At 33.7% G+C, this 72,089-nt stretch overlaps 1 protein-coding gene across 1 annotated transcript; it reads left to right on the top strand.

The window, feature by feature from the left end:
• The first annotated feature begins 37,963 nt into the window (after window positions 1-37,963).
• LOC143387802 (ankyrin repeat domain-containing protein 26-like) lies at window positions 37,964-57,287 on the top strand. The gene is made up of 7 exons (XM_076841963.2): window positions 37,964-38,034; window positions 39,838-39,908; window positions 41,327-41,420; window positions 48,269-49,216; window positions 51,306-51,578; window positions 52,285-52,455; window positions 56,766-57,287. The coding sequence occupies exons 2-6, from the start codon at window positions 39,883-39,885 to the stop codon at window positions 52,420-52,422; spliced, it is 1,479 nt and encodes a 492-aa protein (XP_076698078.2). The 5' UTR covers window positions 37,964-38,034; window positions 39,838-39,882; the 3' UTR covers window positions 52,423-52,455; window positions 56,766-57,287.
• The last annotated feature ends 14,802 nt before the right edge of the window (window positions 57,288-72,089 follow it).

The raw sequence follows: 72,089 nt of genomic DNA, 5'->3' as shown, positions 1-72,089 counted from the left end.
ATGATTTAGAAAGATAAAGATTTGATCTTCCAAGATGTATGTGTCTGTTAGTGTATGTAAAGATAAATGTCAAATTGGTAAAATGTATTACAATGGCTTTTTAACTAAATTTATTAAAATACCTAAATTTGAAGTTATCTCTCTTATTTTAGAACAGCCCTTATGTTGGCTGTAGAACATAAATCAACACAAATAGCTGAGCTGCTTCTTCATTGTGGTGTTAATGTGTCTGCTTCAGATAATTGTGGAGAGATTGCCTTGTCTTATGCCATTGCTAGAGGAAATACTGCGTAAGTATTTATATTACAATACCAATCAACATTAGATGTATATCCACAATAGTTACACCTGTTGCATCTTATATATGCATCTTATTTCATAGCATAACTATGTATGGAACCGTAGTGAGTTAGGACAGTTCATTAGTCGGAAACCCTTCGAAGTCTAGGCAAGAAACAGTGATGATACTTTGATTGGGCAAAGAGAAGGAAGGGGAGGGGTAATGGAGGCAAGAAAGATGGTGGAGTGAGATAGACATTATTACCTTGGTACAGGTATGACTGCATATATGGTGCAATGGTACATCTTGTGAAATCAGAAATGAAAGTTGTTGCAGTTGTGTCAAATGAATCAAATTGCACTCTACTGTCATATATACATAATTAAAATGGATTAGTTATTTAAAAAAAATTAGTAGTGATGTGTGCATGAGTCACCTTCAAGGTTTGTTCTCTCCTCTCTCTTCCCCTTCTTTTTTCTTTTTCTTCTCGTGCATCCTGGGAAATTTTCCTACCACTGAGATACACCACTAGCTAATATCTTAGGACTTTGTAAACCTTTATTCTTAGGGTTTCCAGCATTATCCAATTCATTTCAAGCATATCCCCTTCTCATAGGTACAGATAGTATCACACCTATGATTTTATAATTTGCAATTTGGGTCTTGAAATTCCCTGTTTAGCTGAAGTTAGCTATTCTACCATCCCCCTTTAATTTATCAAGGACCTATTGATCTCCTTGAAGTGTAAGGAAGATAATTCTGTAGTCAGATGGAGGAAAATAAATAGATTTTTAAATTGTTCCTTTGTCTCTGTCAGTTCTGTTGCTGTGGTGTTTCTGCCAGACCTGGCTCTGCAGTCTGGTAGTGAATAGCTTTTATTTCAAAATACCCTGACTGATCCAATCCCTGTCTTCATGGTAACCCTACACTTAGACTCAATAGTTACAACAATCTTTTTGGTTCTCATGCACTCATGCTTTTTTATTCAACAGTTGTTTCCAAGCAGAAGCACTCTGCTTTGACAGCTTGGCCTCTAGCTTTGGCCAACAAATACTAAGCACTCTGACCCTGTCCCCCCTTTAGGAACCTTATGTGGAATCCCCATATTAGCCTTACCCTTTGTGTGGTGCATTATCCTTTTAGGACTTTGTCTTTTCTGTCATAAAAATAAAATCATTCAAATCCATTAGAAAGCTTCAAGTAAAGCTTCAAGTAATCTCTGGAAGAGATCAGAGTTTTCTGTCATCTTGGCTAACAGATCTGTGCCCTAAACCTTCCATATTTTCTTCCCAGATTCTACATGTTACAGAGAGAATGTGATAATTGGGGTTTGTTCCTGATTTTTTCACCTTAACATGTTGACAACCCTTTCCATCCATTTTACAATTATTGTCTTTGTTTCTCTTTTTAACATTTTTATTTGGGGTTTGAAATATACCATTTCCTGGGCCTTAAAATTTCTACTCAGAAATCTAATATTTTTCTCATGTGTTTATAATTGCTTTGGCCCTTATTATAGATTTCAGTGTACCTTTGGTAATTTTATAGGCTTTGATTTGGAGAAGTTCTTTTCAGGCCATGTCCATTTGGTATTCTAAAATCTTATACCTGGCTGTCCATAACTTTCACAAGATATAAGAAATAGTTTCTTTTATTCACTGAGAAAGCTTTCATTGCCTGTAGCCTGTACCTCTTCTCCATTATGTGTACCAGTGATTCATAAAATAGTCTATGAATTGTGTCTAGTGGTTTTGAAATTTGTTTAATATTATTTTGATTGTTGTTGATATTGTCTGAATGTGATATTTCATCATCAACTTCAAGCTCTGGTATTTTTTTCTTTCACTTGATCTAGTCTATGGGTCTAACTTTATCTGGATATATTTCTTTGAAGTATTGAGCTCTTTATTTCCAAGATTTCTAATTGATTCTTTTTCAGAATCTGTATTGAATTGTTCTTTCATACCCTGCATTGTTTTCCTTAATCTACTCAGTTTTTCTTTGCTTCATCTTTGAATTAATTCACTATTTTAGCATTTTTTTGAATTTTATTCTGGCAATTTTGTATATTGCATTATGTTTGGAAATAGTTTCTAGGGTTATTAACTATGAAACAGTCATGCTACCTTGCTTTTTATCTTTCTTATATTTCTATATTGAAATTTGTACGTCTTCAGGGATATATATCTTTTCCACATTTATTTGAGTGTCTGCTTAGGAAACTGTTTTCCCTGGATGATGTGTCTTATGTTATTGGTTAAATGTGTGATGTTGAATTATTTTCCTAATGGTGTCTCTATTGTAGTTTTCTGTGTCTTCTCTGTGACTCCTGAGTGGTGACAGCTTGCACTGTTAAGTAACAACTTTCTTTGTCAGTGTTGTGAGAGTGGAGTCATGTTAGTGAAATAGTGATATAGGCAGTAGAGTATCTGAAATGCATTTTCTGTGGTGGTTCCTCCATACTTGTCAATAATATAGTGTCTGCAAATATATGGGAGATACCTAGGCTGAGAACCTGCATAAATGAAGATCTCAAACTCGCATAATTCTGTAAGAGTTTCTTCATTTATTTCTAGTCTTGCTTTAGTGTGTCCAGACCACTGAATTTTAGTCATCTCTTTCCATTACTAAATGTGTGTGTTAGGTTAAAACTTTTTATCTCTGTTCTTATTGTTAATTTTATTTCAGCACCAGGTTTTATTTTATTTTTTCAGATATGTATGACAGTACAGTGTATTTTTTACATACATGGGCTACATCTGATTCTATTTAGGATCAGAGAGAACTTTTGGCCTTTGGTTTTTTTGGTATTGGCTTATTTCACTAAGTATAATATTCTCAAGTTCCATCCATTTACCAGCAAATGCCATAAATTTCATTCTTCTTTATGGATAAGAAATACTCCATTGTGTATATGTAGCACATTTTCTTTAACCTTTCATCTGCTGAAGCTCACCTAGGTTGTTTCCTTAGTTAACTATTGTGAATTGGGCTGCTGTAGACATTGATGTGGCTGTAGTATATTGATTTAAAGTCATTTGGATATATATAGGTATGTATGTATATGTGTGTGTGTGTGTGTGTGTGTGTGTATGTGTATGTGTGTGTGTGTGTGTGTGTGTGTGTGTGTGTGTATATATATATATATATATATATATATATATATATGCCCAACTCTCCATCATTTCAACTTAGGAACTCATTTCCTCAACAAGACTTCTGAATTGCAACAAATAAAATCACGATTCAACTGGGGTGATAACTAGTTGAATGGTGTTTCCATTCCAAATTTTCAGAGGAATCTCCATACTGTTTTCCAGAGTCCTTGCACCAATTTGCAGTCTCACTAACAAAGTATGAGTGTAACTTTTTTTCTCACATTCTCTCCAGCATTTATTGTTACTTGTATTCTTGATAGTTGCTATTTTGACTGGAGCAAGAATGGAATATCAATGAGGTTTTAATTTGCATTTTCTAATTTCTAGAGAAATTGAGCATTTTTGTGTTTTTTTTCCTACTTTTTATTGATTTTATGATTTTTTAAGTGCATGACAATAGTGGAATGTACTATAATCCTTATTACACATATAAAGCACAATTTTATCTCTGACTATAAAGTATGTTTATGTCAATTTATGCCATTTTACGTGTACTTTTTTTGCACTACAATTTCTTTTTAATTTTTATTTTTTTAAGTTACATATGACAGTACAATGACCTTGACATATCATACATTTGAACCACATGAGATACAATATCTCATTTTTGTGAGTATACAGATTGTAGATTCACATTGATCATGCATTCACATATATACACCAATAATAATAATGTCTATTTCATTCTACTATCCTTCCTATCTTTCCAACGTCTCCTCTCCCCTCCCATCACTTCTCTCTTCTTAATCTAAGGTAGCACTATTCTTTTTTTTTTCTCACATCTTCATACATGTATTTTGTATAACAATGAGAGGCTCTCATTCCACCATCCCTGCAATTCCCTTTCTCCCTCCTTTTCCCTCCCACCCCTCTTCCCTTTGTATAGGTAATCTTCTTCCCATGCTCTTCCTCTCTTCCCCATTTTGAGTCACCCCCCTTATATCAGAGAAGACATTTGGTATTTGTTTTTTGGGGACTGGCTAAATTCACTTAGCATAATCTGCTCTAATGCCATTCTTTTCCCTGCAAATGCCGTGATCTTATTATTTTTTAGTGCTGAGTAATATTCCATTATGTATATATGCTACATATTTTTATCCATTCATCCATTGAAGAGCATCTAGGTTGGCTCTACAGTCTAGTTATTGTGAATTGTGCTACTATAAACATTGATGTGGCTGACTCCCTGTAGTATGCTGTTTTTAGGTCTTTTAAGTATAGTCCTAGAAGAAGAATAGCTGGTTCAAATGGTAATTACATTCCCAGTTTTCCAAGGAATCTCTATACTACTTTCCAAATTGGCTGCACCAATTTCTAATCCCACCACCAGTGCAATTCTGATCAAAATCCCAATGACATTTCTCACAGAAATAGAAAAAGCAATTATGAAATTCATCTGGAAATATAAGAGACCCAGAATAGCAAAAGCTCTTCTAAGCAGGAAGAGTGAAACAGATGGTATCACTATACCAGATCTTAAACTATAATACTGAGCAATAGTAACAAAAACAGCATGGTACTGGCACCAAAACAGGCTGGTGGACCAATGGTACAGGATAGAGGACACAGAGACTAACCCACAAAACTACAACTACCTTATATTAGACAAAGGTGCTAAAAGCATGCACTGGAGAAAAGAGAGCATCCTCAACAAATGGTGTTGGTAAAACTGGAAATCCATATGCAACAAAATGAAATTGAATCCCTATCTCTCACCATGCACAAAAGTTAACTCAAAATGGATCAAGGGTCTAGGAATTAAACCAGGGATTCTGCATCTAATGGAAGAAAATGTAGGCTCTAATCTTCCTCATGTGGGGCTAGGCCCCAACTTCCTTAATAAGATGCCTATAGCACAAGAGTTAAAACCAAGAATTAACAAATGGGATGAATTCAAATTAAAATGTTTTTTTCTCAGCAAGAGAAATAATATGTGAGGTGAATAGGGAGCCTACATCCTGGGAACAAATTTTTACCCCTCACACATCAGATAGAGCTCTAATCTCTAGGGTATACAAAGAACTCAAAAAGCTAAACACACACACACACACACACACACAAATAAGCCAATCAACAAATGGGCCTAGGACCTGAACAGACACTTCTCAGAAGAGGATATACAATCAGTCGACAAATATATGAAAAAATGCTCACCATCTCTAGCAATCAGAGAAATGCAAATTAAAACTACCCTAAGATACTATCACACTCCAGTAAGAATGGCAGCCATGATGAAGACAAACAACAAGTGCTGGTGAGGATGCGGGAAAAGGGTACCCTCATACACTGCTGGTTGGATATTGAGCATTTAAAAAATATATTTGCTCACCAATTGTATTCTTGTTCTGTGAACTACCGGTTTCAGTTCCTTTGCACATTTATTGACATCTTATGACCACTATAAGAGAATATTAACTATATTGGGTTGTGTGTGTGTTAAGTTTTTTGATTTTTTTTTCATGGGGGCAAGTAGTGGGGATTCAACTCAGGGGCAGTCAACCATTGAGCCACATCCCCAGCCCTGTGTTTTATTTTTATTTTTATTTTATTTTTATTATTTTTGTTGTAGATGGACACAGTTTACTTATTTACTTGTTTATTATTTATTTATTTATTTTGACGTATTGCTGAAGGTTAAACCCATGGTCTTACACCTGCAAGGCTAGTTCTCTAACACTGAGCCCCATACCCAGCTCTGTTTTGCATTTTATTTAGACATAGAGTTGCTCAGTGCCTCACCATTGTTGAAGCTGGATTTGAACATTTGATCCTCAACCTCCTGTGCTGGTTTGTTTTGAATTCTTTATATATCCAGAAGACTAATGTTCTGAGGTGCAGGTGGTAAAGATTTTCTCTCATTTTGTAGGTTTGAGTTTTGTGTAGGGATAGGGATAGGGGTTCAATTTGATTCTGCCACATTCTGCCACATGCCATTTTTGTAGCACTATAGTATAATTTCAGATCGGATCTTGTGATGTCTGCTGTCTCCTTCACTTTTTTTTCACTAAGGATTGTTCTGAATATTCTGTGCCTCTTGTTTTTCCAAGTGAATTTTATGACTGCTTTTTCTATTTCTTTGTGAAATATCATTGACATTTTAATAGGAGTTGCATTAAAATTATAGCATTTTTGTAGTATGTCAATTTTGGTAACATTAATTCTGCCAATCCATGAACATTTGAAATATTCCATCTTCTACGGTCTTCCTCAATTTCTTTCTTTAGTGTTTGGTAATTTGCATAATAGAGGTCTTTCACTTGTTAGATTGTTTCCTGATTATTTTATTTTTTAAATTTTTTTGAATCCATTGTGATTCATCAGCTGATGCATAATTTGGTTACAGGATCATAATTGATTTATGAGTGTTAATTCTATATCCTTGTACTATGCTGAGTGTGGTTATGAGTTTTAAAAATTTTGTTTTGTAGTTTTGTGTCTTGTACATATAAAATATTGTTGTCAGCAAATAGGGATATTTTGAGCTCTTCTTTTCATATTCATATCCCTTTAATCTCTTTTTCCAAACTGCCCTGGTTAGAATTTCAATATTCATATGTTGACTAGAAGTGGGGAAAGAGGGCCCCCTTGTCTTTTTCTAGTTTTTAGAAAGAACGTTTCATTTTTTCCATTTGGAATCATGTTAGTCTTGGGTTTTTTGGTGTAGAGCTTTTAAAATGTTCAGTGACAGGCTGGGGACGTGGCTCAAGCGGTAGCGCGCTCGCCTGGCATGCGTGCGGCCCTGGTTCGATCCTCAGCACCACATACAGACAAAAATGTTGTGTCCGCCAAATACTGAAAAAATAAAATATTAAAATTCTTTCTCTCTCCCTCTTTCTTGCTCTCTCTCACTCTTTCTTTAAAAATAAAATAAAATGAAATAAGATGTTCAGTGACCTTTGTATTATCCCCAGTTTTTTTTTTACCATTTTGAACATGAATGAATGCTGTATTCTGTCAAATGCTCTTTCTTCAACTATTGAGATAATTATGTTTTTTAAGTATATTAATGAATTCTGTTTTGATTTCCATAGGTTGAACCAACCTTGTGTCCCTGAGATGAACCCCACTTGATCATGGTGCACTATGTTTTTGAATGTATTTTTTTTCAGTATTTCATTAAGAGTTGATGCATGTATGTTCATCGGGCATATTTGTCCAATTTATTTCTTTGATGTATCTCTGTCTGGTTTTGGTATCAGGGTTATTCTTCCTTCATAGACTGAGTTTGGAAGTGTTTCATCCTTTTCTATTTCATGGAATAATTTGAGGAGTATTGGTGTTAGTTTTTCTTTAAGGGTTTGGTAGGAATTGCCAGAGAATTTATCTAGTTGTGGACTTTTCTTTATTGGTAGGTCAAAATATTGACCTATGAAAAATAAGTTGCTTCAATAATGCTAGAAATCTCTGGGTTCAGTGGTATAAACCTATAATCCCAGCAGCTTTGGAGGCTGAGACAGGAGAATTGTGAGTTCAAAGCTAGCCTCAGCAATGGCTAGGTGCTAAGCAACACAGTGAGACCCTTTCTCTCAATAAAATACAAAGCAGGGATGGGATGTGGCTCAGTTGTTGAATATCCCCAAGGTCAATCCCCAGTTCCAAAAAAAACTACAAATGAGAAAAAGAATTATGAATATGTATAAATGTTCATGAATCATTCAGGTAACAATTAAATAGGAAAGGGAAAATATATTTGAAAAAAATAGATCTCAGTGCTTTTGTGGTGCCAGTGATTGAACCCATAACATCATGAAATTGAGGCACATTCTCTGTGAGTGGGCTACATTTAAAGCTGTTGTCTTCCACTTTTACTACTTTTTTACATCAGTATAGGACATGAGGGCATATAGATTGCATGCTGAAGAAGTGTGGAGTCTATAAACATCTTCCACTTATGAGTAGGATTGAGAAAATTGACATCATATTGTATAACACAGTACTAAATGGACCATCCTGGTCTCCTGGGATCAGATAAACTCTTCTTTATGGAATTTAAAAGTCTCAATATATAATAGTTTGGGCTGGGGTTGTGGTTCAGTAGTATAGTGCTCACTTAGCGCATGATAACACTGGATTTGTTCCTTAGCACCACATAAAAATAAATAAAATAAAGAAATTGTGTCCAACTACAACTAAAAAATACTTTTTAACAAAGTCATAGTTTATAAAAATGTCATCAAAAGATCTTTTACATCTACCTTGGCATGTGAAATAAGACTAGAATGTGAATAGAATGCATGAATTGAAATACTCCTCTTATTTTGAATGGTGAATATAAACTCAGTCTATATAATTTTAACAGTACAAGTCTTTTGTACTCCTCCTCCTCCACATCATCATCATCATCACCATCATTGTCAGCAGCATCATCATTATTTATTTCACTGTTGGGATTGAAGCCAGAGCTCCTTCATTCTATGCAATACATTACCACTTAGCTCTTTCCTCTGCCCTACCAGGAGATTCTCTCAGAGTAAATGCCTTGTTTGTTGTTGTTGTATTGTTTTGTTTTGCTTTATAGTTCTAATGAAGTGGGAAAGAATTTCTTCTATATGGAGAGACAATGTTTGGCTCATTCTGAAAGCATGAGTGAGTTCATAGCCTATTTAAATATTTTATCATATCAGCTATTTCTACATAACAACTTGCTGCTACCTCCCTAGTGCTTCTTTCTATATTTCCCTATCACCATGTGGCATGGATAAGAGTGTATAAACTCTGAAGGTTGTCATCTTTCAACACTTTTGTCCCTAGGGGAAGTAAAGTTTTGGTTGTACCACACATAAGATAGAAAAAGTAGCTGGAAGTAAGAGATGAGCATATTTGCCGTCTCCTACACTGGAATGTCTTTGTAAGCTTTCTGTCTCTGATCTGTTTACTGCTTTTCTCTAATTTCTGTAGATGTGTTTTTTCATACATTTGTTGACCATCTGTATTTCTTCTGTGAAGTGCCTGTTGAATTTCTTTGCTCATTTATTAAATGGGTGGTGGTTGGTGATGGTGTTATTATTAGTTTTAAGCTGTTTTGTTGTTGTTGTTATTATTATTATTATTTCTTTATCTATCCTGGAATTTAATGTGTTTTCTGAGGTGCAGGTGGCAAAGGTATTTTTTCCTATTGTGTTGGCTCTCTTTTCATGTTCTGGGTTTTTCTCTTTGCCGTGAAGTAGCTTTTTAGTTTGATGGAGCACCATTCATTGAAAATTGATTTTACTTTTTGTTCAGGGGCCTGCCCTTCCAGCATCTACTCTTGGGAGCTTGAGGGCATACAGAAATCCCTCCAAAGACAGTTGCAGATAATTGTTTCTGCTATATTATGCAGCAAAACTAGCTTTCATAGTGTCTATGTTCCAATTTACGTATAGCAGTCATGATAGGCCACAGGGGATACAAAACATAATATTATGGGAGTCCTGCCACCAAGAGTCTAGCAACTGCCTTGTACCAACTGGGGAGTAATTTCTTGTCAAAGGAGCAGGTAAATGGTGCTTGCCAGTGTTCTGACAATACTCTGTTCCAAAACATAGTGTTGTATGTTAGGACATCCCTGCTGCACAATGAGAAAGATGAGCATTCCTCCATGTAGATCCAAGGTCAGGCCCACTAACAACTTCTTGTGTTTTAGAGATTTTATTAATAAGTCAATTCCTGAGCTGATATGTTGGAGTTTTGGGCCTACGTATTCTTCTATATGGTGCAGGGATTCTGGTCTAATACCTAAGTAATTGATCCACTTTGAGTTGAGTTTTTGTGCATTTTGGGAGGATTAGTGTTCAATTTAATTCTCCTACATATGGATTTCGAATTTTCTCAGCACCATTTGTAGAAGAGGCTATCTTTGCACCAGTATATGATATTTATGCATTTGTCTAGTATGAGGTAATTATATTTATGTGTGTTTGTCTCTATCTTCTGTTTCATTGGTGGTCTTACCTGTTTTGTTGCCAATGCCATACTGGTTTTTGTCTTTATAGCTCTGTAGTGTAATTTGAAGTCTGATATTTTGATACCTCCTGCTTCATTTTTCTTGCTAGGTATTGTTTTGGGTATTCTGCCTCTCTTGTTTATCTAAGTAAATTTCATTATTGCTTTTCCTGTTTCTGTGAAGAACATCTCTGGGCTCTGGAAGGGAGTTGCATTGAAATTTTATAGCACTTTTGGTAGTATGGTAATTTTGACAATATTAATTCTGCCTATCCAAGAACATGGGAAGTCTTTCCATACCCTAGGACCTTCCTCAATTTATTTCTTGAGTGTTCTGTAATTTTCATTGTAGAGGTATTTTACCTTTTTTGTTAGATTGTTTCCCAAGTGTTTTTTATGCTATTTTGAATAGGATAATTTTCCTAATTTCTTGTTTAGCTCATCTTTTATTGGAGTATAGAAACAGGTACTTTTGTATCCTGCAATTTGATGAATTCATTTATGTTCTAGAAGCTTTCTAGTGAGTATTTTTTGAGGGGATTTTCTTAATATAGAATCATGTTTTCTTCAAACAGTGCTCGTTTTAGCCCTTCCTTTCCTATTCATATCCTTTTAATTACATTCCTTTGCCAAATTCTCTGGCAAGAGATTAAAGGACCTGATTTGTTCAGCTCTCTATTTATCATTCAGTCATGAATTTGGTCTTCTGTAGTTTTATTCATTTATGATCCAATAGATGGCAGAGTATTATCTCTACATTTTGTATTTGCTAAGACTTGCATTGTGTACTAATAGAAGTAGTGAAAGTGGGCATCCTTGTCACATTGCAGTTTTTAGAAGAAATTCTGTAGTTGTTCTCCATCTATAATTATGTTGTCTTTCAGTGTGTCATGTATAGCTTTTACAATGTTGAGGTATGATTCCTTCATTCCTGTTTTTTCTAGTGTTTAAAGCATGAATGGATGGGGTATTATGTAAAAATAGATGCTGCATCTATTTTGATAATCAAGCGTTCTCATCTCTGTATCTATTTGTGTGATGAATTACATTTATTGATTTCCATTTGTTGAATCAGTGTTGCATTCCTGGCATGAAACTTACTTGGTCATGTGCACTATTTTTTGAAATCTATTTTTGTATAAGATTTAGCAGTATTTTATTGAGGATTTTTGCATCTATGTTCATAAAGGATATTAATCTGAATTTTTCTTTTTTTTCATGAATCTTTGTCTGAACTTAATATCAGTGTGAGATAGGCTTCATTTAATGAATTTGAAGAATTCCCTCTTTTTCAATTTCAAGAAATAATTTGAGAAGGATTGGTATTGTTTCTTCTTTAAAGGTTTGGTAGAAATTGGCTGAGCATCCATCTAGTCCTAGGCTTTTCTTTGTTGATAGGGTCTTGATGACTTTTTTATTCTCATTATTAGAAATTGATATCTTTAAATTTTCTATATACTTCTGGTTAAATTTGGGTAGCTCATGTCTCCTGGAATTTACTGATGTCTTTTAGAATTTCTAGCTTATTGGGGAATAGATTTTGAAAAATAGCTTCTATTTATACTCTGTTTGAGTGGTATCTGTGCTGATCTTTCCATTTTCATCAGAGTTTTTGGTACTTTTCATTTTTCTCTGATAGCTTTGTTAATATTTATCAATTTTGTTCATTTAAAAAATTTTTGATTCATTTCTTTTTCAGTTTTTACATCTTGATTTTATCAATTTCCTTGATTATTATTATTTCCTTTATTTTGCTGATTTTTGTGTTTTTCTTTAGGTCCTTAAGATATAATATTAGATTATTGTACTCAGTAACTTTCTATTCTTTTAATGTATGGCTCAATGCTATAAAAATTTCTCTTAGAACTGCCTTCATAGTGTCCCAAGGGTTTTTATATATTGTATCACTATTCTCATTTACATTTAATTTTTTTATTTAAACTCTGATTTGTTCATCTATCTGTTCATTATTCAATAGTGAATTTAGTCTCCTAGTGTTAGTTTTTTTAAAAATTTTCATCTTGTTGATTTCTAGTTTTATTCCATTATGGTCTGACAGAGTTCAAGGCATTAGCGCTATTTTTGGTATTTGTGAAATGTTTCTTTATGTACTAAAATATGGTCTATTTTGGAAAATGTTCCCTGTGCACCTAAGAAGAAAATGTATTCAGTCATTGATGAGTAAAATATTCTGTGCATTTCTGTTAAGTCTAAATTATTTATTGTAATTTTAGTTCTATATTTAATTTTTGTTGGTATGGTCTTTCTAGTGATGAGAGACACATCTTAAAGTTCCCAATATTATTGTGTTGTGATCTGTTTGATTATTGATATTGAGAAGGAGCTCTTTGATTACTTAGATGCTTCATAGTTTGGAGCATATATGTTTACCACTATTATTTCTTTCTGTTGTATTACTCTATTAAGCAGTATGAAAATGGAATTTTTTATCTGTTCTGATGAACTTTTTCTCAAAGTCCATTATGTCAGATGTGAAAATAGATACACCTTGTTTATAACATCCATGTGAATGATATGTTTTCCCCATCCTTTCACAGTTAGTCTGTGTATATATTTTTCTAAGAGGTGAGTCTCATGGAGACAGGCTATTGTTGGGTTCTTTTTTTTTTTCAATTCAATCTGCCAGTGTATGTCTGTTGATGAGTTGAGTCCATTAACATTCAGTGTTATTATTGAGAGATGATTTATGTTTCCTGTTATTTTGGTTCATTTCTAGTTATCAAGTTGAAATAGATTCTACTTTGATTAACTATTCTGTTAGTTTTAGTTTCTGTATGTTTTTTATTTGTGTATTTTATTTTTTCTTATTAAAATATTTATTGGGTTTTATAATGCCAGCTTTCTAGTTGTGATTTTTTTTTAACTTTTGTTATAATAAACAAAATAGACAAATAAACAAAAACTTCCATAATAGGAAGTTTTTATCTCATATTAAAATCTGATATAATTTAGTATTCTATGCAGAATCTGTTTTCTTTCAGAGCTTAGTATATATTATTTCCAGACCTCCTAGCTTTTAGGGTCTTTGAAAAATCAGCTGAGATCTGGATCAGTTTGCCTCTGAATATGACCAATCATTTTTCACTATCAGGTTTTAAAATTCTATTATAAGTAAAATTCTATACTTATTCTGTGTGTTAGGCATTTTCATACTATTGTGGCTAGGAGTGTTGTAATTCTATACATTTGGAGTTGTATATACCTTCTGTGTTTGATTTTTCATTTCATTCTTAAGATTTTGGAAATGTTCAGTTATTTCATTGAAAAGATTTTTCATTTTTTGTTTTGAAATTCAATACCTTCATCTATCACAGTGAATCTTAAATTTGGCCTTTTCTTATTATCCCATATATATATTTTTAAATTCTGTTCATGGTTTGGTAACATCTTTTCTCCATGATGAACTTTATTTTCAAGATTATGCACTACTTCTTTATTACCTGAATATTTGTCCTATAAGTCATCTAGTGTATTGGTGATGCTTTGCATTGCATTTATAATTTGGTTTATTGATTTCTGAATTTTGAAAATTTCTGAATGATTTTTCTTTAGAACTTTTATTTCCTTATTGATATTTTACTTCTTGTGTCTTCTCTGTGATTTTACTTTTTACATTATCTTTTATCTCATAGATCAGTTGTAATATAAACTTTCAAAATTCCTTCTCTGATATTTTCTTCACTGTAGTTTTTGTGGAATCTGATTTTGAGTCATTCTGGTTTTTTTGTGATGCTTTGTTCCCTTTCTTGTTCATATTGTTTGTATGTCTATTCATGTATCAAAATGGATCTCTAGCAACAAAACTTCTATTCTGTGCAATTCTAGTGATCCTGTAGATATCTTGTGGCTCACAGGTTGGGGGGGGATCCAAATAATTGCAACCAGCTGTGCATAAAAAATATAGAACTAAATTGCATACTTAATTTTTATATTCACACAAAGTTAATTGGCATAATAAACAGAACTGTATCAATTTATATCAGTAACGACAGTAAGTAATCATGACATGTCTTTCATAAAATAAAAGAGTAGGTGTTTTCTATAGCTTCAATTGTATTAATTGTTGCTTTAGCATTAGTGGTGGTGTGTGGAGTTTTATAAACCAAGAGTTCTGGGAGAAATTAAAAATAGAGTTCATTATGAAGAAAAAAGCAATGGTGATAGAAAAGAATTAGCAGTTTCAGGATGTGAGTAGGGCAGAAGCAAATTGATATACGATGTATTGTTTATGAGGAAGAAGGAAAAACAAGTAAAAGAAATAAAGAGTAAAGTGAGAATAACGGAATTTGACTGTTTGTAAGAGAAAAGAAATAGAAACAAAAAGAAATAAAAGGTTTGAAACAGAACACAAACTCAATCCAAAACAGGCTAATTGAAAACTTTAACCCTTAACAACAGAGTAAGGAAAAATAAATATGTTTCAGGATAGTACAAATGAGAAAGCATGAACAAATATGTACAAGTGTTTGAATGTCCTTCATGTATCCATCAGTACACATACTAAAACTAAAAAGTTAAAAAAAAAAAAAAAACAGGATTGTTACTGAAAGTATGTGCTTGCTGTCTCTTCCAAAGTGTCTTTCCATCTCTCAGTTTCCGTTCTCCATGGTATGGTATGGGGAGCTGTGAAAGGTGCTGTCAGCTCCATGCCCAGGGTATAGGTCATGCTAGGTTCTACAATATGTTCTCAGGGGAGGCAGTGAGTTCCTGTCTTTGCCCCCATGTGTTTCACTTCATGGGTAGTTACTGGGCATAAATAAATCAATGCACACCTAGGACTTTACTCTACTTTTCTCCCCAGGGCTACATTCATGGTACAGGGAAGCCAGGCTTTACCAGTACTGTTTTTTCAGGGTACTGTTCTTTCTTACCTCCTTAGGTCTGCCCTCAAGCACCAAGGTCCATCACTTCTGCTCACTGAGATTTTGAAGCAACTGCCACTGGTCTTGGGCACAGCTATGTCAAGGGAAGAGAGGAGGACAGGCTCTCTTTGGCCTATCTGTCTAATATTACCCCCAGGAGAAATACTGTCCATGCCAGAAATTCTCCTGATTTGCTAGGCTCAGTTTATGTCTTGTGGATGGTGTCTGTCAGATTTATATATCGGACTGAGCCCCAACACATGGATCTAAATTCTCAGTCTGAGTTGGTGCAGATGTTTAAATATGTCTCCAACTTCAACTCTCTGTACATTCCAGGCAGACCGGTAATGACTTTCATGCCACAGTTTAATGAGTAGAATAGCTTGACCTTCTGGTCCCACATTCTGCATTCCAAGACTGTCTGCAGCACTTTTCATTCATATATATATATATATAATTAGTTTTAGGTAGACACAGTATCTTTATTTTATTTTACATGGATTGAAACCAGTGCCTCTTGCATGCTAGGCAAATACTCTACCACTGAGCCACAACCCTAGTCCCTTGTCTACATCACTTTTCAGTCTTTTTTTGTCTTAATGTACTGATTTCCCCCACTCACATCAAGATCCTAAGCTCTAGCTCTGTTTCTCATCTTTTTCTGATATACCCCAAATTCCCCAGTTTTCAAGGTCTCTCTGTTCAATATTGAGTATTGAGTATCAGTGGCATGCTTTTATCTCCCACCTCACAGAGAAGCAGTTTTCTCACTCTCTGAGTCCCATATGGTGGATCTGTGAGGAAATCCACTTCCTGCTAATTCACCATCATGTCTCTCCTTGTTTGACACTTACATATTTATGCTACTTTATTTGACAACAATAATGTTTTTTTTTTTTCATTTTTGCAACTTTTATTAAGGATTATGATTATGGGACCAATGATTTACTTTTAAGTATCAAACTTTTATAGTTCCTGTTGTTTCTTCCTTGCATTTGATAAGTACAAAGTAGGAGTCATAGGTGTTGTTAATGCATTCATTACTTACCTGTCAGAAATACAATTAATATTAATTCTAAAAATTTCTCCGAGTCTTTGTCTGGAAGAACATTTTACAACAAAACGTCAGAGTCGTAAAATTTTATATTTTATATTTCTGTTTTTGATTAATTGTATATTTTACTGTTTTATTTAATAGTGAAAGAAAGTCCTAAAGATGACTCATTAAGAAGGTATGAATTTATAGATTTTAAATAAAAAATGTCTATTAACTAAGTGGAGAGTGAAGGTAGAAGGATTTGTTGAGTATTCTAGTGTGGGACAGACACCACATTCAGTTAACACTTGTTTCCTGAAGTTGTTTTATAAGCACTTTGAAAGTATCTGTACTATTGTAATCTGTTAATTACTAATAAAGAGCTGTCATTCATAGAGATTGACTATTTGTTTCATATTTGTGTAATTAATAAGTTTCAGGCCTGTGTTTAGGCTGTAGTATTACCTAGATGACAACTCCATTGTGTTGTTTCATTGTACAGGTTAATACCAAGTGGGACCTATACAGGAAAAATCAATTTTATAATTTATTTCAATTTCTCTGACAAATGTATTCTAAATAACATATATATTCACATTTTAACTTTCAAATTGCGTATCATCAATTTAGAAAGTCAAAGGCAGTTGTGTGTTAATTCTGATTTATATTTTACCTGATAAGCCAGGTTATAGTCCAAGATTTTGTCCTGATATTGACAGTTCAAACTAGTAATCAGGTTTTTTTTTAATATATCAAAAGCTTTTGTGGAAAATCTCACAGAGCTATGCCTCATGTTTTCTAATAAACAAGAATATCAGGCAAGTGCTGTAGAGAAATTATTTTACTGGAAGTTAAGAATAACACTTTTTAGACAATGTTGTATTACTTATATTAATCCTTAGAGGACATTCTTATTTCTCTACTTCCTGATTTTCCAGTTAGTTTCTCTTCAATTACTACCCCTAACAATTTTATGAAGACTTTTACTTTTTTTTTCTTTTTTATGACTATAACCTTTTATTTAATTTCTATTTGTATTTTCTGTTTTGTTCTCTTTGTGTTTCTGTTTTGTCAATTGAATATTTTTTTTTCTTTTGACAGATCAAAAGTTTAGAAATTTCAGAATTTTAAGGAATTTTAGAAACCTTCTAGTCTTTCAGCATGTGTTCTACATGCCAGCCAAATGATAGTTTTGAGGATGATCCTTAAACTTAAATATATTAAAGGGAGTTTTCTGGGTACAAACAATGACAACAATGAGATTTAAACTCCAGTTTCTTAATTCTGAACTCAGTACATTTTCTGCTTATCATTTTTAAGGTGATTTTTTTAAAATAATAGATTGAAGATTGACTATAAGAACCCAACTAAAGAGGACAAGACTAGAAGTTTTAAGTGAACATACTGGTGGAGAATCAAAATTTAACTAGTGAAGGAAAGGGCTATATTAGTATTCACCAAGAGTAACAACACTGTGTTGGGTAGGAATAAGCATTTTTAAAAAGAGACCAAAATCTTAGGGTTTATGATTAGTTTGATGAGCACAAAACAGGAATGAAGGACACAGTATATTAAAAGCTCTCTATAATGGCATATTAACACAAAATTTAGAGGAAGTCTTAATAGCTTGTATTTTGCCTGTTTTCATCTCTGTGATACAAGAATGGATTAGAGACTAGTGAAACAGACTGTGGAAATTGTTAGAATACATGGATCTGTGGCACAAAACAGGTTTTCATTCACCTTTTCTTTCTTTCCAAATTGCTGATGTCCTTAAAATGTACATGTAGTGCTGGGCAAAGGAGTGATTGACAGGGAAAGTTATTAAAAAGCTTCAGTTCAGTATTTGGAAAGGTATTCAGACAGGCCAATGATTGAGACTCCAGTTAGTTTAACCTGTGTCAAGAATCTGAATATTCAAGGGATGTAGATTTCAAGTTTAGAGACTGCCACTGAGTTTTGCAGATGAGTGACTGGGAAATGGATTCCCAGAGGAAGGAGGATATTTACATAATAGCTAGGGAAACAGAGGTACAAATACCAAGATTCTGCTTTTCTGGAAGTCTTTCCCCCTGAGTGTCTGAGTTCCTGGAAAGGTCTTAAAGGGCTTGCTAGTTTATGAGGACCTGAATAAAGTGAGAACTATACAGGAAAAATCAATTTTATAATTTATTTCAATGTTTCTGACAAAGGTATTCTAAATAACATATATATTCACTTTTTAACTTTCAATAATTTTTAAAGTTCCAGAGAACTCTGTGCATTATTTGTGGGTAGAGGGAATAAATAGTGTATTATTATTGGTGATTTCCATCCTGTAAAACAACATTGCTTAGTATTTGACTCCTGGATATCCATGGGAGAGAACTGTGCCTCTTGTTATCTTGTCTTGTGTTACCAGAGGTTTGTTTCAGTTCAGGTGAAAAAAAAAATATCAGCCATTACTTGGGTTTTAAATTCAGCCTTCAAGACAGGCAATTTGCAAGAACAAATTATTATCTGTTTCTGCTCACGTATTGACTATTGCTCTGAATTGGAACTAAGAGTGCCTTAATATCTATATTGAATATTTTATAGATTCACAGCAGTAGAGTCACAAAGAGGTGAATACAAGCTATTTTTTTAATTGGAGGTTATATTTTAATTATATCAATCAGGAAATACCATTTAATAAGTTATACCTTAAATTAAACAGAGTTTATTTTAAACAGAAAACTATTCACCATTTTTGTTAACCATTTTTGCTTTAAAGATCTATCAAAAAATCACACTCAGATGATTCCTTGTTTGCAATGGTTGGGGGCAGCTATGAAGCTCATATTAAGGTAAAGTGATCTTTTGTAAAAAACCTCATGTTCTTGCTCTGAATTTTGTGTTTTAAGATGTTACTGCTGAAAATTAAGCTATATTTTTTCTTATATTTTATATGAATATTTGCTAAGAATCCATTTCAAAGAATTATGTTGATTTTTTTTTAAAAAAATGCTTTTTTGTATCACTATTCTCTCAAGTACTTGAGGATCATGGGGGCTGGAAGTAACAATGGGCTGTGAAATACATAGTGAAAGACAAATTGCATTAGAAACAGCTTTCTAACTGTACAGGAAATATATTTATTGAAGGATTTTTTGTATCAGTTTTCATTTAAAAACTGTGGTTTTTAAATCATTCTTAAATGACTTACAATACTCAAGCCTAAATTAATTTTTATAGAATTTGGAATTTCCCTGGTGCCTTTAGTTTGGAATAAGTATACATCAGAATGCTTATTCTGTTGTATCCTATAGTAGTGGAGAATAATAATTATTTTGTCATCTTTGGTTCTTATTATCCCTTAATTTTTTTCCTTCCTAGAACATCCCAGAAAAAGGAGGAGAATTTATTGAAGCTTCCAGACAATCCATGAAGGATGGTAAGCAATGTGAAGACTGCCTGAAATTGTGCTGCTTATTGACTTTAAATTACAGAATTTTTATATACTCTTTATTTTGTTTTTATTGTCAGAAGTAAAATATGACACTGGGAACCAAAAGAGTGGAAATTTACCTGACAAGAGTAAACCTTCGAGTCGAAAGAAGGAAATACTTGAAACCACACTTGTGCAGGCAATCAGAATAAAGAATGATTGTCCTTCAATTCCATCACCTGAATCAAAGGTAATGTGTTAAAAAAAATCTTTCCATGTTTTTAACATATCATCTTCCAGGAAGAAAAACATGCTAGAAAGAAATATGGCTACAAGGTTATAGTAGAAAACAAGGAGAGCAACAGGTGAGGTATATGTACAGAATTAACATTGCCAGAAAGTGGTGGGTTAAACAGTTCTTCAGTGTGCCCTTATAGAAGGAAAGAAATAGAAAAGAAGGAAAAAGAACTGCTTTATGAATATGAAGTTGAGAAAAGTGGATGCATACAAAGAATTCATTTATGAAGGGAAAGTCAAGTGTCCAGATTGAATAAGAGAGTCAAGATGGCTGATACTTAAAATAAGAAATATTGAAATTAAAAAGAGCAGCAATTCAATATTAGGCCAAACATAGGAATGTTAATAGAATAATGTGTTATATTTGTCTATTATTTACTCTTGACATCCTTGAATGACTAGGAGGCAGGGTTTGGGATTACAATCACAATCATTTGTTATTATAATGAATAGAAAAATAAACAAATGTGGCATATTTTAGATGCTTAAGAAATCATTCTTTTCTTTGCTTCTGTTCCTATTAAAGCTTCAAGTAATTTATATTTAGTAACAATTAATATAGACTTAATATGTTGATGGTCAGTGCTTGTTGGATTATATCAAAATGGACTCTATTGTCACATATAACTAAAAAGAAATCAATAAAATAAATATATATGCATATATAAATAGTGCTGCTATTAAAAAATACAAATCCAAACAAATGAGTAATAGTGGTAGTGAACATGATAACTGAAAAATAAATGAACTTGTAAAAATTTAAAAAAGATGATCAGGTTTTAAAAATTGATACACATTAATTATACAGAATTTTCACAGTGGCATATTTTTACATACATATAGATCAAATATACTCCCCTAATGCTATCTTTAACATTCCTTCCTCCATACCCCCAATTTTATGTATGCTAATGGATAAAATTTATTATTCATCTATTTTTATGTTGAACATTTCCACCTCTAGTTTTCCATGTGAGAGAAATATATGATACTTGTTTCCTGAGACTGGCTTATATTATTTAACATTATGCTTCCCTGTTTTATACATTTTCCTAAAATTAGTTTTGTTGTTCTCTATGCATAGAAATCTTCTTTGTGTATATATACCACATTTTCTTTATCCATTCTTTTATTAACTAGCATCTAGCCTGATTCTATAACTTGCCTATTATTAATAGTGTCATGGCAAAGATGGGCATATGTATATCTCTAAAATAAGCTGACTTTAATATTTTCTGGTAAGTACTGAGTAGTATATTTGAATAACAAAGTAGTTCTGTGTTTAGTTTTTGAGTAGCCTTCATATGAATTTCCATAGGGATATAGTAATTTATGTTCCTGCCATTCACATATAGGAGATTTTTCTCCTCATCTTCCCAGTATTATTTGCCTTCTTGATGATTGCTTTTTTGAATAGTGGAAATGGGAGCTTGATATTGTTTTGATTTGCATATTCCCGATTGATAAAGGTATTATGGGTTTTTTTTTTTCCCTGAAGTGTTGGCCATTTGTATCTCTTATTTTGAGAACTAGTTGTGCATTTGCTCTTTAATGAAAAGGTTTTTGTTTTTCTGGTGTTAAGATATTTGCATTAATATTTTTAGGATATTAATCCTCTGTCAGAAGAGAGTTGGCAAAGCTTTTCTCCATTTCTGGAGGCTACCACTTCTTACTGTTTTGTGTTTCACTTACTATGCAGGAATTTTTCAGTTTGATGCACCCTCTCTTATCCATTGTTGCTCTTATTTTCTGAGCTGTAGGGGGCTCTATTCAGGAAGTTATTGCCTACATACTGAAGTGTTTTCATTATATTTTCTTCTAGCATTTGTAAACCTTCTAGTCTGGTACATATGTCTTTAGTTCTTTCTGAATAAACTCTTGTATAGTGTTAAAAAATAGGCATCTAGGTTTCTTCTTTTACATACGGTTATCTAGTTTTTCCAACACTATTTCTAAACTGTCACATTTTCTCCAAAATATGTTTTTGGTGTCTTTGCCTGGTATCACATGACTGTACCTGTGTGGGTTTGCTGTCTGACTTCTCTTCTATCCATTGGTCTATGGGTCTTTCTTTACACCAGGACGATGGTTTTTATTACTATGGCTCTGCTTTATATTTTGAAATTGGGCATTGTAGTTTATCCATTGTTTATCTTATGATCAGTATCACTTTGTCTAAGTATTTTTTTGTTTGTTTGTTTTTCTTCCATACAAATTTAGAAGTAGTTATTTTCCCCCCATTTCTGCGAACAATACCATTTGAATTTGAATGGGAATACATGGAATCTATAACTCATTTATGGTACTATGCCCATTTTCACAATATTAATTCTGCTTATCTATGAACATAGTAGATCTTTTTACTTCCTATTTTTTTCTTATTTTCCTTTTCATCAATGTGTAATATTACTTGAAGGGGTCATTCACTTTCTTGTTTAGGGTTTTTCCTACCTATTTTTAAAGTTATTTGAATGAACTATTACTCTTGCTTTATTCTCTCTAGGTTTCCTATGGTATATAGACAGTTTATTTTTATATGTTTATTTTGTATCCTGTTACTCTGATGAATTCATTCATCAAAGTAGAATTTTCATAATATATTATTTATGGTTTCTAAGAATAGGACTACATCATTTGCATATAGAAATAATTTAACATTTTAACTTTCCTATTTGAATCCTTTTTCTTTCTTTTTTTCTAAATTTTAAGTACTGTAATTAGTGAGATTGGTGGCAATGAACATTCTTGTGTGTTTCTTGATTCTAGAGAAAATGTTCTTCTTCATTTTACTATTGGCTTTGGATTTGATATACTTGGTCTTTTTTATCTTTTAATAAAATTCTCCTATTTCTAATCTCTCAGGGCTTTGTCATGTGACTAGAGTCTCAAACCAGGAGCATGGTACGAAGGAGCCACATCACCAGCACCTTTTATTATTCACTTTGATAACAGATCTCACTAAGTTTCCCAGGCTGCCTTTGAAATTACAGTGTTCCTCAAACAACCTGATGCTTTTCTGAGAGTATACACCTATACCACGATGCCTGATATGTATGTTATTTTGTAATGTGTTGTTGAATGTGGTTTGCAAAAATTTTATGAGAATTTTTATACTATGTTTCTCAAGTCTGTTGATATCTAGTTTTTTCCTTGTTCTGTCCAATATTCACTTTTCCAGTCAGGGTAATACTTTGCAGAATTGCTTTGGAAGCATCTTTCCTTTGCTCTTAAATGTAATGGGGGATTAATATCAGTTCTTCTTTAAATATCTGATAAAATTTAGCCGTGTATTCACCTCTGAACTTCTGGTCCATAAGGCTTTTTATTATTGCTTCAACCTTCTTGCTTATTATTGAGCTATGTTTTTCTCTATCTATTTGATTCAACATTTTATGACATATTTCATTAATATCACTTAGATTTATTTATCTTTCAATTTTATTCTTTAAAATAGTCTAAATTTTTCCCATTCATTGAAATATAAATTTTCTAATAGTCTCTAGAGAACTTCTGGATTTCAGTGATATCTGTTTTAATATTTCACTTTTTGTTTCTAGCTTTATTCATCTGTATCTTCCAAGGCCAAATTACCATTTTAACAACAAACTAGGGGCTGGGGATGTGGCTCAAGTGGTAGCGCACTCGCCTGGCATGCGTGCGGCCCGGGTTCGATTCTCAGCACCACATATAAACAAAGATGTTGTGTCCGCCGAAAACTAAAAAATAAATATTAAAATTCTCTCTCTCTCTCTCTCTCTTAAAAAAAAAAAACAGCGAACTATTTGTTTCATTATTACTATGTGTTTTAAAAATATTATCTATTTTATAATTTTGGCTCTGACTTTAATTAATTCTTTTCTTGTATTGGTTTTAGAACTCATTTACTGAAGTTTTTCTTAGAACTTGGGATGCATCATGAGGTTTTTAAATTGAAATATCTTAGATTTTTAAATGGAGGTAGCCCTTAGTATAAACTGCCCTCATACAACTGCTTTTGGTGGATTAGTGGAGGGATATCAGAAGGGATAGAAAATGTACTGGGCAGTGAGATTTGTCTAAATATGTTATATGCATTTCTGTATACGTTATAATGAACCCCACTATCTCATATATATATATATATATATATATATATATATATATATATATATATATATATAAACACACACACACACACACACACACACACACACATATATAATGTCTCAATAAAAGAAAAAAAACAAATAACAAAAAAGATCTGCTTTTACTTTAACCCATAAATGTATAGATGTTGTGTTTTTATTCTCATGTGGTTCTCAGGTTTATTTAAAACTTCCCTCCCCTAATTTTATTAGTGACCCAACTGTATTATTCATTTTTCAAGTGTCCATGCAATTTCTATAGTTTTACTCACTGTTTGCTTCTTTTTATTAATTAGATCATCATTTCACATATAATATTGAGGTTCATTTTTAAATAATCATACAAGCATGGTATACAATTTTCCAATTCTACTCCACTGTTCTTTCTTGTATTTACTTGTAGTTGTTTTAATTAGTGCATCATTGATATAAAGGTCAAATTCAGTGTGATATATTCTTAAGTGTACAAAGGAAAATTTTTTCAGATTCATTTCACCACACTTCCTCTAGCAGTCCCTCCATACCTCCTAATCTCCTCCTCGACTCCACTGACCTCTCTTCTGTTTTTAGGGAACCCCCCATTTTCCCTTTATTTTTATCTACCTTCTTAATAGAAGGGAAAATATTCAGCCTTTGACTTTTTGAGTCTGAGCAGGATATTTACTTTCTCTTAGTGGGACATTTTCCAGTTCCATTCATTTACTAACCAATGCCATTATTTCTTTCAATTGATGACTTACTGAGTAGAGCTTCATTTTATTTATTTATATATATATATATATATATATATATATATATATATATATACACACACACACACACACACACACACACACACATATGCCACATTTTTTTTATACATTAGTCTGTTGATTGGCAACTAGGCTTCATTTGATAGCCTTTCTATTTTGAATTGTGCTGCCATAAACTCTGATGTGGCTACATCCCTAAAATATGCTGATTTTAAATCTTTTGTATCTATACCAAGCAATGGAAGAGTTGGGTGTACCTTTCTTCTGCATCCTCAGCAACATTTACTATTATTTGTGTTTTTGATAATTGCCATTTTGAAGAGAATGAGATAAAATCTCAATGTAGTTTTTATTTGTATTTCCAAACTGCTGGATATGTTGAACTTTTTAAAATATATTTATTGTTCAATTGTAATTCTTTTTAGAAAGATACCTTTAGTGTTTTTCAATTTATTCTGTGAGTTATTAATTGTTTGTGATAAGTTTTTTGAGTTCTTTATATATTTTGAATATTAACCCACATTTGTGGATCAGGTGGCAAAGATCTCCTTTTCTGCAGCCTCTGTCTTCATGCTCTTATTTGTTTCCTTTAGTATTCAGAAGTTTTTAATCTTTTGCCATCTTACTTATTGATTCTTGGTTTTATGTCTTATGCTTTAGGAGTTTTATTAGGACAATTGATGATTGTGATAATATGTTGAAAAGTTCAGCTTAAAATTTTATCTAGTAGCTGTAGAGTATCTTGGGTAATTCCTAAATCTTTGATCCACTCTTGAGTTGATTTTCCTCTTCATGAGTTTGGGTATTTTTATCCCAGACCCACTTGTTAAAAAGGCTGCATGTGTTGTTTTCTAATAGCAATCCATTGTGATATGATAAGGGATAAATGGAATTATTTTGTTTTTGTATTTACTAAGACATGCATTGTATTCTAATATATGATCTATTATAAAGAAAGTTTTTTTATTGCTAACAAATTATGAGTTCTGTTCTTGTCAGATGAAATAGTGCGTAGACAAATATTATATTGTCATGATAAAAAAGTAAAAGTGATATATAGGAAAGTTATTGAAAGTTTCCTATATTGAATATATAGGAAAGTTTGTCCACCTAACCAGTCACTGGTGATTAGTATTAATGTCACCCACACTTCTGTTTTTATTGGGTCCTTCTGTCCCTTTAGGATGAATAGTGATTATTTTATAAAATTGGTTGCACTACCACTCACGTGTAAATATTTACAGCCATTTTTCTTGTTGTTGGATTTTTCCCTTTAGCTGTAGGTTGTGACCTTCTTTGCTAACTTTGAGTAATTGTTGTTGAAAGTCACCTTTATCAAATTTGCAAATAGCTACTACTTTTTTTGGCTTCCATTTACATGGAATATCTCTCTATTCTTTCAGTTTTATTCTGTGAACATTGTTGCATGTCAGGCTGTGTTTCTTGTAGACAACATACATTTGGGTCTTGTTTGTTAATTGAGTATTTTAATCTATGTCTTTTGAGTTGATAATTAACTCGATATGAATCCAATGTTAATGAAGTGTGTTTCTTTATAATATAGGGTTCACTCTTTTTTCCTGTTTGCTTATCCACTCTTCTAGTTACATTTATTCTTTTATATTCTCCCATGATTTATTTTAATCTTCTTGTGTATATAGAATTCCATAGTGAATCTTCTACACTGGCAGGTTAGTTGTCATAGTTTATTTTAGTTTATTCTTGTCTTGAAAGGTGTTTATTTCTGAAGAATAACTTTGATGTAGATAACAATGTAGGCTGGCAGTACTGAAGTAAGACAGATAAGACTGGACACCAGAAGAATTAGCAAAATGCAGGTTTATTGTCTGCAGCTTGTCCAGAGGGGGCTTTCACCTGAAACAAATTCTCTCTATGAATGCTGAGTCTAGACATTTGTTGAGCTTTATACCCGGTGGTGTGGAAATGGGAGCCTGGAAGTATCCATTTTGCAGGGGTCTACATGAAAGTTTTTTTTTTTTTTTTCTGTGAGTTCTCAGAAGTTACCTATTGTCTCATTTCTTAGAACTGTCAGGGATTTTACAGATTATACCACAAAAGCAGAGTACATTCATTTGGTCCAGGGATAAATTCAGTTTTTTCAAGACAGAGCAGATCAACAGAAAATAGGGTATATAACAACATTTGAGTCATTTTGTAGAGATCTTAGCTAATACATTGTAAACAAGAACAATTGTGGTGAGGGTCTCTGGGGAAGCTTAATGAAGATGGTTTTGTGGAGGAGGGGGTGCCACTGTAATATTTCTATTTTAATGCTTGAAATATATTATTACATGTCCTGCTGGCCCTTAGAGTTATCCAGATGCATTGCCATTTACCAATAACTTGGTGCTTCTCTCTTGAATTTATAAAAATCTTTCTTTGTTCTGAATTTTGGCATTTTAACCAAAATATAATGTAGACAGTTTCTTTTTGGCCTTGTCTATTTGGCCTTCTAAATGCTTTCTGATGTTCTTGTTTCCACAATTAAATATTTTTTTTTCTGGTACAAGTTCATTGAATATGTTTCTATGCCATTAGTCTGTCTATACATTCCTTCCTTCAAGACCTTAATCTCAATTGGTCTTTTAAAGGTGCTCTAGAATACTTGGATATTCTTTTTTTTTCCTCAGACAAAATACATGATATTTATTTATTTATTTTTATTATTACATTTTATTAGATACATATGACATTACAATGATCTTGGTAATTCAAACGTTTGAATCAATTGGGGTATAATTTCTCATTTTTCTGATGGTAGAGATTGCAGAATCACACTGGTCATAGAGTCACCTATATACATACAGCAATCATAATGTCTGTTCTATTCTGCTGCCTTTCGTATCCCCCCTTTCCTTTCCCTCCCCTCCCATCATTTCTCTCTATCCAATCGAATGTTACACACTTTTTTTCTCTTTTTAAAGTCTCTCATTTTTATTACATTAGGAAAGTTCTACATCATCCACCTTGTCTTCAAGACTTAACATTTTTCCATCTACCTGTTGTAGTATATTTTCAGTACTTCTTATTTTGACTTTTATTTGATTTAATAAACTTATTATTTCCAAATTTTCTGACCTTTTTTCCTCATTTTGAGGATATTCTTTCAAAACTTGGATTTCCTTCATTAATTCTTGTTTTAGTCCTTTAATTTCTGAAATTGTTTTCATAATAAATTGTTTGAATTCTTTGCTGTCCTACACATCAATGTATGTGTAGTAAGTTATTAGGGATTTAAACACTTTGGGCAATGTGTTAGTGCCTTGCACTCTCATTTTCTTTTTTTAATATACAGAGGTTTGTGCAGATATTCAAATAGATTTCTATTCTCTTATATGTGGGCCATTTTCTTCAGCAGATTTCCCTTCAGATATTCCCCAAACTGAGTGTATGTTCTATTTTCAAAGCCCCAACTCATTGACAAACGTGCTGGGACCACTAATCCAAAGTAATTTAAGAGGAAAGAATAGCCACCAGTAATATCTAAAAGTTAGAAGCTAAGCAACATGTTGACTTAAGACCAAAGCAAAAACTTTTAAAAATGATCTCTACAACTCAGGTAACCAATGAAGAAGTGGTAAGAGTAAACAATATCCAACATTCAGTTGTGAGTGATTCTAAAATTAATACTAAAATACCCAGAAAAAAGAAGAAGAAAAATTGAAAAAAGAAAATTAATGCAAATACAAATGAAAAATAAGAAAACAAGTACAAAGAAAATTAAACAAAAGATCATGTATGTTAGAAAGTGAAAAACGAATGATTAAAAAAATGTCATTTAAAGATTCAGTGACAAGAAAAGTATGATTTCCTCATCTGATGTAATTCAAATATAGACAGTTTCTTCCCCAACTTCTACTTTTAAGATTAACCATTCTGGGGGTGTTTCTGGGGAGCAACTATAGTTCTACTTGTTTCTTCTCAATTCTAGCCTCAACAAGTCAGTACTAGTTGTGGAGTCTTGAATGTTGAAAAGTTTTCTTTGTGCCTACCAGGAAGTTCTGTAGAATCATTTTTATATGAAGAGGTAAATCAATCACAGTATTGGTTTTTTATGTACCTGAGTATAGGGCTCTGGTTAGAGTAGGAGCTATGAACAAAATTCTAAGACATGGAGCCTGTGGGTCAGTCTGTGCTGAAAATCCCAATTCCACACTTCTTTCAGTGAGCTCAAGGTCATGCAAGACTTCAAGTCTCTGTGGTTGGTTTCACTTCCTCTAAGCATGGTAGAGATGAACTAAATGAAGGTCTGTGCTTGGTTGGGGGAGATGCAGGAAACAAGCTTTTCAAAGCATTCCAAAAATGTTATGCCCCACAAAATCACATGCAACTCATCTTCTTTTCTTTTACTAATCTCAAAACACCAGTTTTGAAAGGGAGATGTCCCCACTGCCCTCCATTCTATAATGCAGCCAACCAGCACACCATACTTCCTGCTGATCAGAGTTTTCAACATATCTCTGTTAATCTGGACCAAAAGGGTGGGTATCCACAATTCCAGTAAATAGAGGCAGTCCCTGGATCTTGGAGATAAAACATACAGGAGACCCTGATATCTCAAAGACAGAGTTCCAGCAATGGGACCTTTCTAAAGAGGGAACCCCCTTGGTGAATCACCAAGGAAATGACTATAATTGCTTCAGTTGAAGAAGTGGGGGTTCTTCCTTCACATGCCTCTAAGCACAGTGAGATAGCCAGACTCTGGAGATCGGCTCTCCTCTCTGTCGATGGTAGCAGCAAGTTGTTGTTGTTGTTTTTTTTTTACCAGAACCAATTCTGACTGTCTTCTTTTACATAATTCCTACAGGCACATTTAATTGAAACTCACCTCAGTTTCTATCCCTTGGATGACCATGTAACCATGACTACAGCTTTCCAGAGCTCCTTAGAGATCTGTGTCTCAGTTTCTTTTGTTGATAGAGCCTGACTTGTGTTGTTGATGACTCTTGACCTGCCAAATTCATGTCCTTGTTGGGTCCTGGAAATATAAGAACATAAAGGCCAGGGTTTCTGATCAACCATCAAGAAAGTCTAGAAAAAGGACCCCCAGGAAAGAAGTTTCTTCAGTAAGCACTCTGAATCTGCTGAGAAGAATCTGCAGTGCACCTGTCCTCCATTGACATCTCAGGCAGAATCCAACTTGATGAAACTCATTACTGGAAGTTAAAATACAATTTTTTTTAAGATTATAGAGGGTGTGAGCCTACCAGAGAAGAGCTTTCACCTAGCCAGTTTTTCCCTGAAAACTGCTGCAGTTAAATTATTTTATTAACTATTTTATTACTCTAAAAAACATATTTTTTGGTCTAATCTGTTCATTGGCTCTCTGTAATTGCACTCCACTGCATGCCCTTACTCAGGTTTGCCAAACATACACTAGTTGATTTGACTCAAATTCAGGGTGCAGTCAGTAACCACTGTACGCATCTACATATATGTTTTTTACCATAGTATAATATTTTGTAATTTTTTCTTGTGTGGAAACTGTATTGGAAAAGAAAGAAAACTTTTTTTAAAACCAGTTTATCGTTTTATTAAACTAGTTTTCCTATCAGTAAAAGTTTCACCAAAAGAAATTTAGATTTCTGTAAGCCCTTGCTTCCCAGAATAAAACAGTGGGAACAAGACTTCTTTTCTACTTGATGTGACATAATTCAGTCTCAACAGGAAAAGCTTATAATTAGAATGTTTTAAATGTTTAATGATGTGTAGCAAATGTGTATATACATATATATATATATGTGTGTGTAAACAACTTAAACTTTATACATGTTATATAATATATATGTTATATATGGGTAGAAGGTCCTCTTATTTTTAGTAGTAATTTATGAGTAGTGGTCGGTGTAATGAAGTTACTTCCTGATAGAAATATGCACATCAGTTAGTGTACTATTGGTAGTTCTCTCTCTCTCTCTCTCTCTCTCTCTCTCCCTCTCTCTCTCTCCCTCCCTCCCCCCCTCCCTCCCTCCCCCCTCTCTTCTTTTAGCTGTCAATGGACTTTTGTTTTATTCATTTATATGCAGTGCTGAGACTTGAACCCAGTTCCTCACACATGCATGGAAGCACTCTGCCACTGATCCACAACCCTAGCCCTCGTGTTGATAGTTCTCTATTGTCCTTCTATCCTGGTTTTATAGAGTTAGTAGACAAATCAATATAATATTTGGCTGATTTGCAGAGTATATATACCACTGTGATATAAAGTATTTCAATTTTTAATGTGTACTTCTCTAGTTTTTAAATCTAATTTATTTCAAATATGGAAAATTAGGTGTCTCCTTAGAATACTGATTAGGCAATCTTCATATAATTCATTGGTGATATAATTTTACCAGATGACTCTCTCTCAGATTCTTCCTCAGAATAGTGTTTGTCATTCATTTGGTGATGCACATCAAAGAGAAAAAGATGGTATAAATGGACATACAGAAGGTAAGAACCACTCATTATAAAATCATTGGATATAATGCATGTTTAAAACATGAGCACTAGTGTGATTTAATAGTGGAAGAAATGAAAATAATAAATAGTATGGGAGTTGAAATAGTGTATCTTATCAAGTTGCAACCACAGGGTAAGTTGGAGTTGTCCTAGAGGAGCTGAGTTATTAGGTCCATTTCCAGACCTGCTTAAATTAGAGGAAAGTTGGGACATAAGAAAAGGGGAGAGAAGAATTCAGAAATGAAGAATGAGAAAAGACTATAGACAACAACAACCAAAAAGAAAAAGAAAAAGAAAAAATAAGCAGATGCACATTGATGATGGCCTGATTTAAAACATTCCTTGGAAAGATTATGACTTCTAATACATCTACAAATTAGAGTACAAATTGGGAGAATTTTAAAAATGAGAAATGCAAATATTACATGGTAAACCCAAAGAACTTAAACAGCTGGTGTGTTTTATTCTACATGTCATTTGAAACCTTGTGTAACAGTACAGAGCTCTTATTCCAGACATCCAGCTTTGTCCTTTATTACTTAATGAAACTTCATTCTACACTGGTCCCAGGAAATGATATATCCTCTATTTTTCATGGAAATTTTTTTCCATTCTGGCCTGCTTCCTTCCATTTGTCACTCCTGCCATCTTCTTATTCATTTCTGCTCATGCATATGCTCTCCATACTCATCCTATCTTCAGCATTAGGAGCCATCTAGCTAAAATGCAAATGTGATTATGAACCTCTTTAGAAGATAAAAGGCCAGCTTTTAAAATTACCCAGAAATCTTTCATGAGTTAAGCCTAACACTTTATCCTTTTTCTTAATTTTACTGTCATCTGGATGGCTCCTCACCAATCCCTATATTTTTAGACAAATACTGACCCATTTAATGCTTCAGTCTGTGTGTAGCTACAGCTTTTTAAGCTTTCCCCATTTTCTACCTCTGACTGGTAACCTCATTCCTTTAGTCTCTGCTGAATTCTAGCTCTAGGAAAGCCACTATTCCTGGCACCTTTTTACTCTATTCTCATAGGGAACATATTAATTCTTGGTTCAAATAAACTGTTGATGCTAAGGTGATGTAAAAGAGGTCTTTTCAAGTTCAGGAGCCAAAGGACTAGACAGGAGAAGGAGTAATTTACAAGTCAACTGGTTGATATCCAGTTGAACAGTGGCTGAAATGCTGAGATACCTCAAGGGGGTAAAAACAGTTTATGACAAGGAGATTGGTAATCATGGAGGACTGAGCAGACTAAGTCTTACAGAAGAACACATTTTTTAGAGTATTATAGAAAAACATTGCATATGCAAGATATTCATTGATAACAGTAGAAAGAGTCTAAGTCACTGTGGAAATGACTGCTAATGAATAGTTGTTTTAAAAGTTAATGTTATGGGGAAGAGAATAGCAAATTATGTGTATCCCCACATTTCTATAGTGTTTTTAAAATTTAATTCTGGCAAATTTTCATTCATCTTGAGTGGATATACCTTTGAGATATTCTTGTTTTCTTAAACCTGGTGATACATAGTGTCTCCTCAGGTAGACTGTTGAAGTTTTATTCCACTAAAAACATTCCCTGAAAAAAATTCTTTGCTGGGTACAGTGGATCACCTCTAAACACAGCTATTGGGAGATTGAGACAAGAGCATGGCAAGCCTCAGGCCAGAACAAACACTTTAGAGAGACCCAGTTTCCAAAAATAAACAAATATACAACTCTGGCAGAGCTCTTGCCAATGTTGCAATGTTCTAGGGTTAAATCACTGAGTACACACAAGTATACCCCCACCAATAAACAGTTAAAGAGGTAATATCACCTAAAATTCAAGCTTATTATTACTTTTTATTTTTTGGCAGACTGTCATTCTCTCTAAATGTTCTAAGTAGTTTACGTAAATCTACATACATTTTTCAGCTGAACCACTTTGGTTCTCATCATCTGAAGAAGAGGAGGAAGGTCTTGATGACACCAAAAGTAAGCAGCCACAGGTGTGTTCACTCATATATATTTTTAAAACTTCTCATTTCTTACTGTATTCCTTATTTTAAGAAAGTCAATACGGGCAAATTTGATTCCCTTTCCTAACAGTGGTTTGAAATCTAAAGGTGATAATTTAATATTCAAACCTAATAGAATTTAACTGGTTATGAATCTGAAAATAGCATTAAAATTCAGGATAATATATAGATAAATATTATTCTTGTGATTCGGGCAGAAGTTTTTCTGAATATTATTTGGGTTTCCATTTTTTTTAATCCCTGAAAATGATGAAGAAGTTAAAATTAGTGGTTTTGCAAATAACCATTTAATTAATGAACATATATAGTTGTGATGGTCATTGAGTACATTTATGGTAAAAGATGGTCCTTCCCAGTGGCTCAGTTTTAGTTACATATAAACATGGAAAATCACACCCATCTCAGGTGCTCTTTGGGTATCATAGGCAGAGTGAGTGAAAAGACACACATACATGCAGATCCTAATCAGACAGCAATTTCAGACCAGTTTTTCTCATACACTCAAATGTGCATAGCTCACACACCCAGCCCATGGACAGCTGGTGAAATCCTTGAATTCATTTACTATTCTAAAAGCCAAAGTTCCAAGTTTCATTTGGTCTGAGGCTCTCTACAGTGTCTCTCCAGGTTTTCTTTTTTTCCATAGCTGCTCTTTTTTCATCCAGAATGCACACAGGAGCCAATATGACTCAAGCTCTGAAAAATGGTCAGGAAGTGCTGTACATTTTTGTGCTGTCATTTTTCTTCATTGATGTACTTTTTAGTTCTCTCTCAGAGGAACTTGTTGTTTACTCTACCCAGATCCTGTGTGTTGCTTTCTAACAGTACAATAGAAATATTTCTTCACCCTACTTTGTCATTTTATTAAACTGGATTTTCTCTCAGTGAAACACTTACTATAAGCTCCTTAGATCCTGCGAGACTGTGATGACCAAAATGAGGCAAGTCCAACAAAGTCTTATTCCAGCTCAACATCACATAATTCCAGAACTCTTATCACACTGAGTCTCATAAGTCTGTTATTTAAAACATGTAATGCAACATCATATTAATTATATTTCTCAAGAATGTTTAATTAAGTATTTAATGCATTCTCATCTTGTGGGGTTGTGATATATGTTTGTTTACACTCTTAGAATACATGCATTCATGTTATTAAATTTTCAGGGAATACCTTTTCTATGATATCCATCCTGCTTTTACCAAATCAGGAGCCATTGGAAGACAAGAGTTAGCTTCATCTGAAGCACAAATTCTAGGTTGCCCTGTGGAAAAATGACTGTACTTATCTACATTTTAGTTAGCTGCTTTCAAGACCAAAATTTGGGTGATGTCTGAAATAGTGATAGTGAAGTTTTCATGCAGCTCATTGGGGTCCTTTATTTAGCAGGTATTTTCTGAGGGTGGTCCACAGATGTGCATTTCTCACTCATCTGGAGAGAAACATTATATAGCAAAAGAGAAAGCAGATGGACACGTCCATGGTAAGAACTACATACTCTACACAGTTCTTTGGACAGAATATTGATTTCTAACATGAGTGCTGATTTATTCTAATACTTGGAAAAATGAACCTAGTAAACAGGTAATAATGAAAAAGTGAGAAAGATAATGAGTTGTCTCTCTTAAGACCAAGTCCAGCAGCAGGTTATAGTGGGAGTGTCCCTCTTAGTTTCTATACAAGACATGCATAGATCATAGGGGAGTTGGAAATTGTGAAATAGAGAAGATAATGGTGAATACACATTGGGAAAGGCAGAGAGAGTGAGTGCAGCAAGTAAATGAAGGAATAAGAAACAATGAAGGCAGGTAAATTTCAGTCATTTACCAGAATAAAAAGACCACCTGTTCAACATGTGGAAAGAAAATGGGAGTTTCCAGTTGTGCAAATGACTCAAGGTATTAATATTTTTTCTCACCACTCATTTCTGAGTTGTCATTAGAAAGGAATTGAAATGTGAAGAACTGATCATGAAGAAAGGAAGTTTTTTTTTTCTTTTTAAGTGAAATGTTCATAAATCCATGTGTCTGGTCATAAATTTATATAAAACAATATTGTAATTAAATCAAATAAAAAATAAAAATACCTATATCATAGACATTCTTGCCACTACCTGGGATGAAGCACAGATGGCAGACACAGCAGTATGGGAAGTGGAAAAATGTGCAAATTGTTATGGACTGATACCTAAATTCATAGGTTTTTAAAATATTCTTTGGACAATTTGGAAAGGAGAAGGGAGAATAGACATTGAGAAAAGCAGAGAGAATACAGTGAGCAAATGAAGGAGAAAGGACTTCTTCTCATCCTTCAGGTTTGGGAATATCATTGGGTGGAAACCTGGCTCTATTATTGTAAGGCATTTGAAGGCAGGGAAATGAGAAGCAGACTAAGTGCAGACCCAGACTGTCAGACTCTAATAGATCATCTGTGGGGAACCCAATTCAAAATGCATACTCTGACTTACCTGCCCTGCACATCTATGTTTTCTTCCATGTAAGGTAATTCCAATAATCACTATCTGCCGGCCACCATGTAAAGACATCAGCAAAGGATTTCCTTTTAGCCAAACTAAATGCAGAGCCACTGGAACATCAAATGTAATAAAGTTATTGCATACATCTTGTTTTTCTTCTGATCTTGTCTCTTGGCAAGTGATAAGAACTCAAAGTATAGAATTTATATTTCTTAGGTCTAATCCTTAAATTGGGAATTAAGAAAGAGTGGTGAACTGGGGTTGTAGCTCAGTGGTAGAGTGCTTGCCTTGCATGCGTGAGGCACTGGGTTCTATCCTCAGCAACACATATAAATAAATACATAAATGAAAGAAAGAAAGAAAGAAAGAGAGAGAGAGAGAGAGAGAGAGAGAGAGAGAGAGAGAGAAAGAAAGAAAAGATGATGTGTCCCTCTACAACTGAAAAAAAGAAAAGAAAAAGAAAGAGTGGGGATAATTCATAGACAAAATGGAAAATATAAAGAATCAAGACCAGAGATCACGATGTTGCTTTTGAAAAGTTCCTGGGAAGGAGAAATGTGGAAGAAACAAAATAAGTTAGCTGGGTAATCTTGGAGGGAATGATGGAGAAACTGAGAGCATGCAATTCAGGGGCTATCAGTATATCTATCTTTTACAATATGTGAGAGATTGTAACTTGTCCATCATTTGAATCATGAGGGTCTTGTAAGTTGGGGAAAGATTCCAGCCATGATCATCTTTTCTCCATACCTATCAGACATACTGCTTCCTGTGGTTTAAATTGAGTCATTCTGAGGAGCAAAATTACATTTCAGAATCATTTATGGTTTTTAATGATAGCTCTGCTCTTTCTCCTTTTTCCTTTCTTCCTTCCTTCCTTCCTTCCTTCCTACTCCCTTCCCTCCCTCCCTGTCTTTTTTCCTTACATAATTACTTTCTGTATTTCTTTCCTATTTGCCTGAAAATAAAATTTTGACCATGGGCATTCTAGAAATTCACTTCATTACTGAGCTACATCCTCATCTGTCAAAAGCTAATTATAATTTTTTGATTGGCCTGGCCTTTTATGAATACACTTAAAACACTGGCAAGTCAACCAAACCAAACTCATTTGTAAACAGAAATCTTTATACAGTTTACTCTTTGAATACCCAAAATCTTTGTCATATATGCATGTGTTTGTGTGTGTAATAATATATTATTGTTATCAGATAAAGCTATGCTCTTCCATTTCAACTTTCCCTTTAAATTTTTATGTCTCAAAAGTTTAAACCAATCAAACCTTATTTCTTAGATGTGGAAACTATCTGTTCTCACACAAGGGGATCATGAAAATCTAATTCATTTAAACCAGAGAATACAGGAATAGAGGATGCACAAGAGGAACCAGCATCCCACCTGAATATAAGAAACAAACAATAGGTGTCATAGCTTTCAGAGTCAAAGTATGTATTTCAACTGACTCCTTCAGATATCTTTATTGAGAAATGAACCTAACATTTCCCTGGGATCTGAACACAGCTTTGGCCTTCCTAAACAAAAATGAAAGGACAAATGCAGTAAATATATACATACTTAAAATTATAAAGATTAAATCTTTTCAATAGTATTTCCATAAGATAGGTTCTATGGCTTGTTTTTGTTTTGACTTCACCTTTGCCATTGACTCTCTTAGGAACCTTCTTTGCTTCTCCACTAGAGGATTGTTGGATTCTCCATCAATCTTTGCATTGGTATATGTTCCCTTTTCTCTTTTATTTATGGTCATTGGACAAATACTCTCAGGTTTGTGAAATGAACAGCATGTTTCACAAAACTTATTCACAAAATTCCTTTGGCATATTTTAGTCACATGATTGTTGTCAGCCAAACCAGCCAGCACAGAAACCCAGGAGATAGCATAATTTTTAGCACAGCTGAACCATGGACCTCAGCTGTATGTGGAGGCATCTGTAATGTATGAGTTGTTTTGTCCTCTTCACCTTTGCTTGATTATATACCCCTTTTGTTTTTCAGCCTCTAGGGATTCATCTGATTTCAGAAAGGTAATTAAATTTCTATATTTATTCTAAATTATTAACTTTGTAGTCATTGAAAAATACACTCTTTATTTACTGTCTTCTTTCTAAGTGCACCGATCCCATCACAATAAAAGAGGCCCTTCCAAGGACAGGATTAGGCAAGGTGAAAGAAAAGACAGTCAAATTGGGTAAGTTTTGCTTTACAACAATCCAGGGAACACAATGTTAAAACACTTGAAATGCTACCAGTGTTCTCACATGTAAGGTGGTTTTCCCAAAGAGGTGGGAGGATTTTCCTCACAATGTCATCAGTAGTCACAGAAAATGATCTCGCCTCTGTGTTTCTGGGAATATCCCCTCAATTCTGAATTGTTTCCCCTCCCTATCATACTTTTAAATTCTCCCTATTTCCAGCCTTTGGAGTGAACTAGCTACCATGCAAATGTCACCATAAGCACCTCTTTAGAATGTGAAAGGTCAACCTTCTGAAATTTCTTAGAAATATTTCCTGACATGAGCAAGCCTCATTCCATATCTTTATACCTTTCCTCTGCCTCAACTGTCCTCTGGCATTAGGCCTCACCTATCCCTTTATTCTGAGACAAATCCTGACCTATTTGATACTTTTCTCTGTGTGGGCCTACAGCAATTCATGCTCTCACCATCTTCTGCTCTCTGGCTACTCACCTCTCACCTGTCTTTTTGTGGGGTGAGTAGCCAGAAAAAACACCATCCCTGGGGGCACATTTTCTCTGCTTTCTTAGTTCATTTTCTCTGACACTTCAGCTGGTCACATTAGCTTCCAGACACATAGGTTCCCCTTTGCCCTTCTCACTGGAGTCACACAGGTTTAGTCTAGCCTGCATCAGTTTTTTCTACCTTCCATCAGGCACAACCTAGGTCCCTTGATAGGCACTTCCAGGATCCTCGTGTGTGTGTGTGTGTGTGTGTGTGTGTGTGTGTGTGTGTGTGTTGTTTAGAGGAACTGAATCAAAGAAACCACTGTTGCACTCTTTCCGAGGATGGCTACGGCTTCAGCACTCTCATCACCCATTGAGAGAAGAGCATGCTTTTTAAGCACCAGTGCATAGTGCACCTTTTGGTCAGATCAGTTTAAGCAATATTTTTGATCTCAGGTTTCTCTTTAGCAGGGCACATCATGGTACAACTCAGAATGCAACTTCCTCTTCTGTCTCCCCATTTGTCTGAGGCAGATCTGCTCTGATATTTGCATGCAGGTTGTAGGCTTTTTTTGTTTATGTTACACAGATTACTGAATCTCTGGACCTTTTCAGTGTTCAGAATTTTTAGGGATTTGAATAAAATCCCTCTTTCACTCACTTCGCTGAGAAGCTCTTCACCAACTCTTTGGTCTCCATGCAATAGTGTAGCTTAGAATGCAGCTTACTCTATACCAACATTTTCCCAGAATCAGCCCTTCTTTCAATGTGGATTTTCAAGCTTGTTTCTGAGCAAATTTCATTGATCTTGAGTAGTCAAATCTTGGCAATATGGTTTGCACTGAACCTTGTATCCTGTCATGTCTCTATAAGGTGTGTTTTGAGGATTTGGATCAAGAAAAACTACTCCCTGAGAAATCAATGTTTGTTGGGTGCAAATGGGTACATCTTTATTCACAACTACTTGGAAGTCCAAGCCTTGAAGGATGGCTGTATTCAGTCCACTCAGAGGACTCCAGTTGCCAATTAAAGTGGCCATGGGATAGAACTAAGTGGTAGAGTATTTGACAAAAATCATAAGTTTGTGGGTCCACTCCCAAGGTGTATACACAGAGAAAGAAAAAGAAAAAAGAAAAACTGTGGAAAGTTGAAACCAGTAATTATTCACCAAATATTAAACTTAATTGAAAATCATATTTGGGAATATTAAGTTGTTTTGGTGTTACAATTATACTTTTCTATTTGGATTGATGTTCACTCTTTCTAATGCAGTTCTAAGGAATGTGAGTAAATGTATTCATTTATCAGCAGAGACCCATTTTGACATGACTTCAGAGGAAGAGCACAAAAGTTTTGATGACGGTCAGTGTACCCAGTCTCAGGTATGTCAACATATAAAGCATTTCTTCCTGTTTCCTCTTGTTTTTCTTCCTTGAAGAAAGTAAAGGAGGCCAAATGAAAATACCATTTAAATAGTCTTTTGGAATCCAGGAATTATATATTACTAATAACATCTAAAACCACTCTGAACTGGTTAGAATCTGAAAATAGTATTAGTATTCCTGTCAACCCATAGCTAAATTTACTATGTAATGGAGGCAAAACAATTCTAAATGTTGCTTGTGCTTCCACTTGCATAAACATTTTGAAAAATGAAATGTTGAGACTAAATTTGAGACTGACGAATAACCACCTGGGTTATGAATGGTAATGGTCACAGACTGCATTCATGTGAAAGGGTGATGTTGGCAAAGGCTCAAAATTCTAGTGAAAATTAGTAGTTATTTGCTACAAGTTGGGAAAAAAAAAAAAAATATATATATATATATATATATATATATATATATATAAATATAATTTAACTTTACATCCTGGTTAATGTTTATTTGTTATTTTTTTTTAATTTTTTATTGATTTTTTTAAAAAAATAAATGACAGCAGAATGCATTATAATTCTTATTACACATATATAGCACAATTTTTTATACCTCTGGTTGTGTATAAAGTATGTTGACCCAATTTTTGTCTTTTTACGTGTATTAAACAATTTTTTTCTGTAGTGACCTTTTCATTTTGTTTCTCATCCTTGCAGAAAATTCAGTCAATATGTTGAATAATTTTATCAAAATGTCTTAGTATATTAAAGAAATGTATTTGTGTGCATTAATGGGGCAATGATGGAATTTAGAGATGCTGTCTCATCTTTTTTCTCACATTGCCAACATTCCTGGTGTGAGATTTAGCACACATCTAGATTTATTTTATTTGGCTGACATGTAGGTCCTTGGGTTTACAGCTTTCCCTTTGGGGTGTATCCTGGGCAGGGGCCATATCTCAGTGTCAAATCCCCAACTGAACACCTAAGTCTCATATTTTCAAACAAAAACTTAGTTCATTGTTTAAAAAGTGTAATCCTATTTAATATGAAACATACTCCCCAAAATTCCTTAAAATAAGACTTGAAAGCCTTCTCACAGATGATGGTGAATGCAAAGTCGGATGAGTTACAATGAATATCATTCCTCCTGTCCTTTGGGGTGTATACACCTTTGTTAGCATGTTGTCAAGGAATGCCTTTTCTATGAAATCCACCATGCTTTTACCAAATCAGGAGCCATTGGAAGATAAGTGTTCAGCTTCATCTGGAGCACAATGCTAAGACACCCTGTGGAAGGTATGACTGCTCAGTCTGTAGTTATCTACATGTTAGTTAGCTGCTTTCAAGACCAAAATTTGGGTGATGTCTAAAAGAGTGATAGTGAAGTCTTCATGCAGCTCATTGGGGTCCTTTATTTTGCAGGTATTTTCTGAGGATCATCCACCGATGTTTGTTTCTCACTCATCTGGAGAGAAACATCATAAAGCAAAAGAGAAAGAAGATGGACATGTTCATGGTAAGAGAACATATTCTACACAGTTCTTTGGATAGAATATTGATTTATAACATGAGTGCTGATATATTCTAGTACTGGGAGAAATGAACCTAGTAAACAGGGAATAAAGAAAAAGAAAGAAAGATAAAGAGTTGTCTCTCTCAAGACCGAAGTTCAGCAGCAGGTTATAGTGGGAGTGTCTCTCTTAGTTTCTGTACAAGACAAGTATAGACCACAGGGGAGTTGGAAAACTTCAATTTTTATGTTGGAAAGAATAATGTTCTTCACAGTCTACCTGCTTTCTGTTCATTTCTTAGTGTATTTTTATTTTCCTCAGGGAACCTTTTCTATAGATCAGATTTATGTATTAGATCACAAACCTCTTTTCTAATATCATCTGTCTAAAATTATAATGAACTTTTTTGTGTGTCTGTCTTCTCCATTAGACTTTAAGCTAAAGAAAAATAGGGGTCTAATCTCATCTGCTATATCTTCAGAGTTCCTCATATTGTGTCACGTGTTTTATGCACTCATTGCTTTAGTGTATAAATAATGCATGTGAAATATACAGCATTCATATATTTAAATTAGTCACATATTTTATTTCTATCTTCTTTTTTCTGACAGATTCTGTTAGCCTGTCGAAAACCCAGAAAGCAGTTCTATTACTTCAAAGAATAATAAAGAGCAAAAAAAGTCACTGCACACAGTGTTCACTACATGTTAAAAAAAATGCACAACTGGAAAATGAGATTCATGATCTAAAACAGAGGGTATCAGAGTTTAAGCAAGAAAATATAGAATTCAAACAACAACTCCACAATTTGAGGTATTATATCCTAGATTGAAAGAAGGAGTGGAATCTTTTCCTTTAATCCAGTAAAATAAGAAGGGCAATTTTTTTTTTAACTACTGCCTCATCTGTTAGCACTTTGCAAGGGAGAAAACGTGAATAAATTATAAAATTCTTACAAATATGATAGCATATTATTAAATGTGATTACTTCTAAAAAATAAGTTCATATTTTTCCCCATCACAATTTTAATGGCTCTATGGAACCCCATCTGCTAGTAACCTATTTATTTAACAAACATAATTTGGGATTGTTATTTGTTTATATTTTTTAACTGTTTATTACAATTAATATTTCAAGAAATATCATTTATAAAAAAATCATTTCCTACTCAGATACCATGGCATGTGCCTATAATTCCAGCAGCTTGGGAAACTGAGATAGGAGGATCAAAAGTTCAAAATAATCCTCATCAACATAGCAGCAATGTCCTAAGCAAATTAATGAGACCCTGTCTCAAAAAAAAAAAAAAAAAAAATGAAAAAGACCTTGTGATGTAGCTAAGGGATTTAGCTTTTGTGGGTTCAATCCCTGGTACCAAAGTTGGGGATGAGAAGAAAAGAAAAAAAATAACTTTCTATATTTCTGTTTACTTTTGAAAAAAAAATTCAATATAGAGTTATTTGGTTAAAGTTGTGAAACTTTAAAAAGATTGCAGGATTTATAAATTTCTCTCAAGAAAGTTTGTATTCCACCAGTGAGGTATTTTTCACTGCCCTGAAACATGTTATTATACATTTATAGTTTTTAGGCTGATTTTCAGGATCAAACTCTGGGTTTTGTGTTACTAGTGTGATGTGCTAGTGATGAGCTAGACCCTTGGCTACACTTCTAACATTAACATTCATTAAAAAATGAAATGAAAACAGAGTATTTTTATTCAAATTCATTCTCATTCATAAATTTGTTCATATTTCTATATTGAAAGGACATATACTTTTTATGTTTTTTAGGTATACATGACAGTAGACTATATGTTGACATAAATCTATTTTTGTTGTGTCTTATATTCCATTATGTGTGTGCACACACACACATCATATTTTTTTATCCACTCTTCTGTTGAAGAACATTATTCTTCATTATTGGATTAAATATTAGTTCCCAACTTGTTCAAAAATGGATTTTGAGTTTTTTGTAAAATACATAATGATCAAAAAGGTAAGTTAAGAGTGTTACCATAAAAGAAACATAAAAAGTAAAACAACAGGTATTAGATTATTTATCCCAATTCGGGGTTATAGTAATATGAAAGATACATATTTTTTATATCTTTATTTTATTTATATGTGGTGCTAAGGATTGAATCTAGCACCTTACCCTTGCTAGGCAAACACTCTACCACTCTGCTACAGCCCCAACCCCAAAAGACACATATTGAAAAAAGGATATCTGAATATGCTGTTACACTGTAAGCCAATTATAGGTATACCTGACATATTTTATGAAGATAAATGATATTACTACTGAATTCATAAATTTGTATATGAACAATGTCTTTAAAACTTGTTTGACATGAAATTATCTTTTTAACTGGGGAGGATCTATGATTGTGCAAAAAAAATTTACCTTGATCTTGTCAATTTACCAAATCATTTCTAAATTCCTTTTCTGTGGTATCTAAAAAATTTGCTAGTAACAGAAACTTATCAAATAACAAAACAATCTTTTATTATTGACTTTCAATTATGTATGTTTTACATAAGATTAAAGGAGAAATTTAAAATGTTAAACTAGAAAAGCTTCAGAGAACATAGAATTTTTATTAAGATACTAAATCAGCATACAAAGAGCCAGAACATAAAAATACATTTTTGGTTTTTGGCAAAAATCAATTAAAAGACATCCATATTAACTTCAGATATACCTTAAAAGAAGATGAGGTGAAGAGAAAAAATGATGATATGTTACATGAAAAAAATAAGAACCCATTAAAAGAAAAAGAAACAGAATATAACAAAGAGGATCAAGTGAGAAAGCAAGCTGAAATCTCTGTTTGTACAATACATAAAGAATTGGAGACTGCAAGAAATCATTTAAATCAGGTAAATGAACATTCAGTAAAGTTTCAAATTTTTACTGTATTTTATTTGAATTATTTATAAAATCCCTTTAACTTATTGTATGTGGCCATGTTTCACTTAATGATGGCAATGTGGTCTGAGGAATGTGCTGTTTGGCAATTTCACCAACATGCAGTCATCATGTGTGTGTACTTCCACACACTTCAGACATCTCCCACAATGCCAGAAACACAGACTTATATCACCTCCATTTAGATGCAGTCTGCTGTTTCCCAAAGCATGGGTATATTATTTTGATTTAAAACACAATGTTCATTATTTGGCAATAAAAAAATAAATAAAAAAGATCTGACAAACCAGAAAAAAAAACCCACAATGTTATATGACTCTAAAATTAAATGATGATATTTATGACAAAACTAGTTACAGCAAAACTTAGCATCTGGTAGTTGTTAATCATTGGTTTTCTAAATGAAGAAGTTTAGTTTAATCGCTGACATAAATACAAATTTAGGTGTTTTATGTTAAAATACAAACTAAATAGCTATGCAACTATTTAAAACATTTTTTTAAAGGTGTTTCACAATTACATTTCTGTCTGCATTTAAGAAATGTTTTAACTCACCCAAATTTATCTGTCATTTGTGCAATTGAAATGTAAGACATTTACTCATAAAGAATAAATCTACCTTTTGGAATTATTTTTTAATCTTGAAAGTCCCACTCTTAAATTAAGCTTTTAGACTTCTGTCCCCTTCTGATATACAACCAAAACCTTGCTGAAATAAATTTGTAGATTTTAGCAGAACAAAATGAAACCTACAGACAATTTTCATGAGACCATAATGCCAGAATTTACTATATGAAATTTGAGTAACACATCTTTGCAAACAAAAAGAGATAGACATGTGCAGAAAGGAAATGTTTCCTGAATTATTTTCTTCTGTTTTCAAATGAGTGAGTGAGAGTGTGTGTGTGCGTGTGCGTGTGTGTGTGTGTGTGTGTGTAACATAGTTAAACAGTAAATCTATTATTCATGGGAAAGTATAGAGGGTTTTAAATCCATATATTTATAACCATAATGTACATATTTTGGAGGTTAGGGGTGCAATTTTTGTCCCATTGAATTAAGTAATGTTCTTAATTCAACTGTATTTCTCCGCAGCAGTCCCATGAAGACTTTCAGAGTAGCCTTATAAAGAGAAAAGACTTTTAATATTTTCCAGAGGAATTGATGATTTTTCTATGATCTCAAAACCCTTGCTTCTAATAGTAGATCTTCTAGTTTGGGGAAGTTACTTTGCTCTCTTGTTGTATTAATATGCATTATTACTCCCACTGTTATGTAAGAAGGAAAAGTGGGGCCAGCAAATACTCTGGTTTTGTAAATCATTCTCTCACTTTTGAGAAGAGAAACAAACACTTTGCTTCAAGTAATCTCCTACTTCAGTACAAAACACCTTTGGAAAAAATAGCATACCATAATATGTTCTTAGAAATAAATCACTGGTAAGTATTTGTTCCTAATACATAAGATCTGTTTATTTCCTTTATTTTATATTGACTCATGTTTCAATCTTCACTGAAATGAAACAAATGCTACTGAGTAGAAATCTCAGGATTTTCTGAGTAGAGTCTTACACGTTTTGCCTTATTTGTCATTTGTATTTTGAAACACAGGCCTTCTTTGGTGTTTATCCATTCATAGGACAGATGTAACTGGCTTTGTGGGTGTGCACTAGAAGCAGAGGCAAAAGACTTGGAGAAAAATCATGCAATTTGCCTATGCTTTTAGCCTTGTGCTCCTTTTCAGAATTGTGATACATTGTTCATTGATATAGATCTTGTGTTTAATGCTGTTTCTGCATTTATCATTTATCAATAGGTGCAATTCTCATTCCCAGCTACAAAATGTTAGAAAACAGAATATGCTAGGAATATTTTTAGGAAAAGACCTTGGAGAACTTTTGTATGTCTCAGTAGATGTAGAGCTAAGGCTCTTACTATGGTCTGGTTGAATACATGAGGTGTATTGCAAACTTATTCTTCTTAAAGTTAAATGTTCTTTTATTTGCCACTGAAGCCATCCCAACAGATAGGTACATAATAAAATATTTGGGACTTTTAACTGTTTAAAGGGTAGATCATATGATCCTAAAAGTGGATCAACATGAGAAATAGTGAATTCTAATTTTTATTTATTGTTTTTAGGTATACATTACAATAGAGTTCTTTTGATGTATTACACATACATAGTATATAACTTCTTCTATTGTAGAGTTTTTCTGGTCATGTACTCATATGTGAACATAGGAATGTAATGTCAGATTCATTCTACTATATTCCCCTCCCCTCTCAGCCCTTTATTTACTTTTGTCTAACCAACAAACTTCTATTCTTTTATTCTCCACCCTTATGTGTGTTAGCAACTACATGTTAAGGAGAATATTCAGACTTTGGATTTGGAGAACTGGATTATTTCACTTGTCATGATAGTATTCAGTTCCATTCATTTGCCAGCAAATGCCATAATTTCATTCTTCATGGCTGAATCCATTGTGTATATATGACACATTGTCTTTATCCTTCCATGTGTTTAAAGGCACCTAGGTTGGTTCCACAGCTTAACTTTTGTGAAGAGCTGCTATAAATATTTATGTGTCTGTGTCATTATAGTATCATTCTAGTATACACTGAAGAGCAGAGTAACTGGGTCAAATGGTCGTTCCACTCCAGGTTTTGTGAGAAATCTATATACTGATTTCCTGAAAAATTTCTTGGTGCAATGTATGAGTGAATCTTTTCCCCACATTCTCACCAACATTTATTGTTACTTGTATTCTCTATATCTCAGTGTAGTTTTAATTTTCATTTTTCTAATTGCTAGAGATGTTGAACATTTTTTTCATATACTTGTTAACTGTTTGTACATATTTTTCTTTGAAGTGCTTGCTCAGTTTTTTGTTCATTTATTGATTGGGTTATTTTTTGTGAGTTATTTTTCGAGTTGTTTATATATTCTGGAGATTAATGCTCTATCTGACATGTCAGTGACAAAGATTTTCTCCCATTCTATAGGGTGTCTACTCACATTCTTGATGGTTTCCTTTGCTGTAAAGATACCACCCCATTTATTGATTCTTTATTTTATTTCTTGTACTTTAAGTGTCTTTTTGAGAAATTCAGTACCTACAATGACAAGATGGAGCACTGGGCCTGTCTAGTCTTGTAATAGGTCTAGAGTCTTTTATCTATTATCTAGGTCCTTGATCCACTTTGTTTTTGAGAAATAGGGGTTAAATTTCTCCTATGACATATGGGTTTTCAGTTTTCCCAGCACAATTGGTTGATGAACCTCTCCTTTCCCCAGTGCATGTTTTATAGTGTGTTTGTCTAGTATTAGATAACTATATGTGTGGGGTTTTCTCTGTCGCTTCTCTTCTGTTCTGCAAAGTTATTTTTTTTTTTCTTACATTGGCAAACTAACTAATCACTTAATCTATTCTTTCATTCTGGTATAATGCAGATTTTTTCAATCCTTAATTTTTTTCTTTTTTTATAACCAGGAATTGAACCAGGGTGCTCAACCACTGAGATGCATCCTCAGCCATTTATTTATTTATTTATTTATGAATGAGTCAGGGTCTCACTGAATTGCTGAAGACTGGCTTTGAACCTGTGATCCTCCTGCCTCAGTCTCCTGAGACACTCTTATTACAAGCATGAGCCCCTGAACCTGGCAGTTCTTACATTCTTTAAATTGTAATTTTCTTTTACTCTCATAGATCCATCTTCTTGAATTAACTTTTGAACTCTTGGGAATTTATATTTTTATAAGCTCAGAAGTTTACATCTACTTTTTCTGCAGTGGGTATCTATTTATTGAAACCCTTTCACCATATAAATATACAGGTTTTTCTTTAATTTCAGTGAAAATTATGAAACATCATTTTATTGAGTGCTAGCTAAATGTATCCTTGGTTTTATTTAGGTTTCTCCTAGTGATGGGACAGAGAACAAGCTATTGCATAAATATCACAAGAAGAAGGATGAGGTCTCTGTGAAGAGACTGGGAATGGACACAGTAAAATATCAGAACCAGGAAAAGAAGTGCTTTGAGAATACTGAAATTTTAAGAGAAAAGAATACCAGCCTTCCATGGACACAAAAATTGAATGAGGAAACACTTATGGAAATATTCCAGGACAATGAACAGTTGGATATTTGGAAAGTTGAGAGTACATTGCAAAATTTCACACCTGAGAGTGAAAAACAAAGCACAGAAAGACCAGAAACAGATGTCAAATCTCACCCTGCCAGATCTGGTCCTGCTCCACCCCATCAAAGTGAAAGTCCAACACCAAAAGGAAATCTAGAACTTGCTTTCCAGAGAGGCAGAGATAAAGACTTTAGTTCACAGGAAGAAAAGAATATTGATGTATCTAACCTAAACGTTAGTAGTGAGATTCCTTCCCAACAGGTTTCAAAGTCTGAAGTAAAAGTAAGTAACCAAGAAAACAAGTTTTATCAGTCAAGAGTAATGACTTTGGCTACAGATCAGGTAAACAGACACCTAATACAAAGACAGTGCCAACGGAAGGAAATGGAACACAGGTATCAAAATGAACAAAGAAAAAGGAATGAACACCTCAGAAAGCAGGAAGTTTCTAAAGAGAAGGTATCTAAACTACAAAGAGAAACTATATTGCATGAAGAACAATTGCATGACGACCAATTGCATGACTATCGGAACAAAGGTGACAATAGAATAGATGGAGTTATTAATGTCCAAACTCAATTTTATGATGTTATAAAAAAACTTCAAGCTCGGAATGACAGGTATCGTCTCATGCTGGAAAACAAATATTTGGAGTTAATCAATGAAACTAATCATTTAAAAGAACAACTGGATCAATATGGAAAGGAGAAAGCAGAAGAAGTAAGTATCAAGCAAGATATCTGTATAAAGAGTCTTCAAAGGAATACTCAAAGTGATATCTGCTTATGGCTAAATGTTGATTCTTGATGAATATAAAAATGTAGATATTATGAATGTGTTTCTGTATCAACACAGAACTACAATCTATTGTCTAGCAAAAATAACTTAGACATCATTTGCAGCACAACCAATCTGTGTTTGAAGTGCTAAGTATTCCAATTTCCCTGCTCTGATTCTTACACACTGTGTACATATTTTAAAATAACTATAGGTACTCATATGTCAACTAAACACAAAAGACTTAGTTAAAATGGATTTTAATATTTAAAAAAGAGGAAATTTTTGAAACTTGGGCCTGACCCTTCAATTTAAGAAATTGTTTCTTATAAAGATTTAAGAGGTTAAGATTTTTTTGTAGGTTTATATGCTGCCATTAGTAATATGGTCTCAATAATGCTGAAACAATATCTAATTTTGGTGCCATTAATTCAACCCAAAGTTTGCACATGCTCAACACATGTTCTACCAATGAGCTACATCCCATTACTGAATAACAATTTTAATGTCTTGTTGCTGTACTTGAAGATCACAATGAAACAAATAATGGAAATGCTCATACCTAGTTTCAAATAAATTAGTTACTCTTACAGTTTGTTCCAGATTTTCCAGTTGAACTGAAATGTAGATGCTGTGTTTTGTAATAGACTTTCTTCAGTATATTTTTGTATATTTCTTGTTGGTAAATTAATAAGTCATTTAAGTTTAACATAAATCTGAAAATAACTGTCCTGATAATTTTGTTTTTATTCATGTCTTGTCCACCTCTTTAAAAGCATCTATTTGTCATTATCATAAACTGGGACTAATGTGATGAATTGCAGCAAAGCCACAGTTGATTTCATCTGTAATTTGATGCATATATTCATGATAACTTGCTAATAGTTTTCTTCATTTCATGGCCTAATTCCTATTATATAGTGACTTTCAGTACAAAGATAATTGTAGCCATCTAAAATCCATTAATTTGGCATTGAACCCCCATGTCCACACTAATGAGGGTGGCAGGGTTTATGTAAAGCAGGAGTGGTCTGAGGATCAGTGAGAAATCTAGGAGATGTGGACAGGCAGTGAGGTGGAGACCAGGTTACCTAGCATCTCCTTTATTCTTTGTGAAAGTATATTGGAATTATTTTAGCAAAGCTTTAGAGATGTGAGGTGTGGGGTATTAATTTGAGTCTCTAATAAGAGAGGGATAATAACCTCTGTAGAATTCACCACTACCAATGAGACCTGTGTAACCATTTTTGATTGAGATTTCAGTAGTTTGTTAAACATTGCAACTTTATCAAGGGCAGTATGTAGAGATACAGGGCTCTCCCTGTTGTGTAAGGAATGTGATAGTGACTCAGCAGGAGTACACAGTCTTCTATTTTCTTAAGGGAATTCAGAAATAAACAGCAGCTTACTGTTGTATGTAGTGATATTTTTTTTCAGAGTAAACATCATTATATAATAATAATAATAACAATAGTAATAATAATAACAATAACAATAATAATAATAAATTTTTAAAGTGAACTGAGTAACAAAATCATTAACAGAAATATCAGGTAGTTGTGAGACATCTTGAAAAACAGCCACCTGGTACCCTGAAACTACAATGTGTATCAGAGTCTTCTCTAGAAGATTTAGCATATTTTCACATAAATTTAAAATATAAAGACAGGATTTAATGAAGAAACTAAGACAAATGACAAGTCAAGTATGTAGAAAATTGAACATGTCATCTGTAAATCAACACCTGCTTAAGTAATAAAAGTTATTCTGGGATACTAATTTCAATGAACAGCTTTCTTTATATTTTCATTATAATTATGTAGCCAGAATTGGGATTTATAGATGTGTAATCCTTACCAACTGAAAAGCTAATATACCTTATTATAGGAACTTAATCTACTTTTGAAAATGCTGGTATAGATTATGTTTTGTTGCAATTGAAATTATGTAAATTTTGTTGTTTGAGTTTGTGTCGAATATTTTCAGTATCTTATTTTCATATTGGGTTTTTCATACTTTTTTATTCATGCAGATGGGTGATCTTACTACAAAGATGAAAAATGCATCTTCAAAGCATTTACATTTGAGAACAAACTATGACTGTTTTATGCAGAACTTGTTTTTTATAAAAAGTATGCAAGATACATTTGAAAAAATAGAAAGGAATCAAAAGAAGTTGGAAGAAAATGTAGTAAACTTTCCAAGGCACACACGGAGCACTCGAGTAGAACGAGGCCAAGGAGTATGGTGGGAATGTGACATTGAACATCGAGCAAGATGGGATTTAGAGGAGAAGCAAAAACAAGTATTTCTGATTTTACAAGCTATATTACTTATCTGCAATTTGCTTTAATTCTTTTCATTGTAGACTGTATTTTGGATATACATATTATAGGTGTATTCTATATCTCTTGAGGAAAGATGTTGTGTAGATTTCAAAGAGAAGGAAGACATTTGATGCCCCTTCAAATACCACAATTTACATCATCCTTTCAGCTAATTTGATCTGAGTAATAATTTTCATCAGATAACGTTTGGATATTTGATAATAGTAGGCATAGTAAGAGTATGAGGAGAAAAAAAATGTGATGCAGAAATATACTTTTGAATTGTTAAGTTAAAATTTTCAACTTTCATATTTTGAATTGATTCTATTATTCTTTAAATTGTCAGATGATCTGAGTGCTAATATGAGAATGATTCATTACTTTGAGCACAGATCAATAGTAGATAGCCTAGCCTGTGCAACATCCTGGGTTCCATTCGCAGTAGAAAGCAGGAGGAGGAGGGCAGGGAATGAGGAGGGAAAGGGGGAGAGGAAGAACCCAATTATTATTGTTTCAGATTTAATGTAATTGATACTGATGACAGAAGTTTACAGTCTAATATTTTTTTTCTTCACATTTAAAATTGCTGTCTGAATTTTTTACACAGAACTAAATAAAATAACTACATAATAATTATTTGGGTTCTAATTATTTTTAAAATATATTCTTTTTTATGTTCTTTAGACACAAGAAGCAGCTCCGGAAATTACAGAGCAGTTCAGAAAGACTAATTTTACTTCAATAAGAAGTCAGATGGAACTCAGAATTAGCCATCTGGAATCTGAACTGAAAATTCTAAGAAATGCAACTGAGAGAATATAGACACTTCCATATAGAACAATCCAGATTCCACAAGTATGTCAAAACCTAGACTGAAAGAGAGCAACTTAGTCTCCTTAATTTGTGTCTACTGCATAACTTTGAGACAGGTTGATGAGATCGGTAGCATGCAAAAGCTAACTAGACCCTATAATTTGTGTAAGTAATGTTAGGAAATGAATGTACTCTTGAAATATTAGTCTAGGAAGTTTATCTTTCACTCACCTTTGCATTTTACATCTGAAGGTAAACTATTAAGCTTTCTTCCCTTAGTGTTCTCCTATATGTAATCTGGTCTATTAGACTTTTAGTTAAGTATTTTTGAAGTTTTGTGATTCACATATTAATATTGTGACTGCTTCTACTTGGAAACATGAACAAGTTTCACAATTTTTGAAAGATTATATCTGAAACCTTAAGTGTCCAGTGTTGCTGTAACTACACTCTGAGCACATTCTGACACCTGACAGATTAACTGATTTTTATTTTAATTTTTTAATATTATCCTTACATGGTATCTAGAGACAAAATGTTCTATATAATTTTTTCTCTCTACATTGTCATACTTGTGATGATGGGAAGTATAACCTGCAAAAGTGGTTAAAAATATTCTGATGATCCGTGTTGGGGCCTGTGAATGACGGAATGAATGGGCAGTCTCCTGAAGCCCTGGTAACAAATTTATGGGCCAACTTTCTAGGCAGCAGCTTTAATCTATCTTGTTCTGAACCAGTGGCTATTGCTCTGAATTGTCTCAGTGTCAAATGCTTAATTTATCTAGGTAATAGGTAGAATATACATATGATGGTAATAAATGCTTGACAATATCTTCAAGGAACATTCTTTAAGTGCTTGAACTGGTTCACTAAATATGAATCTTTCTAGCTTTACTAAAATTTTCTAGTTGCATATGTTTAAGGAAACCATAATGATTTAATATACTTCAACATAGTAAAATGACTTTGGTAGTCAAATAAACTAAGGTATACATCATCTGCTATATTTATCTTTAAAATACCAATATTTCTAATGGCATCCTCAAGAATCTTCCAAGGAGAGTCTTTCAAGAAGGCAGCATTGTTACTTGCAAAGTCATACATCGCTGATTTCTGTCTCTCTTCCACCAACATTGCTTTAATTGGAAGTTTGAAGCCCCCTAGAAATATGTACACTTCTTTAGAGAAATTACAAACCCATAATTGCATACACTGTCTCTGTTCTGATTCTTTTCAGTGTTGTGCCAACATATGGAGAGTTTCTACCTACTCTCTTTTTAAAATATTTTTTTTAGTTATAGATGAACAGTACTTTTATTTTCTTTATTTTGTGTGGTGCTGAGGATTGAACCAAGTGCCTCACATGTGTAGGCAAGTACTCTACCACTGAGCAAAAATCCCTCCACTTACTCTTATGGAAAATTTAAATTATTCTTTTATTTGATGAAAATTTTGAAAGTGCATTTTAACATAAATAATATTGAGGTTAATTTTGACATAATTTAACAACATGAAATGTAATGTGCTCTAATTCAGTAACCAGTACTTCCACTTTATCCCCCCTTCTTCCTCCCTGTGTTCTCTTTCTTCTGCTCTACTTATCTTATACTTATTTGTAGTTTTTAAGTTTTTTTTTTTAATTATGCATTATGAATATACATGAAGGTGAAATTCACTGTGATATTTTCATATGGATTCACAAAAAACTTGATCAGATTCATTTCACTATTCCACACTGAGTGCTTTCCCCAACTCCCTGGCTTGGGTTGGGTTAGGGATAGGGTTAGAGTTGCATTCTGGAACAGGAGCCCTTCAGTACAACCAGGTGATTTCCTTCATACTAAGACTTCATTTGAGTGAGTCAAATATTAGTCCAATAATGATGAGTTATATTTTTAAGAGCTAAAAAGAAAAACAATGTCCAGCTATTTTGAACCCATTTGAAGATATTTCTATAATATTTGACAATTTTTTATCAGGGGTATTATTACAATAATGAAATATCTGCTTGAAAATGAACAAATAAAAGATACTACCTTGCTTTCATTGCAGCTTGGTTTAGAGCTTCCATGTTTTTTTTTTCCTGGTTTTTTGTTTCTTTGTACCAGGGATTGTACTCAGGGACACTTGACCACTGAGCCACATCCCCAAACTATTCATGTTTTATTTAGAGACAGGGTCTCAGTGAGTTGCTTAGGCCTCATGGTTGCTGAGGCTAGCTTTGAACTCAAGACTGTCCTGTCTCAGCCTCTTAAACCACTGTGATTACAGGCATGTGCCATAACACCCTGCTTCAATGTGTTTTGATGAACTTCTTATCACATAGTAAAGCCATGCATATCTATGTTAAATGTGACCTCAACTTTATTCTTTTATTTGGCATTTTGACCTAAAAAATCACAAGAGAACAAATCTAAGCTTTATAAAACAATGCTGAAGTTAAATAGTTATGACAGAAAGAAATAATTTTAGTACATAAATTACAATTTAATTTAATAGCTGATATATGTTTTTTTCAGTTTCTTAGCTTACATGAATATCTTTCTGAAAAAATGAGAGAATCGGTTTTGAAGTGCTTCAGAGTCATGAAATTGGATGACTATATACAAAAAGAGAATGAAAGTTAGTTGTTATGCATGATGCAAGTATAAGTTGTTCTTATTAGTTCTTACCAGAAAAAATGAGATAATTTACCATTTACAAAACAATGATAAATTGTGTATGAATGTAGACACAATGCAAAGGGGATTTGAGAGGCAACTGTTTTTCCAATGTATTTCTGGGAGAAAGTGATGTTTCTTTTTTACTTATGCATAAGCTAGTTTATTTAAAACTTAATGTAATGGTTCCACATTTCCTTGTGGAACATTAGTTTTCCATATCATGTTAGACTGAATAGAAGAGTGTTTTTTAAACTCTCTCATCACGATACAAAGATATGTCTCCATAATCACTGTAGAATGCCTTCAAAGGTGAAGGGAGAAGGAGAGGAAAAAACTACTAGAGAGGAAAAGTGATCAAGTTATTTTATGTGCATCTGTGAATATGTCATAACTACTTCCTCTATTATATATAGTCTAATGCACCAGTAAAAATTTTTGTTTAAAATAATTTTCTTTAAAAATAGAACATAAAGACAGGAATGGGAATTCTGTCAGTCAAAATCATTTGTTTTCACATCAAATGTGTAAAGGCATTAGACACCACCTTATTGTTATCACTACAACATACTTACTATGTTCAGTAATATATTTTAGACCCTATTTGGGGAATTAGTAAGAGAATTTTATACAAAGAACACTCTACATGGTGATATTTATATAAGATTTGGAAGTGTTTACCACATATCTCATCAAGTGCACATCTATATTGAGCCAAATGTTTAAAAACTGCTGGTCATAACTTCTGAAATCAATTACAATTAAAGAGATATGTATTTTTTTCAATTCTGAATATCAACAAATTAAAGACCTTAAGTGTGAAACTGCTTTTTTCCCACTTCTGCCCCACTATGAAAGTCTCACCCTGTACACTGACATTCTTTAGTGGGAAAAAAATGGCATCACCAATTTTCTGTGGTTTACAGCCAAAAGCCCAGACTGACTTAGTAACAGTCACACATTTAAAAAACCCTGTCATGACTCTGTCATTAGTTTACATTTGCCTCAAGAAAAGTATGAAATTTCTTAGCCAAAAATTAAAATATCCAAATCAACTGGATTTTTGTCAGGTTACTCAGCCTATTTCATCTCACTTGCTTTACTGCCACTTTGCTCTAGATTCTAGTGACACTGGACTACTGTGATTCCACAAGTGTTCTTTCTCATCTCGGTGTCTGCATGCACCTCTTCCCTTTCTCTCACAATTTCTCCTTTTACTTCAGGTGTTAACTCATGTATCACTTCCTTTGAAGGACCTCAAACACTGACACAAATTTGGGACCGAAGTCCCTTCTAAGTGTTCCAGTAGTATCCTGTTTTATCCTTGTCCTAATGCCAATGACTCTGTATGGAAATTTCCTGATTGTCTGCTTTTGAAGCTATGGTATATGGCTGTTGAGACGTGTCCATTATCATCTCCATGTTGTCATCCCAGTTCTTGCCAGAATACCCTAGCATATGGTTGTCAAATTTATGCATAAGGGGTGGAAAACCCAAAGCTCTGATACTCAGTCATAATGACAACTGTGTATGAAAATATGGGCAGACTGCATTCCATAGTGATTTTGTATTGTGGACATATCTATTTTTCTTCTTATAAACAATGAAAAGTTCTAAACTTCTTCACTGATTTATACTTATAAAATGTTTGAGAAAAAATATAATTTTTTTTTCTCTTCACTTGCTGCAGAATTTGAATCCTGACCATGGGAGCTTCTGCCTTAAGAATTACTAATAAGACAAGACAAGATCTTCTTTTGGAAACATCATAAGGATATACAGAGATTTTAAGAAAAAAAAATGAAAGCTAATATTGTGTTTTTCAGACTGTTAATATAATATTTAAATTATTTATGAAATGTGATGTAAATACTTTATTGAAATGGATGTGTGTAACATATATGATGAAATTATCAAAATATGAAAATTATTTATATCTGTAAGAAAATTTGAAGTGCAAGTGCAAACCAGTTTTTATGGAGATGTGTTTTCAGACTATCTAAATGTTAGCATTTAAGCTCAATTCAGCAACCAAGTCAACACTAATTTGGTAGATCTAAATATCACATTAATGATGGATTATTTATATTATATCACTGAATATGGGTCCAGAGAATTAGGCAACATTATTTTTACATGCTGGTTACTATATTCACTAATGGATTAATGTATTGCAATTATTATACTGCCATCTTTAAATTTATATTTGAGGCACTGACTTAATAATTTTTCTAATAAGAATATTTGCTTAGTGGTTTATCTATATATTTTTTTTCCTTTTCTGTTTATACAATCTTGGGAAATAATAGTAAATTTACAGGTTCTAATATAAAGTACTTTTGTCTGCTGAAGCATTTTAAATTGAATTGCTTACATATGCTATCATTTATGATATTTTTAGTATTTTGTACAAGTCAGAACATGCTAGATAACTACAATTCAACATTCATTCATTATGAATATATTTTTCAAATATTAACAGGTAACAGCATAGTTGTTAATTATATCAGTTTCATTATGAAGGTTATTGTTATCTAGCATGTTCTGACTTTTAGGAAATACTAAACCTATCATGAAAGATGGCATATGTTAACAATTCATTTTAAAGTGCTTCGGTGGGAAAAAGTACTTTGCATTAGAACCTGCAACTTCACTAGTATTTTCCAAGATTGTATAGAGAAAAAAAGCAAAAAAAAAAAAAAAAAAACAAAAAAAACACATTAAGCAAATGCTGTTTCTCAAATCAACACTTATACATTCTATCATTATGCCTTCGACCACTTAATTCTCAGATTATTTTCATGTTTTTCTAGTAGCCTAATATTGTTCTTTATAAAAAAAATATTTCATTCATAGGCATGAAATGAACTTAATTGTTTTATTTTATAGATGCCTTCTGATTTAAATATTCCTTAGTCTTTTTTTAACCTTCATGACCTTGAATTTTTCAGGGGGAAAGCTTGTAGAATGTGCTTAAAATGGATTCTCTTGTTTCTTTATGATTGGAGCTAGATTACATGTTTTTGGCAAGAGTACCACAGAAATCAATTCTATGATTTTCACTTTGAATCACATCATGTGACCTATAATATCCTCATTACTGCTGATGTTAATATTGGTCATTAATGGGGTATTTGCAGGATTTTACTTTGTAATTATTATTTGTGTGAAGATAGTTTGAGACTATAAATATAATTGTGTATCATTCACCACTAAATTTGTTCATTTATTATACCTATACAGATTCATGGTTTATTGTATTGTGTTTGCTGTTACTTGCTAATATTTAAAAAAATTATTTTTCTTTCAGAAATGTTCTATTTTGATAATCTCAGATTTATAGAAGATTTAAAACAGTAGTGAAAGGAATTCATAAGAAACATTCCCCAAATGTTATTCTTCATTTCTACATAAGTCTAGGTACATAACAGTTTTTATCTCTGAACCATTTGCAAGATGCATACAATGTCTTTTTATTTGTAAATCAAAAAACTCACATTTTCTAAAAATGAGAAATTATCTCTGTAACTATGGTGCAATGATCAAAATAGGTAAACTATATTGTGAATATCTACTCTACAAATCTTATTCAAAATTTGACAGTCATTTTAACAATTGTCTTTGAACCAAAATAAATCCAATTTTGGGAAATTTTAATATCAATTATTCACTGTGTCTTGTTTCTTCTTCTTTTTTTGTGTTGTTCTTTGTTATGTTTTTTTAATCTGGGATGATTTCTGGGCATTTCTGGGCTATTCATCATATCTTTGATTTTGATTTTTGAATGGTGTATTTCAGTAGTAGTTCTATAGATGTTTCTTCAGTTTATATTTAAATTTTAATTTTCATAACCAGTGGATAAATGCTCAAAATATTTGACTCTCAAATTAACCTGAATGCTGCTGGTAGATTGCACACAGGGATCCCTGTTCCACCAATATGTCACTATATTTGGTGATATTAAAATTAATACCAATGGAATTTGCAAAATATTTCTTTAGAGGAGCACATGATGAAGACTTTAGGCTTTGTGGACCAGAAGTTCTCTGGTCATAGCCTAAAATCTGCAATATATAATAATTGAATGCCTGATGGCATTCCAGTAAAACTATATTTTCAGGGTAAGTGGGTGAGGCTCAGTGGTAGAGTACGTGTATAGCACATATGAAGCCTGAGGACAAATCTCAGCATGGCAAAAGAAAACAACAACAGAAACACTTTATTTGCCAAAACAAGCTACATTCTGGATTTAGTCTTGATTTGGTGGCCCAATGTTCCTCTAATGCTGTGAAACTTCAGTGGTGACCTGCGTGCATGTCTTTTCTTTTGTATGCAGGACACACTTCATATGCACCACATCATTCTTCTACAGACTTTCTGTACAATTCAGTTTATGAAATAAGAATATTTTCTGAATTTGCTCTCAGGTTTTGTTATTGAATTCACCATTTCAATATTAATAAGTACTTTGCATATCTGCCCTTGAAACTTATTCTGTTATCTTTTTAAAAATATTATTATTAATTGTTGATAAACTTTTATTTTATTTATTTATTTATATGTGGTGTTGAGTATCAAAAACAGTGCCTCAACCATGCTAGAAAAATTCTCTAACACTGAAAAACAACCGCAGTCCTATGTTATCATTAAAAATAAGAAAATTAATACTCAGTTTATCTAATAAATCAGGAAGAAATTTTCAAGGTGACTGTAGATTAAATTTTTATGAATTTATTATTTAATACATTTTTAGCATTTTTCGTGTTACATATGTAATTTTTAAAATGTTCAGAGTTTTACATATGATCATTATGTAAAGATTGAAAAATACAGTTAAAGAAAAAAGATTATTCTCCATTATTCCACTTAGATACAATGTCTTTCAAAAGGAGGGTCTGCAAACACTAAAATCAGTTTTTAATTATTTTATTTTATTTTATTGATTGATTGATTGAAGATATTCCAATCTAATCCAGAATATGCTCTACCCTGAGCCATATCCCAAGTCTTCCATTCATTTGTGAATCTCACTCTTGTGTTTTTCTCTTCCTGCATAACTAAGAATTACTTTTCCCAAAGTTACCATTGAATTTTACTTTTAACACGTCTCTACTTAATTTCATGCACTTAAATTTACAATTACTCATTCATCAATGGAACATTTCCATTTCTAATAAAAAGAACTCCCAAGTGGCTGAAGGGAGTTTAGACTCCACAAAAACAGCTATACAAGTGATTTCTCTTTCCCACAACCACACATAAATATATATAAACAGCCTCAATACCCAGCCAAATAGTTGTAGTAAAACTAATAAGAACTGGAGATAGAGGGCAAAACCAAGAACAGCCAAAACCAAGAACAGCCTCACTAAATGGTAAAGGAAAACTTTTGCCTTTCTCACAGATCAGCTTTTCCCCCAAGTTGACACCCCAGTATGATCAGGAGAAACTGCCCAATTCTCAGTTTTCCTTTTTTGGCATCAGAGAAAGGAGAACGTAGCTCCAATATTCTGGATTTTTAGGGAACTGTTTTCTGTCTATTGTGACACAGAACTGGTGGCATATTTTGATAATTAGTCACACTGAGAAAGGGGAAAAACATTGAACATCAAAGAACCTACAGTGCAGACACCAGGTGGAAGAAAAGTTTATATACTTTTGATAGAATTCCACAGCTTTCTTCCTGGAAAGCTAAGTGTCTGAAGAGAGTGTGTCCACAGAAAGGGTGACAAAGCCCTTAAATACTTAACTGGGCTTGCTGGTGAAGATCTTCCCCTGTGTGCAGCCACCAGGAGAGAGAAGTTTGAAACTAAAATTCTCAACCAAAGGCAAACTAGTTCAAGGAGCACCCCAAGAAAAGCCACAACACAGAGCCATGCTATCCTGTTAAATCTGTGGGGCCTAGAAAATGAGGTTTCTTAGTGTTTCTGTTAAGAAACAAGAATGTCAAAAATTTCAGTTATTAAAGTATTAAGAAATACTAAACAATGAAAAATAAATGACAATAAATTAAATATTAGGAATAAATCTATGAAATATATAATTGAAAATACAAATGATCATTAAATTTGTGGTTCTCAATCTCCCTGACCCCCAGTACTGGGGATGGAACCCGGGGTACTCCACCACTGAGCTGTACACACCATCCTTTTTAAATGACCACTTTTAATTTTGAGACACTAAGTGCCCAGGCTGGCTTCCAACTTAGGGTTCTCTGCTTCCTTCCACCTCTACCATGCTGGGATTAAGGGCATGAGGCACTGTGCCAAGCTTCTCAAACTTAAATAAAGGGAAAAAAATAAGGCAAGTGAAACTTTAATACTAGTGTTGAGAAAGAATAGTAACCACAGTCCAGTAAAGATAATTTAACAAACAGAAAGTTCAGGAGATTGACATGTACATTTTTCCAAATGATTTTACTTGGGAGGCTGAATCAGAGCACAAATTCAGGGCCAGTTGCAACAATTTAGCAAGGACCTAAGCAACATTGAGACTCTGTGTCAGATTAGTATATGAAAAAGTTTGGGATGGATCTTGGTGAAAGACTACCACTGAGTTCAATCTCCTATACCAATGAATAAATTAATCAAAATCACAAAAGAATATGGCAGGTAATTAATAGAAATTCTCTTGAGAACCAAGAAGGAGGACTATTTTTAAAATCAATTTCAAACAAAAATAACTCAGTAACAAATATGAATGGATAAATTATATCAGAAAGGGGACTATAAGCTACCATTAAGTAGGCAAGCACACAGTATAGGTTAATAATTGAGTTCTAGGTAAATTGAAGAATCAGATCATTATATTCTAAGGTGTTTCAATATGTTCTGGACTGCAGAATTTTATCATGGAAGTCTTGTTTTATTAATATAAAAAAACATGAATATAAACTTAATGGCATAAAAGTTGTACAAATGAATGGAAGTGGAAAAATTTAATTAGAACATCTGTAAAGAGAATCTATAAAACAAGAAAAATACATTCCAGATATAGAAATCCATAAGTTAAAGAGATTATTCTCATGTCTAATCAACAGTTTAATGAGGAGTACAGATAAAGGTGCATCTTTGTGAGTACTTCTAATTAAAACAGCACTGAAAGTGAAAAAGAAATGAGCACCACTTCTGCAAATCAGGAGACAGTACCATTTTTAGATGGCAAAACACTTAATTTTTTCAATTAAAATCTTGAACCTGAGGCATTCCAGCTAATTCTGTTTATATACTTAAATAGAAAATAGAAACATTTAAGGAAAGAAAGGAAATAAATGACATATACACAAGAAAGATTAAAAGTTCTTCATTATTAATCTTATAATGTTTCAATTAGAAAACCTGATATATTGTAAAAAAAATCCTCAATATCTTAAAATCACAATGAGATATGAATAAGAGATAAATTTGGAAAATAATAATTTTATTTATGTTAGGAATTGGGACACAATAAATTTCTGTTGCTATTGTCTGAAATCTGTAATAGACAATAAATGAATGGGAATGGACTCATTCCAAATCTGTTTATTACTGGAATAGTGGCAGGGTGATTGCCTACTATGAGTGTGCATGAAAGTCCCTGAGATTGATGCCTAGCAGCTATAAAATAACAGAAAATAATCGAGAAGATGCCTTTATTTACACATATGACCATGCTGTGGATTGTTCTACAGGCATGAATTTGTTGATCTTCATGCAATATCCAACTTTCTGCTAATGTAGCAAATCACTTTAAAGGTACTTTATGTAACTCTCTTGCTGCTTTGTAAGCATATCTCAACTTCTGTCGCACAATATTTTTTATGTGACTATGTAAAATTTTCAAAAATTCAGATTTCTAAATGACATTACTTAAAATTTTTCTCCTATTTTATTTCTGTTTTTGAATTCAATTAATCCATATGACCAATTTGTATATTTGAATAGTACAAAATATCCTGGAATAAGCTAATTTGTGTCTACAAAGAAATATTGTTTTTGAAATATTTATTCTTCTGGTTTTCCCCTTCATTGCTAAACCATGGTCGGTCAATGAAGCAAGCCATCAATTCAAGTTAGGGCAAGCTTTGACTTCCCCTGATGAACAAGCCATGACAAGGCTGGAAAGACAAGTCAAGGTCATGCAAGGCAAGGCCAAGCAAGTCTTAACTTCTCAGCAGTCATGCCACGAAGAAGCAAGGCAAGGCCAGATAAGGCAAGTCCAGGCAAGAGTTAGCTTTCCCCTAATAATCAAATCATGGCAAGAAAGTCAAGACCAGACAATACAAGTGTCAAATTAAAAAAAAAAAACAAAAAAACATCAGACTGTGTCTCACAACTGATTCCTCAGCTGGGTCTATCAATGAGATCACCTAATATAACTCATTAATATGGTCTCAGCTACCTTCAGCATGTGGTATTTGGGTAGCCAGACTTTTTTATGATGGCTTGGGGTATCTCAGGATAGAAGGCAGAGGTGTGTCTATTGTCTCATTTGATTTATTCTTGGAAGTCACAAAGCTTCTTTAACACTGATGCAATTGGTCATGGTTCTGCCCATATTCAATACAGAAAACACACTACCTAATTCTTAGTGGGCAGGTAAGAAGTGGTCAAACAGACTGCTCACTCTGCTCAAAGTTGTTTTACCAGGACAAAAAGCCCTGTGACTCCACTCTTCATTACACTTTGATGTCTTCAACTATCACTATAATGTTTAAGTTTCCTGTGTATTCAAAAAGAATGAAGTTATGAATGATCCACTAATGGTCTTAAAATATCTTTGAATAAGATGCAAAATTTGTACTTTATGTATCTGCCAGAATACTTAGTTGCAGGAATTAAACATTTATTGAAGGGCATTAGGTAGCTTACAGATTTTCTAAAGGGGTCTGAGAATCTGGGTTGGAAATTATACGGTTGGGAGAAACCATAAAGTTATACTGCATATTGCTTAGGGAAGTTTCTGATGCCACTGATACTGAGCAGACATTGCCTCTCACCCAGCACAATGTTCCAGAACCTCTGGCCATTGCCATCTCTGAAATCTCATGTCCCATGCCTTTATTCTAGCCAAGGTGGATCTGTGCAGAACCGACTTCTGAATGTTATTTGCATCCCAAGAGGTGTCTTATGCATATGTACTCAAAAAGCTGATGTTAGCCCTTTTTCTTTGTGTGAGATGCAGCCATGGGAAGAGAAACTGTGTCCCATTGTCCCAGATGTGGAACACATATGAAAGCCTAAATACGGTATATGACATATAATTCTGTGATATGTAATGGTTATAAGACTATAAGTACATTAAAATAAATATAATATTGATTAATAGCAATGTGATAATATATAAGTTCTCAATGATAAGTTCAAACCTATTTTAATGCACCTGTATTGATTTCATTGAAATAGTCATAGAATTGAGTTCTTGGGAATTTAATGGGTTAAGCCTGAAAATCTACTCCAGGTCTACAAGGGATGCATAAGGTTTTACTAGACAGAACAGAGCAGTAGGGCATTCATTTAAAAGTCATTACAGAGAAGTAGGAGGCCAAGAGAGGTCAAGAGCAAGTATTGCAGCATATAGTAAAGGCCTTTGCACTGAAATTATGCAGAATATGTGTATAGTGAAGGTCAAGATAGGAGGTTAGTATAGTTTTTTCATTCACTAGAGTACTTTTCGCCCTTTACAAATTGTATTTTCCTTTTAACTATTTGAAGGTAGTGTATGCCATGGCAAATAAACATGCATTACTGATTTTGTTACAAGAAACAATTCCAGGTACTCAAGAGACACTAGCATAAAGGTTCAGATAAACAGGCCTTAGTTCTAAGGAAGTCTTTATAGATTTTTAGTTTCAGTTTTTGTTGCAGGGCCTTACCTTGGAACTACATGGAGGAATGCTTATCTTACTCATTGTTCAACAGGGAAGTCCTAACATAGAACACTATATTCGGGGACAAAGTTCTGTCAGAACACTGCCAAGTGCAATTTCCTTGCTCCTTTGACAAGGAGTTATTCCCCTGTTGGGGCAAGGTCAGCCTACATGTCAGTTTCTGGACTCTTGATGTCTGCATACCCATATGTTGTGAATCACCTCTGGCATATCATGACTGTTATATGTAAATTGGCACATACTCACTGTTAAAGCTATTTTTGCTGTGAAATAAAGCATATGCTCTTCTATGAAACAATCTCTGGAAAGGTTTCTCCATGCCCTCAAGCTCCCACAGTAGATGTTGGAAGGGCAGGCCCTTCAGCATTCTGGTGCTCAAACATTGGATTATCAGGTGATTTTGCTTGAGGGATTCCTGGCCATAAGGAAACTCAGAGCTCAAAACATAAGCAGTCAGGGCAATGAGTAATTTACCTGGTTCACATAAACATACTCATCTACTAATTACAAAACAGGTTTTAAACCTCCAGGGTATAAAAGTGAACTATGAGGAATTAGAGACTTTTTGGCAAAAATTTTTAGCTACAAATCTATGGTTTCCTTTTGAAAGAATATTCAATACCATGTCTGGCAACCAACTGGCTCTGAAAAATGCTCTTCAGCAGGAGTGGCAAATACGTAAACAAGCCTCAAACTTCTTTTATGCTATTTTTGCTAGCTCTTATTGGCTCACTCCTGGGTGGAGAAGAGATTGCCCACTGTTGTTTTGGAGAGACAGCTATCGCAAGAGAAGATCAGAAGGAAAACGGGGGAAGCTAACAAGAAGAAAAGATATTGAGCAAGAGGAGGGTAACACAGATATAGAAGAACATGGGTATATGATGTGAGTTGTTGAGATTTAAGTAGAAATGGAGAAAGAAGAGGAGAAAGAATGTAGAAAGAGCAAGGAGTCTCCTCTTTGGCTATAAGCTCCTATATCCTTCTTTTTCACAGATGTTGCAACAGTGCCATCTAGAAGAGTCAACTCCTTCTGCATACATTAAATCAAGCTGTACCATGTCAGAGATGGCAATGTTAGGCTTAACATAAGGCATGAAAACCAGTTCTATTATTTCTCAATATTATATATTCCAAGCCTTGGAGCCTTTCTTCAAGGTACCAGACCTCATGATTATACATTATATGGATGACATTATTTTAGCCCACCCCTCTGCCCAAGACCTTATTAACACTTAAAGAAATTGATTTAAATAGAGCTCCAGGAAATGTTCAAAAATTAGCCCATTTTCACCTTTTGTGAATCATTTATTAACTCTTGCAGAGATCTTAATACAGGCTCCCAACATTTACATAAAATCTCCCATTACATTAAATGAGTTACAAAAGATTTTAGGAAACAGAAATTGGCTTACATCATTTCAACAGGTTCTTTGAAGGGCTCTACCTCCCCTGTTCCAATGTTTGGAGAATGATCCATACCCTTTGTCTTTAAGAAGATTACCTCCTGAAGCTTATAAAGACTTATAAGAGGTTAATAATCAGCTTGCTGATTTGCATCATAGCCAATGGGATCCTGACAAGAACATTATTACTATAGTTTAGACACCTCACCTATTTCCACTGGTCTTCTTTTCCAGGAATAAAGTAGAATTTAGAATCAGTGCATCTTTCTGCTGCTTTTTCTTCCAAAATTACTCCCAAATTAGTATGTTTTGTCCAATGGTATTACAACTACAAACTAGGACTCTTCAATTATTTGGGCTAAAACCTGATAAATTTGTCTTGCCATTAATTAAACAGGAAGTAAACCTCAATTTGATAATAATATCCTGTTTCAGGATTCAATTATGACTTTTCCATTGGTTAATCATTTACCTCATTGTAAATCTATCCAAGATTTAATTGATAAAACAGTTTATTTTTAAAGATAATTTGTGATGAACAAATTCCTGGAGCTGACCTTATCTTTACTGATGCCAGGTATTCTGGTGGCCTATTAATTCTTGTTTATAATCTTACCAGGGATGAATATAAAACCTGAACTTATAAGGAGCTACCTGCCTCACCCTAATTATTAGAGTTACAGGCCACCACTTGGGCCACTAAAGCTAAGCCACAATCTATATGTATCTTTACTGATAGTGTTTATTGTGCCCAACTTATAGCCAGGTTTCTCTGTTCCTTTATTAAAGGAAAAGCAAAATCAGCTTTAGATATACTCCTTTATTCTTCTCAAAGAGTGCTCCAAAAATGTACTAACTCACTGTTCATCACTCATATCAGAGCTTATATGTTGAACCCAGAATGCAAAGCAAAGACCACTGACTTCAATTTTAAACCAAATTAAAGCAAGCTTATATTGTGTTCACAAGAGAGATGATCAGTGAACTGCCTCACCTAAGGTAAGGATCAGAGTACAGTGCCTGGTCTAAGATCAGGGAAGTTTTTATAACATAAAAACTTACAAAGGTAAATGTATTGGCAGCTTACAGCTGACAGCGTCCTGGGAAGCATAATACAAAGGCAGATAGCAGGTTAATGATCTACATGTTTTAACATCTCAATGTAAGGTGTAAACTCAGATTCCACCATCATAATTAAGGAGAAGCAGCTGAGATTTTTAGGAAGGGTTGTTATCTGGTCAGGGAGAGCCCAGGCATAAGTAAGTTTAAAGCTTTGGCAGGGGTTCCAAGCAAGTTTAAAACACCAAAGTGTGATCAGGCCAAATAGAAATATTAGTATTTTACTTTAAAACATTAATGAAATTTTCATGACCTTGTGACAAATGGCTGCCAATCTTAAGATGGAATTAGGCTGGATTCATCACATACTGTTTTTCCTGGATTTCTCTCAAAGTTTAATAATTTAACAGATCAAGCTATGTGAAATGCATATGGCACTGATTGGGAATCTGCAAGAGTTACATGCTCAATTCCATCATTCAGTTCACTCCCTCAAACAGTTGTTTTCTACACTCAGTATTCTACAAACTAAACAGATAGTGAAAACTTGTAAAAGTTATGCTTCTTTTTTTTTGGGGGGGGGACCCTTACAACTTCAAGGAGTCATTTTATGGGGTTTAAAGGCATACCCTTGTTTGATAAATTAAGCACAATTGACACATATTCTGGAATACTTACAGCTACTCCTGTTGCTGGAGAAAAAACTAACAATGTCATTCAACATATGCTCAAATGCATTGTGAAAAAATATTTTCCACATAATGTCACAACACAGAATGGTTCAGCTTATACTTTCAAAATGTTTGCTCTATTCTTTGTACAATGGAACAACAAATATTTTCCCGGAATTCCTTATAACTCCCAAGGACAAGCCATAGTTGAGACAGTGCATCAAAATTTTATGGCTCAAATCACAAAAATTAGAGATGGAATCCCTTGCTAACTGATGCAATTCCTCATATGTTAACCAAAATAGGTTTATTTACCTTATTTTTTTTGAAATTTAATGATATTATCCATAACCCAATACAGAAATATTAGCCATTAACAAGCCCCTCAAGTTTCCATAAGTGGTCTGGAAATATCCTCAGAAACAACAATGGCAACCATCAGCCCCTTTACTAACCCTAGTGAAAGCTTTTGCTTGTGTTTTTCCAGAATATGTGGACAAATCTGGATCCCAGCAAGACTTGTGCAACACTTGATGGCTGATTCCCTGGATGCAACAACTGACTCTCAAGATGAGAAAGCATCATCAATGACAATGAACCACAACTTTCAAAAACCTGTGGTCGTGTCAAAGTGTTGGTCAAACAATCTGAACAGATGGGAGAAATTCACATCAAAATGTCTCCCAGGCTTCTATATTCTTAATATGTTCTTTAACTACTTTAATCATTAATAGTACACAGACTATTTCTTTGTGGACCTTCATGGCTCATGCTCCTTTCCTTATAGGTATAGAAAGGGATGGACAATTTCCTCAAATTTTTAGCAATAGTTCTCAACTGTTTGAAGATATTGCTCATCCAATAGGTTTCTCCAAAGTACCCTTGAACTTCTCCATTCCCTTGCCATACAGAGCTCCTTTTGTTGCTGTTCTTGTTGTTGTTGTTTGTTTGTTTAAATTGATTTAAAATAAAAGATGACAGCAGAATGCATTACAATTCTTATTACACATACATACCACAATTTTTCATATCTCTGTTCTTACATATAGTATGGTGAAAACAAAATTGTGTCTTCATACATGTATTTTGGATAATGATGTCTATCACATTCCATCATCCTTGCTAATTCCCTGTCCTCTCCCCTTCCCTCTCACCCATCAGCCCTATTTAGAATTCATCTGTTCCTCCCATGCTCCCCCTCCCTACCCCACTATGAGTCAGCCTCCTTATATCAGAGAAAACATTCACCATTTGTTTTTTGGGGATTGGCTAAATTCACTTAGCATTATCTTCTCCAATGCCATCCATTTACCTGCCAATGCCATGATTTCATTGACTTTTATTGCTGAGTAAAATTCCATTGTGTATATATGCCACGTTGTTTTTATCCATTCATCCACTGATGGACATCTAGGTTGGCTCCACAGTTTAGCTATTGTGAATTGTGCTGCTATAAACATCAATGTGGCTGTGTCCCTGTAGTATACTGATTTTAAGTCCTTTGGATATAGACCGAGGAGAGGGAGAGGAGGGTAAAATGGTGGTTTCATTCCCACCTTCCCAAGGAATCTCCATACTATTTGCCATATTGGCCGCACCAATTTGCAGTCCTACCAGGAATGGATGAGTGTACCTTTTCCACCCACATTCTCATCAACACTTATTGTTGTTTGTCTCCATAATAGTTGCCATCTGACTAAAGTGAGATGATATCTTAGAGTAGTTTTGATTTGCATTTCTTGAATTGCTAGAGATGATGAGCATTTTTTCATATATTTGTTGATTGATTGTATATCCTCTTCTTATATGTACCTGTTCCAGGCCTTAGCCCATGTGTTGATTGGGTTATTTGATTTTTGGTGCTCAGCATTTTGATTTCTTTATAAACCCTAGAGATTAGTGCTCTATCTGATGTGTGAGGGGTAAAAAGGTGTAGGCTTTCTGTTCACTTCACAGATTATTTCTTTTGCTGAGAAGAAATTTTTTAGTTTGATTTCATCCCATTTATTAATTCTTGGTTTAAATTCTTGAGCTATAAGAAAGTTGTGGACTAATCCCACATGAAGAAGATCAGAACCTACTTTTTCTTTTATTAGACACAGAGTCTCTGGTTTAATTCCTGGGTCCTTGTTACATTTTGAGTTAAGTTTGGCCCATGGTGAGAGATAGCTCTTTATTTTTATTTACTTTTTGCTGATAACAACATAACACAACAAATAAGAACTGCTTTTGAGATTCAAAAAGAATCAATAAAAAATTACATGCTGCTATCTTGGTTCTCCTGCAACAAAATAACCTTCAAGAAGAACAAATCAACACTGGCCTGGTGGTTCCAGGCTCACAGCAGTCCCATTCCACCCTACCCTGGTGGGGCATACACCCAGCAGAGCCTAGCTTCTGGTGCAGGACCACCCCTTCTGCCCAGCAGAGTACTGTGGAAGCCAAATTTCAGCCCAGACCACCCACAGCCACCTGACTGCAAAGAGAGGTCAAGCCCAGTGACCCAGATTCACCTGTCATGTTTCTCATGATAAACACACTAAGGGTAACTCCAGAACAACCAGGCTGCATGAAATAACCACACAAGAGACAGAGATACCTTTTTTTTGGGGGGGGGTGTTCCTGTGATGCCTCCTCTGACTTTAAGTGTCTTGAGAGAGAGAGAGAGAGAGAGAGAGAGAGAGAGAGAGAGAGAGAGAGAGAGTGAGTGCATACTGAACCTTTTTGTTGAGAAGAAGACATTCAAATGAGGCAAGAGATCTGGTTTCAGGGATTGAGACTATCTTTCTGAACTCTGCTGTCAGCAGGTTGGCTGACATCTAAGAAGGCCATACCCAAAACCAGGGCAAGAGAAATGGACACACAAAGGGCATTTCCATGGAACTTCTATCCCTAATAGAGCAAAGGGGTAATATCACAAAAGAACAGGTGAGCATAGCTCAATCCATTGAGTAACATTCCTACCTCTGAAGATGCATCCTCAACCTCCAGGACTGGGGCAATGTCCAGGTCACATCATAATGTAGTGATGGTGAGAACCTCTCTGCTCCAGGGAGGAGAATGTGAAACATTCAAATTGGCTGCCCACATTTACCCACACCAACTTATGCAGGACCCAGATTCAGTATGCAGAAGCATTCATTGAAGGACACCAGTGGAGTCTGGGAGCCCAACATCGAGTCAAGGTACAAACAATATGCACAGGCACTACAAGAATATAGGGAAAAAATGTAATATCTCAGATCCAGACTGCAATAAAGAAAGACACAAACACAACTTGAAAAAAATAATGGAAGAAAGTGTCCCAAACAAACAAGGACGCTATAATAGCAGAACCCATGGGCAGTGAAGTTGATGAAATGTCAGAGAAGTAGTTCAAAATGTTATAATTAAAATGATCTGTAAATTTATAAATTACCTGAAGGAGCAAACACAGGCAGAAATTGATCACTTCAACAATAAGATAAGAGAGAAAATACAGGTAGCACAAGATTACTTTAAGAGAGAGATAGAGACTCTAGAAAAAAAAGTCAGAAATCCTTGAAATGAAGGATACAATAAAGCAAATAAAAATTTCAACAGAGAGCATAACCAATAGACTATATCACTTGGAAGAAAGAATGTCAGACAATGAGGACAAAGTATACAATCTAGAGCATAAATTTGATCACACAGCGAAGATAGTTAGACATCATGAACAGAACATCCAAGAATAATGGGACAGCATCAAACGACCAGATTTAAGAGTTATAGGAATAGAGGAAGGCACAGAGTTTCAAACCAATGGAATGCACAATATCTTCAATGAGACAATATTAGGTAATTTTTCAAGCATGAAGAATGAATTGGAAAACCAAATATGAGAGGCTTCCAGGATACCAAATGTATAAAATTACAACAGATCTACATCAAGTCACATTATAATAAAAATGCCCAGCATACCAAATAAAAATATAATTTTTAAAGTCATAAAAGAGATAAATCAGATCACATATAGGGGGAGTTGAATTCAT

The sequence above is a fragment of the Callospermophilus lateralis genome, unplaced genomic scaffold (genome assembly GCF_048772815.1).
Source record: "Callospermophilus lateralis isolate mCalLat2 unplaced genomic scaffold, mCalLat2.hap1 Scaffold_619, whole genome shotgun sequence".
Classification (NCBI taxonomy): Eukaryota; Metazoa; Chordata; class Mammalia; order Rodentia; family Sciuridae; genus Callospermophilus; species Callospermophilus lateralis.
The sequence above is the reverse complement of the archived record's forward strand: the minus strand, read 5'-3'. Positions and strand labels throughout refer to the sequence as shown.

Excerpts from the sequence above, each read along its gene's own strand:
- LOC143387802 (XM_076841963.2), top strand. The coding sequence starts at position 39,883 with ATGACGGTCAGTGTACCCAGTCTCAG. Across the intron at positions 41,421-48,268 it reads AGAAGATGGACATGTTCATG|GTTTCTCCTAGTGATGGGAC; the intron begins GTAAGAGAACAT and ends GGTTTTATTTAG. Across the intron at positions 49,217-51,305 it reads GAAAGGAGAAAGCAGAAGAA|ATGGGTGATCTTACTACAAA; the intron begins GTAAGTATCAAG and ends TTATTCATGCAG.